The sequence below is a fragment of the Adiantum capillus-veneris genome, chromosome 20 (assembly GCF_014529385.1).
Source record: "Adiantum capillus-veneris isolate H3 chromosome 20, ASM1452938v2, whole genome shotgun sequence".
Lineage (NCBI taxonomy): Eukaryota > Viridiplantae > Streptophyta > Polypodiopsida > Polypodiales > Pteridaceae > Adiantum > Adiantum capillus-veneris.
In genome coordinates, this window is record NC_140950.1 from 98,809,904 (window position 1) to 98,881,992 (window position 72,089).

The 72,089-nt window shown below is 43.5% G+C and overlaps 1 protein-coding gene across 1 annotated transcript; it reads right to left on the reverse strand.

The window, feature by feature from the left end:
- Positions 1 to 4,287: 4,287 nt before the first annotated feature.
- Positions 4,288 to 43,417, reverse strand: LOC147432976 (acyl carrier protein 2, mitochondrial-like). The gene is made up of 2 exons (XM_086492721.1): positions 43,159 to 43,417; positions 4,288 to 4,616 (listed from the first exon to the last, which is right to left on the reverse strand). The coding sequence occupies exons 1-2, from the start codon at positions 43,345 to 43,347 to the stop codon at positions 4,440 to 4,442; spliced, it is 366 nt and encodes a 121-aa protein (XP_086348847.1). The 5' UTR covers positions 43,348 to 43,417; the 3' UTR covers positions 4,288 to 4,439.
- Between the last annotated feature and the right edge of the window lie 28,672 nt (positions 43,418 to 72,089).

The window sequence follows — 72,089 nt, forward strand, 5'->3', positions numbered from 1 at the left end:
ATTGTTGCACTTATCAACTTGATCTTCGGCTTCATATTTGATATGGTGTAATTTTTCCATGCAAATTCTCTAAACATCAGCAAAGATATCACCAATTCAATATCCCATTGTCAGTACCAACACTGATAATTCAATGGCTGCAATTGAAGATGTTGAAGATGAACACTCAAATTCAAGCAATTGACAAGTGGGAACATGGGCTTACAAGAAAAATAGTTTACTTGAAATCGTGAATTAATGAAAGAATTGTTAGAACTTAATGGCAAATTATGAGCCATTCACATTAATCATGGCCAATTTTTTCGATTTGAGAAAGGAGATCAACTTGATATGCAATGGAGATTGATTTACTAACCTCAATAATCAACAATAGCTTTGATTAATTTTGTTTACTACCACCAGCATCCAAAGCATAATATGTAAATCTATAATGATTCAAGCATTGAAGAGATGCCAAACAACGTCATCCCAAAAGAGCCCTTGATTAAGGACAAAGGTCATACAACGGGCAACATGCAAAACGTGTGCCCATGGCGTTCGTGCTCACCAGTAGGTGCTGAGATGGTAATCTCCTCTGCCTTGCTTCAAGTCGAGGCCATCTGTAGTTGAGCTATGGAGGATGACATGGCTGTGATACCAGGTTGGTGATAATAGTAGAGATGGGGAGGATGGAGATGGATATCTCAAATAGGAAGAGAAAGACTCATGAAAGGAACACATAAAAGATCTCCAATAAAAATGGACTATTTCTATGTTTTTAAAGGACTTTGGAAGTCCATGCAACAAGGCGTCTATGGGGGGGGAGAGAGAGAGAGAGAGAGGCTGTGAGTCCCGACCAGGGCTCGGGAAAAGATAGGTTCGCTTTATCCAAAGCCCGCTCAAAATGAAAATGGCTGGCTCAAATCTAGGTGAGAAGGTTCTTAAGCCGGTTCAAATGATGAAATTTTAAGATATAATATGAGATTTTTAGTGTGATTATCCCTCTCAAATTTGGATTTAGCCTCCTCATATGAGTGTGAAAAGGTTCCAAAGCCTCCTCAGGTATGCCCGACATTGTCACAGAAAAGCCCTTTGTGTCTCTCTTTTCCTCTCTATCGTGTGCGGACAATGAGCAGACAAACGTGGAAGCACACAAAACGTGGAAAGACTCGAGGGTCCTCATAATAGAAAAATTCTACTTGTGGCGCGAGATTCAAGGCCACATTTTTGTAGTTAAACATCGAAATGATGCATTAGTGACTGCCTCCACTAGTGCCAACAAACGACCATGATAGTTGAATCTCCCAACAACTTAAACTATCGTGCACATATTGCATCATTTAGGAGGCATATCACACATAAGACGTTTTATTCCTAACAATTTTAACCATAGATTGCACCATCTCCATAATAGGTCTATTTTTTCTCTCAGCACCAACATGTTATTAAGGGGTATATTGCACTTTGCATTTGTGTTTTATCCCATGACTCACCAAAAATGCATTGATCTCTTTAGATGTGTACTCCCCACCTAGACCAAAATGGAAGGTGTCCACACTACATCCAACTGCATTTTCACATAAGGAGAAATTTCTCAGTGCATACAATAAAAAACCCTATTCTGTCTATGTCAAAGATTCTACAACGTAATTAATCACAACTGTCGTCTTAACACTAACTAGCCCCAAGAAAATTTATCTTTCAGATTGTTTCTTGGTGACCATGCTTCCATTTTTACTGAGTGGGAACTTACTCCTTCTCAAGGCGAAGATGGCTATACAACTTAGCTCATCCAAAAAGCTCTCCTCCTAGCAAACCTCCTTATAGAGTCTTTTTTGTCACAACAAGAAGAGATTATGCCACAAGTCAATGAGTTATGGAAATGGTAAGACAAAGTTCATTTCCTTTCTATTCACTGCTTATGCTCAGGTTAGTTACATGTTATTAGGCCTATCTTATGGCCCCAAACTAGATGCATCTTCATGCAAATTTTGGCTTTCCTTCTCTAGGCTTGGTTCCTCGTTTAGGCCTATTTTATAGCGCTCATTAATAAGTTGATCGCAAATTACAAGTGAAATATTATTCCTGTGTATCATACTTATGTTTTCGTTTATTATGGGGCTCCATCTACTTTATAATTCTTTCAAGACAAAAAAAAATTATTGGACTTGATTTCTAACGGCGAGCTTGTTACACCACCAGGATTAGCCAAAAAGTTTACGCATTTTACTAGACAAACATCAATCCCTTTAATTTTTGGGGCTTGATGGTTTGTGAACTATTTGAGGTATGGCAAACATAAACCACTCATTTTGTCACCATTGCACAATCCTATTGAAGAATGTTTCTTACAAAAAGGCCTCTTGAATAGTGCTAATAACATAGAACTAACATCGCATTTCTGCCCCAATCCATGCATCCAAGGGAAGAGAGAAAAGTTATATGTAGACAAAAGAAAGATTTAAGAGAATTTGTAAACATCACAGAATCGATCCCAAGAGACCCCTACAAGAAGAAGAATAAAAAGAAATGTCAGAACAATCTCAAGAGACCTATCCAATCAGTCTTGAATTCAAGCCATGTCATTCAAGACAGATATGGAACAAACAATATACCACACTTGAGAGAGAGATTTGAATTGCGGACCTCATTAGAAATCTCATCATATAATCAAGTTGATTATAGAGAATGTATCGAGTAAAACAAGTCATTTGGGCCCAAGAGCATGATAGCAACCCACCACCTAATCATAGGACTATCTGTTTCAGTTCATCAACACATGTTTACACAAGTGTTGAAAGTACTAGATTTATGCTTCATCAAGTTTTCTAAGAAACTTTGCATGACCACTACCATATTCTTAGCTTTGTATCAATGTTGAAACCAACAAGCATCATAAAATACTCAATGTTGCTTCTCTAATATTAGAGAATCTAAGAAACACTAATCGATGTCATTGAATTCTTGTGACATGTCTATCTCTAGCTAAGGAGCCATACGCTTGGCAATTAGCTCAAGGCTACCTTAAACACAGTAGTTTAAAGCTTCATATTGGAAACTCGCAATTTTTTTACTGTGGCATTCATATGAGGATAAGAAAAGTGTGTGTCCACAATTGCTAAATTATTAAGGCCTAATGTAGGCCAAAAACGGTTCAACTAGGAAAAAACATACTAGGTGCTTTTAAGCTTATCGACCCGCTTGTACAAGCATGCTCTTACCAAAAGCAAACAGGCTTCCCCCTGTCGAGGACTATGATCATGTACAATGCAATATCCATAAAAAAAAATCCGAGTGCACAAACCAATTGTAGGCTTCCCCCATTAGTAATTATGAGACCAAAGTCATGCATCATGAACACAAATGAAAGCGAGGTTTAAGAACCTTCAAACTCCGCGAGGAAGAAAATGCTCACATGCAACCATGAGCAGCACCCAAACAAACACTGACGTCATCTCCAACTCGCAAATCCCACCTCTGCGTCAATGGACATCCAAGGTTACCTCCACGTCTGCTGCCTCTTGATCAGATCTTACGAAAAACTTAGGCCTGCATACGAGAGGGGGAAGATAAAAACTGCACAACACTCTTGACGGATGGCATGTGTACAACAAGCAGGGATTGTGAAATACAAATCAGGGGCAAGCCTGGCACAGCCCTCAAACCAAGAATGGCACATCACACATACATCAAGACAGAAGAATAAAAGAACATCAATGTCCAACACAGAAGCAATTCAAGATGGCAAAGAGCTGACTGACATATATGTGGAACTGAACAGCAAGGCAATTGATAAATTGACAAAGGGTAAAATACTCAGAACGATACATTTGTCAAATGATGTCCAGCTCTATTTTACTTCACGAGAAATATCTGCGAAAAATACAAAGATGAAACCAGGCCTTTAACTGCACTTGTAATTTTTTAATTATATATCAGCACTCGGTTGCATAACCAATTCTATGGAAGACGTGAAGTGTAAATATAAATGGCGTGCAAAATACGAGAAACGAATGAGATCATGTTCTCAAAACACACTCATAAAAGAAACTTTGTTGTAAGTCTTCTTTTCATAGGTCGTAGCGCTCAATAACAGTTCGCTTTCATATGCATTGCGACCTTAACCTTCAAAATGGCACTATGCCCTTACAGATGCCGCCTTCTACTACCGTAATCGACAAACGGTTTAAAAAAAATTCAAACATACCGGTTACTTACATCTGGATGCATGCAATAAGCATGCCTCAAATGTTAAGTTCTGAAGGAAGACAAGATGATTCAAAAACTCATCAGCTAGCTTAGAAAGGGTTCTCATCAGAAAAGTAATCTTATTGAAAACAGGAACGTCTATGCATATCTCTTTGTTTGTGTAAGCAAAATAACCTGACCTTTCACATGCAAAATTACAAGAGGAATCCCTCTTCAACGGGCCTAATGACTCGGATCATATTTAAAGTATACTACTTTGCTTTAGGATTGGAAGCAATGTAGTCAATGGCAGCAGCACACGAGTCGATTTTGTCTGCTTCACTGTCGGGAATTTCTAGCGAGAATTCCTCCTCAAAAGCCATCACCAGCTCCACTGTGTCCAGACTGTCAAGGCCGAGTTCTTGTTGAAAATGGGCAGAGGGTGAGATCTGTATGCAGACAAAATGAGCTTACATCAAGGAAAAAAATGTGGATTGAGCATCACCATCAAGCAGTGTCAATCACAGTTCAAAGCTTAATTAAAAGAACCTCTCCTGCTCTTGGTTTTAAATCTTTGCAACTTTTTGATTAGTCCTTGCAAGTTGGAGTAGTCCCCCCAAAAACTTAAAAGGGTATATAAGTTGGAGTAGGCCCCCAAAGACTTAAAAGAGTATATATATAAATATACATATACCTACCTAGATGAGTCCAAAGATAAGCCCAGATCTATCAAATGAAAGTGCAAGATATAGACTCATACAGTAGTCATCCATGTATGTGTGTACGTATGTATGTATATACCTAGCTGGATCCAGGATAAGCTCAGATTCACCCTTAGAGAAAGTGCAAGGTATAAACCCATGATAGTCACCCACAAGACAATATAGCCATCAACACCATTAAGCATAGAATTGACTAAATATGACGACATCCCCACTAATATCGTCAGTGCCCAATAGTGGGTGTAGAACTAGTACAAACATATGCTCCCAAACACCACACACCACATGCACACACATATGAGCATACATAAACACAAAGTTCAGCATACTAAGTTTCTGTCATGACTTCGGAAATCAAGAGCAGTCTTAGCCATAATGAAGCTTAGCATTAAAAGAAGCATTAAGTCGGAAAAATTAGCACAAAAATGTGGTAGTTGATAGTGCATACACACCACAAAAGTTAGAAAGAATTAGCACAATATCAACTGGTCGTAACTGGGACGAAAACTTCACGATGTGAAGCCTGCAAGTCCGTTTTACGACTAAAAAAAATACCTAGATCAACCAGGATAAGCCCAAATTCACCCTTAACGAAAAGTGCAAGGTATAGACCCATGATAGTCACCCACAAGACAATAAAACCATCAACTCATCATGCTTAGTATTGACAAAATACCACGGCATCCCCACTAATGTCGTCAATGCCTAATAGTGGATGTAGAACTAGGTATTAACATATCTATTATGCTCCCAAACACAACACACACCACAGCACACACACTGAGCATACATCAACACAAAGTTCAATGTACTGAGTTTTTGTCATGACTCCAAAGATCAAGGGCAGACTTAGCCATAATGAAACCTAGAACTAAAGAAGCATTAAATCAGAAAAATTAGCAAAAAAATGAGGTGTATATATATATATATATATACAAAATACTACAACGTCCACACACATGCAAAATACTACAACATCCACACTGACATCATTGGTTGCCAATACTTAAGAGCTTTTAAAGAGCAGCTTTTAATAGTTAGAGCTAGTACTTGACAAGTTGCAACCTCACCCTCTTCCCTCTTATGCAATGTGAGCCCAAACAAGCATTACCTCCATCTACTAGTGGAAGCACAGGATACACACTCTGTCATATTTATGTGTATCCTTTGTCATATTTAAGGATCTACTGTCACAAACTGCTGATGTGTTAAGCCACTGAAGACTTGAGCCGACTTGTAGATACCCGCGGAGGGGCCTAAACCCTAGAAGAATTAGAAGCAACAGAAGTACTCACCAACTTATAGATCCTCAATGAGTAGGACAAAATCATCAAAGTTTTCCCATTTTATGGGACCCCGTCTGATGGGGGCCCAAGTCACTAGAAGCAAAGCCAACACACACACCAGAGTTACCCAGAACGCGGGACGGGAACGACGAGGGGACCCCCCGCGCGGAACGGGGGAATGATGAGGGGTCCGAAATGTGAGAGTGAGCAACGGAACGGGAGAATGATGAGGGGTCCGAAATGTGAGCCACGTGCGCCGAAAACGCTGGAGAGAGAGAGAGAGAGAGAGAGAGAGAGAGAGAGAGATTACAAGTGCTCTACAAATGATGCTCTCAATACACAATCTGTATCTGAATGACTACAAGACCCTAAGCATTCTAATTATAGAATGCTTAGGTTGAGGTAGGGCAAAAATGTGTGACTGGTGCAAAAAACATAAAAGCCCAAAAATGGCTAAAAATGTGTGCACCCAGCCAGGCTCAAAAAATGACCGACCGGCAACGTGCTAAAAGTGTCCGCCCATGCAATCTACATGATGTGCCATGGGTAGCCAACCGAAGACAATCACTAGCCGTACAAAATGGCGAAGCAACGGTGGTGTAACTCTAACACCCCCTCTCAGCACCGGATGCTGAGACAACACAAAGGAGTGGAAGGTGAGAAGCCAAAGTCCGTTGAGGTACAGCCTTCGTGAAAATGTCTGCTGCATTGTCAGCTATAGGAACATACTCCAAATGAAGATCTCTAGCCAAAACCCACTCCCGAACATAGTGGTACTGCACTTCAATGTGCTTAGTCCGAGCGTGAAAATTGGTTCTTGGCAATAGCAATGCAACTCTGATTGTCGCACAAAAGACGAGTGGTAGCACTCTGGAAAACACAAATTTCCTAGTAATCTCCGTAGCCATATGGCCTGACAAGCAACATAGCAAACTGCTCTGTACTCCGCCTCTGTAGAAGATAGCGCAACGGTCGGTTGTCGCTTAGTGCTCCATGAAATGGGTCCCGAGCCGAGTGTGAAAACTACTCCTATAGTAGAGCACAGAGTATCTGGATTTCTTGCCCAATCTGAATCGCACCAACCAAGTAAAGTGCAACCCTTGGAGCGACCATAGAACACACCATAGTCCAAGGTGCCGCTGATGTACCGCAAAATATGTTGGACACACTTCCAATGTCGCTGACGAGGTCGGGTGTTGAAGAAACCGAGGACAGAAACTGTGTGACAGATGTCTGGTCGGGAATAAGTTAGCCATACGAGGCAGCCAACAACATTCCTATACTGCTCCAAGTCAATTTGTGGGGAAGGATCGTGAAGCGATACGTTCTCTCCGGGCTCAAGAGGAGTGCCAATCGGTCTCCAGCCTGTCATCTGGAATCTCTCTAGGATAGCATTTGCATACTTCCACTGAGAAAAGAAGATGCCGTCTGGTGTCTGAAAAATCTGGAATCCAAGAAAATAGTGAAGAAGCCCAAGATCTGTAAGGTGCAACAGAAGTGAATGTTGAACTTTGCTCAAGATGAGTGCTCCGAACTGTGCTCAAGGTTCCTTTTACTTACAGAAGGGAGAGCCTTCCGTTTCTTTGGTGAGAGAGTGCAATGGACACAAACAAAGTGGTGAACACTGTGAATGAAGGTGTTGAGACTGAGAGATAGAGAGAAGAATACGACACCAGACAAGTTGTCAAACCCTCCTCCAAGGGCCCCTCTCTCGATGGCAAGAGAGGTCTATGCTATTGATTGCACAAATATGGTACAAGATGCTGATGCAAGTTCGTGAAGCTATGATGCACTGTGGATCTAGGTTGGAGACGACGACGACGACGAGAGCGGTGAAGACGATGGCTGGCTGAAATTGCTATCTTCGAGCTATCCTTTATCCACTGAAAATCGCTTGATCTACTGCTGATTTTGCTGCTGAAAAAGCTGACGTCTGCTGCTGCAAAAACGCTGATTTGCTGGCTTTGGATCGCTGGTTTTCTTGCTGAAAAACGCTGATAGTCCAGGGCTAAAAACGCTAGCTTGCTAAGGATGAAAACGCTGATGTATGTGGCTGTGGAGGTTCTTGCTTGAGAAGGCCTCGGGAGGGCCTGCTGCAACTTGGTGCCTGTGCTCTCCTTCCTCTTCTACCAGATTCCACTAGCGCTAGTGTCACGTGACACATCCAACCCTATTTGTCCATGGACAACCTATAGCATGACCAGGGTTCAGTTCAGCAAGTCAGTCTAGAATAGGAAGTGATCTGATACTTTTGTGAGTCTGTTCACAGACCGTGCATGACCAGTCACTTAGATTAGATGCATATCCTCCGGTTGCACACAACATGATCATATGCATTCCCATCAGAATCCATCAGGGGAATTTTCTAGTGCATTAAACCTATTTTCCCTATTTTTGACATTTTCACTTATTTATTAAGTGACTTTTGTTGGGAACTAGGTAGGGCTAATATATAAGCAAACCAGAGTTAGCACTTTCTGGCAGAAGAGGTAGCAAGAGCATCGCTCAACATGCACCTTCTCAGCAGGACCCCCAACAGCATGGCCTAGTGTTTTTTGCAACTCAGCATCAAGCTAGCGTTTTTGCAAGGACAGATCAGCCTTGGCGATTTTGTATTGCAGAGGAGCTTCGGCATTGGCATACACAGCAGAACCACTTCACAACAGCCAATCAGCCCTAGCGTTAGTGGATTTTCCCCAAGCAGCAAAATTCAGCCCTAGTGTTTTTGGAGCAACAGGCGACCTAGCGTTTTGCAGTTCCTTTGCGACGGAATCCACAGTAGCACCAGCGTTTTCAGTTTTCGGCATTCAGTACCCGCAGTAGAACCCCAAACCTCGTAGATCTCACCTTCCCGCAACAGATCCTCGTCGCACAATCAGATCCCGCGCACTTTTCAGATTCAGCCCGGAAAACGCAGATTTCAGCATCTGCGTTTTCAGCGCGTCGTCGTCGCATCGTCGCCATCGATATCGTCATCGACATAGAGTCAGAATTCAGTAGATAAAGATTTACAGATTCCAGCCCTTAGCATTTTCAGATTTCAGCCCGTCTCGTCGTCGACATCGTCGGCAAGTCCAAGCATTGTAGAGATTTGTGCAATCATAAGCAGACCGCTCTCGCCATAGAGAGTGGGGCCTTCGGAGGAGGGTTTGACAACATTCTAGTGTCGTATTCTCTTCTATCTCTATCTCTCAGTCTCATGCACCTTCATTCACAGTGTTAATCCACTTTGTTTGTGTCCACTGCACACTCTCACTAAAGGAACGGAAGGCTCTCCCTTCCGTAAGTAAAAGGAACCTTGAGCACAGTTCGGAGCACTCATCTTGAGCAAAGTTCAAAATTCATTCCGCTGCACCTAACATTGGTATCAGAGCTTTGGCAGTGTTCTGTATCACTCAAGGAAAGAACCACATATTTTTTTTGCTTGTTGCGGTCGCATGTAACCCAAGACCTCTTGGGCATGTCGATTCCTAATCGTGTTTTTGAAGAGTGACATGAAACCCAAGAAAGAAGGGCTTGTCCAGCCTCCCCTTGTGCCTCTTTTCACTCATTGAGAGCGGACCGTGCACTTAGCGGCTGGCCAATGGATGTCAGGTGGGAAAAAGCAACCTTGGTGTGAGCGCAAGGCCGCCTAGGGGTGCGCTCGCAGAATAGAGCAGAACTCGGGTTAAGAGAAGATCCTTCTCTAACAAAGATTGCAAGCAAACGAAGAACCTCAAGACCCTCAAGAACCGAAGTTCCTCGTGAACTTAAGAACCCAAGACCACAAGAACCCACAACTTTAGTGGATAATCATCATTCAAAGTAGAATGGATACTTCGCTTGGAGGTGATGAGCATGAGAGAGGCGAAGAAGAATTTTCCCACCAAGAGGTTTTTCCGACCCTCCCCCTTCCCCATCTACGCCAAGGATTGCATTAACTCCTATAGAGGAGTTGGAGCAGATGTTTATGGACAACAAGTTAGAAAGCGAAGCAAGAAAAGGCAAAATTGATCGTAAGTACGAAGAAAGAATGGCAACCATAGCACGTGAACGCGATGAAAGAGAATCAAAATTTGACCGCGAGAACAAAGCAAGACAAGCAATGAACGACCGACACATGAAAAAAATGTTGCGACTCTTTTCTCAAGTTCAGGCACAGATGCAAGAGATTCGGGAAAAGGAGACTCTCTCAATCTCTTCTTCTCCCACGCATGACACACATGATTTGAATGATAATGATAAGCATGATGAATTGCATGATAATGATGAGCATGATGATTTGGATGACAATGATAAGCATGATCATTTGCATGATGATGTGATTTCTCACAAGCATGATGATTTGCATGAAGATGATGTGATTGTTCACAAGGATGATGTGTTAGTTGATGCTTTCTCTAGTGAAGCTAGCCTCATTGCAGATTCGATCAATCCCGAAGAACCAATCTTGGCTCTCGAGTCGAGGTCCACAGAACCCCCACAAGAAGATTCGATCAAACACGAAGAACCGATCTTCGCTCTCGAGCCTACACTTTTGTGAAGGCTCTAGAAGTTTCAATTTCATTCATATACGAAATTCGAGTCAGATCAACTTGACACGTAAGTGAAGGTTATAACCAAAACTTTTTAGAATTGGATGAAGCCTCTTGACGCGTCTTAAAATACCTTGTAGTAACTATATGAGTTGCAAAAAGTTGAAAAACTTGCAAATCTAGACACCAAGATAATGAGTGCGCTTATTATCTTTTGACCTGGAAGTGCAAACTTTTCATCATCTAGCAATACCACAAGCTAGAACATAGTGTGTCGGGCACCACTCAAGTTTGAAGTCAATTGGAGTCCATAATTGTCAATTAGGGAATGGCAAGCAAAACACGCAACGAGAGCAGTCGAAAAGCGCAAATTTGTAAGGTGACTTTTTTTATTAAAAAAAGGGTTGTTTGAGGCAGCTCTTTTGAACCCTTTTTGGGGGGGGGGGGGGGCTTTCTCTCAAGCTCTCAACCTCGCCCTCTCTCTCAAGGCCCTCTCTCCCTCTCCCTGAAGGCTTCAAGCCTCAAGTGTAATGTGCAGCGGAAGTGAATGATGGTGTATGGCTTAGGATGAGTGATCAGTGGGTGCTCAAGGTTCCTTTTACTAACAGGAAGGGAGAGCCTTCCTTCACTTATTGAGAGAATGTGCAATGACCAAAACATGAGAGAGGAATGCAAAATGTGAATGAGAGTGCAAGAGAGTGCTAGAACGAGAGAGAGAAGCCACGACACCCCCTCCAAGGGCCCTCCTCTATACAGCTAGAGAGGTATTTGCTTTAGATTGCACAAAATCTGGTACAATGCTTCTAGATGCTCTGGTACTTGACGACGATGACGAGATGACGTCGACATCAAGGCTGAAATCTGAAAATGCTGAGATCTACTACTGTGGATCTGCTACTGCTGTGAGGCAAGGGCTGATCTACTACCGCCGAGGCCTGCAAGGGCTGAGAATGCAAAAAAGCTGACTGTCAATGGCTGAAAACAGAAACCGATGACTGCTTTGGGCTGAATCTGCAAAATGCTGGCTGGTTTGTGCTGAAAACTGAAAATGCTAGGTTGATATGGGTGTTAGGGTTGTGACGGCGAGGATCTGCAACAAATGCTGCGAGTTCTCGCGAGGCTGAGGGCTGATCTTGAAAACGCTGGTCATCTCTTGAGGTGCTGCTGATGGCCGAGCCTTCTTGTGTCCTGCTTCTTTTGTCTTCAACTCGCACCCTGGGCTGCTTATATAGCTTCCAACAAATGGGTCGAGCAGTGTAAGAGAATCCCCCCACAATTTGGTTAAAATGAATAAAGTCAATTATTAATATAAGAAGATGACCTTATAAGAGGTGTTTCACATGCAATCGCGAAACTGCTGCTTATATAGCTTCCAACAAATGGGTCGAGCAGTGTAAGAGAATCCCCCCACGATTTGGTTAAAATGAATAAAGTCAATTATTAATATAAGAAGATGACCTTATAAGAGGTGTTTCACATGCAATCGCGAAACTGGGTTCCTATGGTGAAAAATGCTCATGCTATGGGTTGTGCAATCAGAGGGAATGCAGCTACTCTTAAGTGCCTGGACATGCACGACCTGTGTACACTCACAAGGGTGCGAGAACACTTCCTAGGCTACCTAAACCCTAGAAGTAGGAACAGCTTGTCAATTGCACACAAGATTAAACGTGCACGTGACATCCCCCCCTTTTCAAGGTGAGGTACTGATACCGAGTTGTATGGCGTCCGAAGAGTCCGCCAACAATTCCTGGGATCCTGCGAAGTACTCTTCGCCAGCCTACTCTGCTACGTGGGTCGTGCGATACTTGAACTTCATGAAAGTCTGCAATGTTTGCTTCTTTGGGCCGCGCCAAAAGCGACAAAAGGATCTGTTATGGCTCCAATGCTCCAACCGCCTCTATGCTCTCGGGTAATCTTCTTCAAGAATCTCCGCCGAGGAACATCCTTGAAACCACTTCAAACACAAAACCATAAACATTTCCGTTCCATGTAGAGTGACTGGAAAAAGACTATTCTTCTTAAGATGAACAAAGTGACGAAGTGTCAAACCGTTCACCAAACCCCATGCCAAAAGTGTGATCAAAACTTGACTTGCCGTCCTAAAGCTATCAACTACAGCAAACCAGAACGGACATGCCAATGCTTGACGGACACTCGTGCTCATGCTTTTTCTATGACTGTGTCATGCCAAGGAATGAACGTGCAGAATCGACTGACAAAACGGACAATCGTGAGACATTGTGAATTCCTTCAATGCAAAATCTTTATCTTTTCTAGAGTGATCTGCATGCATCCGTGCTCATCCGTGAGTGAATCATGTGCATCGTGCAAAGGGAACACATCAAGACGGTGACGAAAATATAAGAGACCGTCACGAATGAGAAACTCGGACAATGCGTACTGACTAATCATGCTAACACAAAATACTTCCTGAATGGGTTCTTTGGACCTCGACTCGAGAGTCAAGATCGTACCTGCGTGACTGATCGTATCTGCCATGAGGTTAGCTTCACTAGAAACATCATCATCCAAACCACCAAATTGCTCACACGACTGGAACCATCTGATGAGCGCGAAGCGGTGTGTGCAAGTGATAGAGCACGAGGAGATGTGCAGGAGTTGTGGCTTGCAGAGGAGGCACTTGCCTGCCGAAGTGGGGCGCTAGCAGATCGAAGTTGCAGAGAGAGAGAGAGCGCTACACGATAGTTGAGGGGAATTATTGAGTGAGCCAAAATTGGGCTCACATTCCCTTTATTAAAAAGTATAGGACCAATTTAAAGTTAGTGGCCAAGTTCAATGTGAACTTGGCCAAAGGTTAATAACCTTTAAAACTATACACAAAGGGGGCCATTTGGGCCTTTAACCCAACAACCTCCCACTTAAAGGCATAAATGGTGCCTTTAAGCTACGTGACTCTCACCATCTATATGCACAGCTGATGTTGTGCTTTGAATAAGCACTTAGTGCGAGCATCTGCTGGATTTTGTGATGTATGGACTTTAACCAATGTAATAAGGCCATCCTCAAGCACTTCTCGAATGAAGTGATACCGCACATCAATATGCTTTGTGCGTGCATGAAACATGGCATTCTTTGCCAGACATATGACACTCTGGCTATCACAACCAAGCATAGGTGCCTTGGCAAGCAAACCAAACTCACTACATAGACGTGACGACCAAATGGCTTCTTTTTAAGCCTTAGTGGCTGAAATATATTCAGCCTTTATAGTAGACAATGCAACGATCTTTTGCAATCTAGAACACCATGAAACAGCACCTCCTGCAAGAGTAAACACATAGCCACTTGTGGATTTCCGTGTATCCACATCACCAGCCATGTCAGAGTCACAAAATCCCTTCAACTCCAATGGTCCTTTACCATAGCAGAGGCATTTGTTTTTAGTCCCTTCAAGTACCTCATAATGGACTTCACTGTATCCCAATGCAACCTGCTTGGATTAGCCATAAACCGGCTCACAACTCCCACTGCATGGGCTATGTCGGGCCTAATAGCAACCATAGCATACATAAGTGAACCACAAGCTGAAGCGTAAGGCACACTTTGCATGTCATTGGCTTCTTCCTTTGACTTGGGGCAATCATCCTTTGAGATTTTGACATATGGTTGTAATGGCACACCAAGAGGCTTTGATCCAACCATGTTAAATCTGTCCAGCACCTTTTCAATGTACTTTTCTTGCGACAAATACAATATGCGCTGGTCCCTTTGCTTTGTAACACGCACTCCAAGTATATGTTTAGCTGCCCCAAGGTCTTTCATTGAAAATGCAAATTTCAGCTGCCCTTTAAGAGCATCAACAGTGCTTCTTTTCTTTGCAGCTATCAAGATTTATCATCCACATAGAGCACAAGAATGATAGGGCTGTCATCCTCATCACGTTTGATATACAAACAATGGTTTGCATGGCTTCTTTTGTAACCATGTTTAAGCATGAAGCGATCAAACTTCTTGCACCATTGTCTACATGATTGTTTCAGCCCATACAAGCTTCTATTGAGCATACATAACCAATGTTCCTTGCCAGAAATAACAAAACCCTCGGGTTGCTTCATGTAAAGCTCTTCCTCCAAAGCGGTATGTACATCCCTTTGATCCATTTCCAAATCAAGAGCAGCCACTATGGCAAACAATACACGCAAAGTGGTAATCTTCACAACAGGAGAGAACACTTCCTGAAATTCTATGCCCTTGGTTTGACACATCCCTTTGCAACTAACCTTGCCTTATACTTGGGTTTTGCATCAGCTGTCTTGATTTTATACACCCATTTGTTATGAATAGCCTTCCTTCTTTTGGCCAATTCCACCAAATCCCAAGTATGATTAGCATGCAAAGCTTTAATCTCTTCCTACATAGAAAGCTCCCACTTGTCGCTGTGCTCACATGTCTTTGCCTCTTTATACGTAAGAGGCTCTCCCTCAACTGTCAACATAATGTAATGCAAAGAGGGATCATATCTACTCACGGGCCGTCTTGGACGAGTAGACCGCCTCACCCAATGATCCACATTATCCGGCAATGGGTTTACATCAGGTGACATGATAAAATCATCAGCAATGGGCTGCTGTACATCATTTTCAGCACCATTTTCAGCATTGTTTCGTAACTGCAAATGTCCTTCAGGAGCCTCAATTTGCTGCCCAACATCTTCTGGCTCAAACAACACTAGATCATCTACATTTTCAACCATATGTGGTGCATCCTGAGGGTCAAGAATAGCTTGCAACCAAAAATGCATAAGTGATCATATGAAGCAAGCTTGCTAGACCAAACCTCTTCAGGGATGTCACCTTTCAAAGACATGTGAGGGGATTGATTGCATATATGCACTGCAGTATTCAAAGCTTCTTCGCAAAATCCATGAGAGAGATTAGTTGTGGACAACATGCATCTCACCCTCTCACAAAGTGTCCTATTGAATCTTTCAACCACACCATTAGAAGAGGGGCTATATGACACAATAAGCTCCTTCTTAATGTTCAAATTTTCACAAAATTTGTTAAATTCAGCACTTGTGAACTTCCCCCCATTGTCCGTACGCAAGTATTTTAGCTTTCTACCTGTTTGGGTGGTCACAAATGCATGAAATTTCTTAAAAGCAGCAAAGGCTTTATCCTTAGATTTAAGCAAATAAACCCAAATTTTCCTAGAATGATCATCAACAAAGGAGACAAAATAGCATACACCTCCCATAGACTTAGTAGGCATGCTACATACATCAGAATGTACAAGATCAAGCACATAAGATTTACAAGAGACACCGGAGTAATAAGAACGCTTTACTGGCTTGCCATATTGACATTCATTACAAAAGTCAAGCTTTGTGCCTTTAGCATCAAGCTTGTTCAAAGTACAAAGTTTAGAAAGGTCCTTTTGGCTCATATGGCCAAGCCTCTTGTGCCACAACTCCATGTGAGGGTTAATTTCAGCCAATGCAATAAACTTGCCCAACACGGCCTTTCCATGCATGCAGTAAAGTGTCCCTTTCTTTGTGCCCTTTACAATCAGCCTTGAGCCTTTTGTCATTCCATGATCCTCTCTCAAACAAGATGCTGTAACCATGCATATCCATCTGACCAACAGAAAGCAGACTCTTCTTGATTCCCGGCACATATCTAACATTATGCAAGACAAGCTCATTTGTGCCATCTATGAAGAGATGCACAGTGCCAATACCTTCAATGGAACATGCATGATTGTTTCCAAGGTATACATGGCCATGCTTGCCTGCATCAAAAGTAGAGAAACACTCCTTGATAGGAGTCACATGAAATGAAGCACCGGAATCAACTATCCAAGTCTGGGATAATGCATCATTGACAATCAACAAAGCATCAATAAGATCACTCTTGGTGATCTGCATGTCCTGTGTATGAACATTAAGAGAGGCATCAAAGTCATAAGCATCATCATCTGACAAAGTGGCACACAAGATGTCCTCTACATCTGACAGCTCCTCAATCACAACACTAGAAGCCACATTGGCCTTCTCTTTGTCCTTTGAGCTATCCTGTGCATTTGTCTCGACTTCCTTCTTCTCTTTCTTATTGTCTCCGCCATTCTTTTTCCGTTCTAACTCGGCTTTGTAGTACATGCAATCGGGTTTCTTGTGACCTTTCCTGCCACACTGATAGCAAGTCACATCACCCTTTCCTTTGCTGGCATTTCCCCTTTCCTTACTCTTACTCTTACTCCTTTGTGCATAGACATTCTTCTTCTCTTTCCTACCTCCAACCATGTGTAAGGTGCAACGGAATGATTGTTTGCGCTTTGCTCAAGATGAGTACTCCGAACTGTGTTCAAGGTTCCTTTTCATTCTTATGGAAAGTAGAGCTTTCCGTTCTTAATGAGAGAATGCTATGATCACAAACAAAGTGAATGGACACAGTGCGTGCAAGTGTATGAGACTGAGAGATAGAGAGAGAAGAGAATACGACACCAGAAATGTTGTCAAACCCTCCTCCAAGGGCCCCACTCTCTATGGCGAGAGCGGTCTACTTATGATTGCACAAATCTCTACAATGCTTGTACTTGCGATGATGTCGACAATGATGAGGACGACGACGAGACGGGCTGAAATCCGAAAATGCTAAGGCTGAAATCTGCAAATCTTTATCTGCTGAATTCTGACTCTATGTCGGTGACGATGTCGATGGCGACGATGCGACGACGACGCGCTGAAAACGTAGATGCTGAAATCTGAGTTTTCCGGGCTGAAACTGTAAACCTTGTGGAAAATGACCGTGCGGCGAGGAACTGCTGCGGGAAGGTGAGATCTGCGACGTTCGGGACTTGATTTGTGGTGTCTAAGGGCTGAAAACTGAAAACGCTGAGGTTTCTTGATGTTCTGTCGCGGTAAATCTGCAAAACACTGGGGCTGATCTGTAAATCAAAAACGCTAGGGCTGAAAATGGCTCTGCTGTCGCCGGATGGCCTGCAACTGCAAAATCCTAGGTCTCTTGTTGAGTCTTCTGTCGCCAAGGATCTGCAAGAGTAAAAATGCTGGCTGATCTGGTCCAAAAACGCTAGGTGGTTGCTGTGGAGCAAAACCGCTAGGCCTCTTGGGGGTTCTGCTGAGAAGTTGCCTGTTGAGCGTATGCTCCTGCTGCCTCTTCTGCCAATTAGTGCTAGCTCTAGTTTGCTTATATACAAACTTAGAAAAATTGCCCTACCTACTTTCCAACAAAAGTCACTTAAAAATAATAAGTGAAAAATGTCAAAAATAGGTAAAATAGGCTAAATGCACTGGAAAATTCCCCTAAAGGATTCTAATGGATTCTGATGGGAATGCTTATGATCATGTTGTGTGCAACCAGACGATATGCATCTACACTAAGTGACTGGGCATGCACGGTCTACGAATAGACTCACAAAAGTGCCAGATCGCTTCTAATCTAGACTAACTGGACTGACTGAACCCTGATCATGCTGTAGCTTGTCCACAGACACATAGGGTTGGATGTGTCACGTGACACCATGTTGGCAGAGCTGCTTCCCTCTCCACTTGCTTTCCTCCTGATTTCCTCATTCAAGATAGAACCCCTAACACCAACAAAGGTCAAATTGGGATTATTCGACAATGAAACAACCAATGTTTCCCATGCATCAGGTAAGGTCATAAGCAAGAAGATAGCTTTCAGCTTATCATCGAAAGGAGGCAAACCTGAATTCTGTAACTGCGACAAAGTACCTGCAAACAACGACAAGTGCTCTGCAGCGCTCTTGGACTCATCTAGTTGCATGCCAACAAGTTTTCACATCAAATGCACTTGATTGACAGGCGTTGTATTCTCATACATCCCCTTTAACTTCTCCCACACATCAAAAGCACTTGTGAGACCTTTCAAATCAATGACTGTCTCATCGATCATGGCCATTTTAATGTATGTAACTGCCTTCCTGTTCAGGCTAACCCATGCTTCATCCGTCATATTCGGTGGCTTTACCTGTTCAAGTGCCCCTTCACAATCCTTAAGAAATAGCATTCCCTGGATCCTGTCTTTCCAAAGGTCGATACCTGTTCCATCGAACCTCCTTATCTTCACGTCCGAAGAAGATGAGGCCATAGTTGCACGAATAAGAGAACTAATACGCTGAATTTTTGGGCAAAATGCACAAAAACCGGAGTATAGCCTCACAGAGGTGTGCACTACAGCTCCAAATGGTCTCAGGAGTAATTTGGGGCAAAATAGGTCGATTTAGGCAAAAAAAACAATTTTTGAAATTTATGCGCAGGAAATTTCAGCGAGCGAATTTTTGCTCAAAAACAACAATTTTAGTTGTTTGTAGCCTCACAGAACATACATAAGGCTAATGCACAGCCTTTAGAAGCATGTATGAGCAAAAGCCCCAATTTGTAGCATCAAATTGCACAAAAATGAGCCACAAATGGTCATACATAGCCAAAACTTGTCAAATGTGCGTAGATTGCATCAATTTGCACTTTCCCCAATGTAGATGTATCAAGAATACACTTACAAAAACCTGCGTAAATCTGAAATTTGCTGAAAACACATGTTTTCGGACCTGTTTTTCGGCAATTTCTTTGTTTTCGGATAGCAGGGACCTAGCAAAGATGTTCCCACACCTTAATACATGATTTGCAAAACCTGTATTTTGCTGTCATAACCTGTAATTTGCTGATTTTGACCTAATTTCAGCATGTTTTAGGTCAATTTGACTTGCCGGGAGCTCTCTAGTGTCCGAGGACGAGTCCTTTGGCGATGAAATTGCAAGTCGATCTCCTTGGCTGAAAATCAACGTTTGCAGATTTGGGAGCAAACCCTAACTTGGCTCTGATACCAGTTGATGAGCGCGAAGCGGTCTGTGCAAGTGATAGAGCACGAGGAGATATGCAGGAGCTATGGCTTGCAGAGGAGGCACTTGCCTACAGAAGTGGGGCGCTAGCAGATCGAAGTTGCAGAGAGAGAGAGAGAGCGCTACGCGATAGTTGAGGGGAATTATTGAGTGAGCTAAAATTGGGCTCACAATCCCTTTATTAAGAAGTATAGGACCGGCCATTTGGGCCTTTAACCCAACACCATCTAGCTTGACGGTTACCTCAAGGTGTACTTGCTATAGATTGGAGAAACGTAAAGGCTTGATGATCCTGACGAACAATCACATCCCTATCATGCAAAAAATGTATGTCGTGCTTCGGATGTAAGGTGCAGCGGAAGTGAAAGTTAATATTGCTAAAGATGAGTGCTCCGAACTGTGCTCAAGGGTTCCTTTTACTTACGGAAGGGAGAGCCTTCCATTCCTTTAGAGAGAGAGTGCAACGATCACAAACAAAGTGAAAGCTAATGTGAATGGAAGTGCTGAGACTGAGAGAAAGAGAGAGAGAAGCACACGACACCAGACGGTTCTCAAACCCTCCTCCAAGGGCCCCTCTCTCAATGGCGAGAGAGGTCTATGCTATAGATTGCACAAATCTCGTACAATGGTGTTGATGCAATGAACTTGATGCTATGATGCTGGGAAAAAGGCTAAGTCGATGATGACGGCGAGGAGGAAGGGGACGACGGCGGTGACGACTAATGGCTAAAATCTAAGAATACTGCTGTAGCACTAAGCTTGACCAAAAGCGCTACTTGCTCTGCAACAGAGGGCTTGAATCTAGCTGAGTTTTGAGGCTGAAAACGCTAGTGATCCTGGGCTGAAATCGCTGATGATCCTTGGCTGAAAACACCGATGATATCTGGCTAAAAACGCTGATGATGACTGGATGAAAACGCTGGGATGACTGGCTGAGAACGCTGCTGAGGCCTTGCTGAAAATGCTGGGAAAGTCTTGTTGAGGGAGTCTTGTTGAGGAAGGAACGCTAGAGGGCCTGCTGCAAGAATGCTTGTGCTCTCTTTTATTCTCCTGCTTCTACTAAGTGACCACCGGGTTGTTTAGTATTTTCTTAGCAATTTGCCCTACTTACTTTTCCAACAAAAAGTCACTTATTAATAAATAAGTGAAAAATGTGTATTTTGGGAAAAAGGGGTCTATGCTCTGTAAAATGCTCATGTTGGGTATTGAATGCCAAGCTAATGATTATGTTGTGTGCAATCAGAGGATATGCAACTAATCTAAGTGCCTCGACATGCACCGATCTGCACACAGGCTCACAAAGGTGCCAGAACACTTCCTAGGCTAACCTGAACCCTAGACCTGAGATAGCTTGTCCACATGCACATAGGGTTAGATGTGCACATGACATCAGAGAAGACATGACAACAAGAGAGTTCTTTTCAGACAATGACTCATGCTTTTCTAGACTGTGGAACCGTGTACTGAGAGAAATAATCATACTACGTGTTTTATCATCTTGCAAAACATGAGAGTCACAGACTACTCGCAAAGACGGAATGTTCTTGTCATAGCAAAGAACCATGGGAGGTGCTCTTTCAATTGTAAGAGAAAGAGTCGTCTTTCCAATCAATGTGTGGATTATAACCTTTAAACCACTTTATGCCAAAATCAAATCACATCCTTTTAGAGAAGAAATGTCACGAGGACGTGGCAACTGCTCACCTTAGTTGTTGGTTTCTTTCCGATTATTTTCGTTTGATTTTTGAGACCCTCTTTTTAAAGTTGCAAATGGCCGGACATTGTATGGCCAGTGTAAAACAGTAGTTTCACCCGCAGACAAGAAGTTGGTCGGCACTCGAACTCGAGTAGTAAAAGGGTGTCAAGGCTCACTTCAAAGTCATTTAGGTCCACTTGCCGCACTTGATAAGTTTGTGGATACTAGGAAATTAACTCCATAGAGGCACAGTGACAAGATGGGTCACCCAAAGAAAATCACCCGAGAACTGAGCTACATTACATTTTTGGACGTGGTCCCAGAGGTGAAAGATGGTCAGATGACCAGTGAGAGTCCAATGGAACCATCTCCTAAAATTTAGGGAACTGCTATTTTGGGCCATGAAATTTGTTCACGTCATAAGCTCCGGAATCACGAGGAACATTTCATTACTATGCCGCTAAGTCAACTGAGCAACCGATTGAGATATTTTTAGACAAGAAGGTCCAAAACGGAGAATTAATGCATGAGTGCCACTCGCCACATTTTTTAGCATTTTCCAACTTGAGAGAGAGAGAGAGAGAAGCATTAAAATAAAACGTGGGCTGCATTTTTCAACCGTATGGTGGATTGTTGCAAGTACCAAAGCTATTGTGTGCAAGCTTTCCCTCTCATGTACAGTGTAGTGTAAGAAATGATGTCTTGCACACACTACACTGCTCTCTCTCTCCCCTCCGTGCAGTTATGTGATGCTCCACAAGAGGGCTCTTCATTAGACCTATGTACAGTTGTGGATTCATGCGTGATTGCCGAGGCAAGAGTCTCTTGCACAGGTACTGGATTAGCTAGTTGCTAATCCCCCGCAGGTACAGGTGAATTCCAAGAGATTTCACGCGAGAAATCTCGTCCAATTCAAAGGGCAAGTAGCCCTACATGTGCTGTCACAAGACGGGCACCACGTGCCAATGGAAAAGAATAGACTGAACAGACTTTTAGCACTTCAATAACAACTGAACTGAAAGAGAGAAAAGAAACGCGACACGGAGTGGCAAAAATTCACCCCAGAGAGTATTCGCCCCAAACCTTGGCGCCCCTTTCGGTATTTCTTTATATTGCATCAACACAGTACAAGCCGGTACTCTGGACTCTGCACCTTCTGAGGGGAAGTATGCCAGAGAATGAGCCCTTAGCACATATTTAAAGGCCCTTTGCCTATGAATAGCAGTTTACATGAAAAGCCTTCAAACTCAAAAGCTCTTGGTCCAAAAGCAATGCCAAAACGCTGCCAAGTCATCAGCTAGCGCAAAACGCGGGAATCCGTACAGCCTGCCATGTCATCATGCCGGCGCAATTTTTTAAAATCTGCCACGTCATCAACAGCTACGCAATTTTCGGAAATCTGTTGCTGCTTCTGCTTCTGCTTCTTCTAGGGTTTAGGCCCCTCAGCCGGTAGCTCCGTTCTTCAGTAGGTCGATACGTCAGCATTTTGTTAGACCTTTAAGAACGGTCTACATGAAAAGCCTTCAAACTCAAAAGCTAAGCCTTCAAACTCAAAAGCTCCTGGTCCAAAAGCAATGCCAAAAAGCTGCCAACGTAATTTACGAAAATCCGTATAGCTGCCACGTCATCAGCCAACGCAAAACGCGAAAATCCGTACAGCCTATCACGTCATCATTCCAATGCAATTTTCGGAAACACTTCATCAACAGCTACGCAATTTTCGAAAATCTGTTGTTGTTTCTGCTTCTTCTAGGGTTTAGGCCCCTCGGTCGATAGCTCCGTTCTTCATTAGGTCGACACGTCAGCAGTTTGTTACAGGTGCGGGAGCTCGAGGACTTGCTACGAATGCGACCAACTCACGAAACAGAGCCCAAAGCAAGGAAATACAGCTTGCGGTGTATTTTTGCAGTTTAAGGGTTTCGGCCCTAAACGGTCCCTAATACCCCAAGGAGGTTCGGGAACGTGAGGGGACCGCTGTGCAAATCATCTGGTGCATTTTCAAAGCAGAAAACAGAGAATTCAGCGTGCTGCAGATTCTCGCCAGGTTTTGCAAAGTGTCCGTATGCATCAAGAAAGTCCCTTTTTGCATGGGAATACTGTCTGTGAAGCGTCCTAGTACGGTTATGCTGCTGAAATCGGGCCAGAACAGGTCATTTTCAGCCCGGATTATGCAGGGCAGCTTGTAGGAAATCACGGGCTTTTATTCCCTCTGTGAATACAATAAAGAAATACCGTAAGGGGTGCCGGTCTTTGGGGCCAACAGGTGTCGGTGTCTACTTGGTAGCGCTCTAGCTTCCAAGCCATATGTGTTTGAAGTATCAATTCCCATTACAGGTTTTTATTTGCAAAGTTTCTCTGTGTCCTGAAGTCTAAAGTAAAGTTTCGGGTGAAAACCTACATCTACCACCCTACGGGCGGGTTTCAAGAAACCACAAATCTACGACGAAAACGGACATTTTGAACTATCATTGTCACATTAGGACATTCATGCGTGAAAGAAGTGCATGCCAAGAGCAAAACCAGAGATCACGATGGGATCTATGGGAAGAGCTTCTAAACGTGTGCTCTTCACGAGAGTCACTAATCACATCATGCATACTACCTGAATCAAACAACATCACAATGTGTGTACTATTCACATGAACATAACATTGCATGAGAGACTCATCTACATGATCATGAGAAACTTCGGACACGTTAGAGTTCACTAAGTGCATTCACAGATGATGTGGATCTGTGGGTTCTTTAGGTGCTTCCTTAGGACAATCTCATTTAATGTGACCTTTAGTGTGACACATAAAACATCTTTTATCTCGTGCATATTCGGCTCGTTCTTCAAGAGTTAACCTACCTCCTAAAATTCCTCGAGCAGATTTTTCATTAGGTGTCAACTTAGGGGTGTCCTGAGTTTTAACCTTTCCTTAATCATCATTGTGAGAATTCTGTACTCTACGTGTAGAAGAAGATTGAGAAGAAGAACTATCGTCATGCTTACCAATGGTCTTACCGTGCTTACCATTCGGTTGGTCTTGAGAAGTACACTTGTTCTCCTTTGGCTTGCCTTTGTTGTGCTCCTCTTGTGCTAAGGCGATTCTGATGGCGTCATTATAGTCCTTAGGACTGAAAACTTGCACATCGAACTTTATGTACTCGTCTAACCCAAAGAGAAAAGCCTCCTTGCGATCCTCATCTGATTTACGCAATTGAACGCCAATCTGCAAAATACCGTTAGAAAAAGATATAACAAGGATCCATTTTGCTTAAGACCTCGCCAATCTTCTTTTAACCGATCAAGGTACTGCGATGGCATGAAGCGAGCCTTGAGCTTGTCTTGAAAGTTGACCAAGCTGAAAAAGAGGGATACGCCTTCCTTGCCACGTTCAAGATGCTCAGCCAATTGTGACTCCTACCAAGCTTGATACCAATTAATGGCATCACTTGCTAGATACATGGCAGCAATCAACACTTTATTGTTGCTTGTTTTCTTGTTAGTCGCAAAGTAAGCATTAAATTGATGCAACCAAGAATGAATCACAGATGCATCCATCTTACCATCGTACGTACTAAACGTCAACTTCTCAGTGACTAGATTGTTGGAAACTTCGCCTCTACCTGTGCTACCTGTTGACTCGCCGAACCTCCTTGAGTGGCTCAGTCTTCAAGGAGAGTACTTGTAGGACCAACTCCTGCATGCGTTGGTCTCTCTGCACCTCTCACTCTACTCCATAGCTGGTTGCTTCTCTTTGGCCACTATCCGTTGAACCTCTCGCGTGTTTGCTCACACTCGAGGTCCATAGCTGCCCTTTGTTCTTTGATCGCTTGGCGTGTGTTCTCACGCTCAGGCTCCATGGCTGCTCTTCATTCTTCCAAGGCGGCGAGTTGCACCTCTTGTTGTAGCATCATCTCCATCATCGACGTGATCAAAGCCTCCATAGGATTTGTTGCTAAATTGGCTTTATCTGACAGAAAAATAATTCTAAATGAATTATTGGATTTATAAGTGAGAGGGTTTTCTCGCTTGGAGCACCAAGAAACTAATTCTAAATGAATTATTGGAATTTTAAGTGAGAGGGTTTTTCTCACTGGAGACATCCGAGTACAGAGTATTCCTAGTGCGTCATTCAAAGTAATGACGGGAGCACTGTGAACGGAAATATCTGTAAGGCCACCAAGAACGGGTAATTCTGATGCATCACATCAGATGGGTGACAGGAAGCATCGGGAAGAAGTATCCGACCATCCGGGAACGGACATCTCTGATGCGTCATAGGATGGGTGACATAGAGCATCGTGAAGGGGATTGTACCGTAAGTTCGATAGGAAAGGACTAGGTGATGGGTATTCCTGATGCGTCACAAGGTGGGTGACGGGTGCATCGGAAAGGGGATACCCATAGTCGAGAGGAAATCCGAACTGGAAAAGAGGAATACGCGTAAAGACGCAAGCACAAGAATAAAGATGGGTTCTGAGAAGCTTTTCTTAAAAAGCGGAATATTTTAACGAGTTTTCCGGGAAGAGCAGATGCTTTACCGTGAGGAATCTATGTTTGCATTGCATTCGTGCATGTGGTTGCATCCAGGGACGCCTGGGAAGTGTTGTGAAAAGCATTGTTTTAAACTTATAAGGTTTTGTTGAGTTTTTGGGCAGGTTCATATCAATTTTAAAATATGCAGGCCGTCCACTTAATAAGTGGACAGCCACTTAGAAAATAAAGCAACAAAACCAGCCTGCGAATTCTCTCCCCCTATTTCAGGTAGAACAAAAAAAGAAAAGAAAAAAAAAAACGGCCGCAATCTCTACACGAGCAGCCATTCATGCCGTGGCCAAGGAGCTATAAAAGCACCACATGCCCTCACTGAAAGGAAGTTACCAACGACAGCAAGAGAAGACTCTGCCGCCAGAAGACGCGAGAGATCGCGAGACTACGAAGCACGGAAGTCGCTTTTCTCACGCAAGAGCGACAGGTACCTATTGTGGATTCGCCATACGAATTGTTGTCGTGTGTTTGCGTGTGTGTTTGCAGGTACTTCATCGCGAAGGAGAAGTGAGAAGGCTTCGATCTACGCTTTGGAATTCCGGAAACGGAATTCGAAAATTGTCTGCGGAGTCTCAACTCTGAGTACAGACGGAAAAAGGATTGAGAGCTTGTCTCTCGGATTTCCCTTACGGGAAGGAACGACCATCGAGTCAGAGATTTAGAACGGAGGGGTTTTCTCCGGTTCTTGTGCTTGTAAAAAGATTCTCCCTAATAAAGAATACTCTTTAAGGGGGGGGACCAGCCCAGCTTCTGGTCCCCAGTACTATGTCGATTCTCTCTCTCTCTCTCTCTCTCTCTCTCTCTCTCTCTCTCTCTCTCTCTCTCTCTCTCTCTCTCTCTATTTATTTCTCTCTATATCCTTTGGCTTCAGTATTAAGTGATAAATTCTATTTATCCGAGTATATTTTATATTGTTATGCGCTCCCGTTTGTGACAGGATTTGGTGCAATCCATGGCATAGATAGAGATGGGGGAGGATCGGGGAACAATCCTCCTGGTGTAGAAACTTCGTCTTCTCCAACTCCACTCTCAACACCTTCACGCAAAGTATCCATTTCGCTTCCGATAATGACCATACGCTGAGTTCTTGGGGTTCTTGAGTACTCGGGGTTCTTGGCTTGCAAACTGTGTTTAAGAAGGCTTTTCTCTTACCCAAGCTCAACTCCTTCCTGCAGTGCACCCCTTGGCGGCCTTGCGCTTACACCAAGGTTTCTTTTTCCCACCTCACGTCGCTTGGCTTACCACTAAGTACAAGGTCCGCTCTCAATGAGTGGAAAAGAGGAATGAGGGGAGGCTGGACAAGCCCTTCTTTCTTGGGTTACCTGCCACTCTTCAAAAACACAGATTAGGAATCGACGCGCCCCCACTGGTCTTGGGTTACGTGCGACCACAAGAAGCAAAAAATATAATTCTTGTGGTTCTTGTGCTTCTTTCCTTGAGTGATGATACCGAACACTGCCAAAGTCTAGGCTATGTTGGCGATGACGACGGTGATGACGAGACAGACCTAAGGACTGAAATCTGCAATCTTTTATCTGCTGTCCAAAAACGCTATGGGCTGAAATCTGCGGCTAGTCCAAAAACGCTGATTTTGGGGGTTGTTTCTGTAGGTCTTTGTCGCTGAAATCCTGCAGGTTTAGGGCTGAAAACTGAGGTTCTTAAAGGCTGAAGACTGATGGTCCTTTTGGGCTGAATCTGCTACTCTTTAGGGGCTGATTTTGATGGTCTTTCTACTGCTGAATATCGCCAGGGCTGAAGACTGCAAAAGCTGAGATCTGCAAACACTGGGATCCAAAAACGCTAGGGTTGGAGCTCTACAAAAACGCTACCTGATGGGGTTTCTGTGGCGATGATGCTGAAGCAAAAACGCAAGGCTGATGCTTGCTTGCGGTGAGGATCTGCTGATGTAAAAACGCTAGCTGAGGAAAAACGCCAGTGGGGGAAAGGTTCTTCTTGCTTGGAGGGGGAAACCGCCAAGGTCTTGTTGGAGAAGTTGTCTGCTGAGCTTGGCTCCTGTTGCCTCTTCTGCCAATTAGTGCTAGTCTAGGTTTGCTTATATACAAACTTACTCAATTTGCCCTATCTACTTTCCCACAAAAGTCACTTAAAAATAATAAGTGAAAAATGTCAAAGTTAGGTAAAATAGGCTAAATACACTGGAAAATTCCCCTGAAGGATTCTGATGGGAATGCTTATGATCATGCTGTGTGCAACCAGAGGATATGCATCTACACTGAGTGACTGGGCATACATGGTCTGTGAACAGACTCGCAAAAGTACCAAATCACTTCTAAATCTAGACTGACTGGACTGATTGAACCCTGATCATGCTGTAGCTTGTCCACGGACACATAGGGTTGGATGTGTCACGTGACATACCCTCCTTTTCAAAGTGAGGTACTGGTACCGAATTGTATGGCGTCAAGGGAGATCGCCAATAGCATCCGGGATCCTGGAAGGGACTCTTCGTCGGCCCACTCTGATATGTGGGTTGTGCGGTACTTGAACTTCATAAAGGTCTGCAACGCTTGCTTCTTTGGGACGCGCCGAAAGCGACAGTCTTCTGTGGCTCCTTCGATGCTTCAACTTCGTCTCGAGTCATGCTTCTTCCTTCTTCAAGAATCTCCATGGCTGAAAATTCCTAAAACCACTTCCAACACAAAACCATGAACATACCTATTCCATGTAAAGTGAGTGGAAAACATCTTGTCTTCCTCAAAGACTGTGCATGCAATGTAGATGAACAAAGACGGAGTACCAAACCATTCACCACATACACGCAAACAATGAGATCGAATCTTTCTCTTATGATCTAGAGCAATCAACTGTGTCAATTCACAACGGAAATGCCCATGCTTGGTGCTCATACTTTCATGTGCTCTTTCTACAAATGTGTCATGCCAAGGAAGAGACATGGAATGTGACTTCCTTGAATGCATACTTTTCAGATTTTCATGAAAAATCCGAATACATTTGTGCTCATTCATGAGTGAAATGTGCTCAACGTACAATATGTTATGCCTAGGAAAAGGGATCACATAAAGACGCTGACTAAAATACAGGAAACGATCACGAATGAAACACTCGAACAATACGTGCGTATCAATCATGCGAACACATAATACTTCATGTGAGGGGTCTTTGGACCTAGGCTCGAGAGCCAAGATCGATCCTTCGTGATTGATCGAATCTGCAACGAGGTTAGCTTTGCTAGAAAAAGCATCAACTAACTCATCATCCTTGTGGACAATCAGGTCATCTTCATGCAAATCATCATGTTTGTGAGAAATCACATCTTGATCATGCAAATCATCATGCTTGTCATTATCATCCAAATCATCATGCTTATCATTGTCATGCAAATCATCATGCTTATCATCATGCAAATCATCGGCATTCAAATCCTGGGTATCATGCTTGGGAGAAGAAGAGACTGAGAGAGACTCCGTTCCCCAAATCTCTTGCATCTGTGCCTGAACTTGAGAAAAGAGTCGCCAGAACTCTTTGTTGTGTCGGTCGCTCTGTTCTTGTATTGCTTTGGCTGCCTTTCTTTCTGCTTTTCTTTCTGCGTGTCTGCATTCCATTTTTGCCATTCTTTCTGCATATCTTGCTTCGCGTTCTAACTTCCTTTTCATAAACATCTGATCCAACTCCTCCATAGGAGTTAGTGCAATCCTTGACGTAGATGGGGAAGGAGGAGGGTCGGAAAAACCTCCTGGTGGGGAAAATTTTTCTTCGCCTCTCTCATGCTCATCACCCCCAAGCGAAGTATCCATTCCGCTTCGAGTGATGACCATTCTGAACTCGCGGGTTCTTGTGGTCTTAGGTTCTTAAGTTCACGAGGAACTTGAGGTTCTTGAGGTTCTTGAGGTGTTCTTTCGCTTGCAAACCGTGTTTGAGAAGGATCTTCTCTGAGTTCTACTCGCAGGCGCACCCCTTGACGGCCTTGTGCTCACACCAAGGTTGCTATTTCCCACCTCACGTCGATTGGCCGGCCGCTAAGTGCACGGTCCGCTCTCAATGAGTGAAAAGAGACACAAGGGGAGGCTGGACAAGCCCTTCTTTCTTGGGATTCCTGTCACTCTTCAAAAACACGATTAGGAATCGACACCCCCAAGCGAACTTAGGTTCGTGCGACCGCAACAAGCAAAAAAAATTCTTGTGGTTCTTTCCTTGAGTGATACAGAACACTGCCAAAGCTCTGATACCAATGTAAGGTGCAGCGGAATGAATGTTTGCGCTTTGCTCAAGATGAGTGCTCCGAACTGTGCTCAAGGTTCCTTTTCGTCCTTATGGAAGGTAGAGCCTTCCATTCTTAATGAGAGAATGCTATGATCACAAACAAAGTGAATGGACACTATGCGTGCAAGTGTATGAGACTGAGAGATAGAGAGAGAAGAGAGATACGACACCAGAGACGTTGTAAAACCCTCCTCCGAAGGCCCCACTCGTCGGCGAGAGTGGTCTACTTATGATTGCACAAACTGGTACAAACGGTATGAATGAGACTAATGCAAGTCTAGGCTATGTCGGCGATGACGACGGTGATGACGAGATTGACCTAAGGGCTAAAATCTGCAATCTTTTATCTGCTGTCCAAAAACGCTATGGGCTGAAATCTGCGGCTAGTCCAAAAACGCTGATTTTGGGGGCTGTTTCTGTAGGTCTTTGTCGCTGAAATTCTGCAGGTTTAGGGCTGAAAACTGAGGTTCTTAAAGGCTGAAAACTGATGGTCCTTTCGGGCTGAATCTGCTACTCTTTAGGGGCTGAACTTGATGGTCTTTCTACTGCTGAATATCGCCAGGACTGAAGACTGCAAAAGCTGAGATCTGCAAACACTGGGATCCAAAAACGCTAGGATTGGAGCTCTGCAAAAACGCTAGCTGATGGGGTTTCTGTGGCGATGATGCTGAAGCAAAAACGCCAAGCTGATGCTTGCTTGCGGTGAGGATCTGCTGATGTAAAAACGCTAGCTGAGGAAAAACGCCAGTGGGGGAAAGGTTCTTCTTGCTTGGAGGGGGAAACCGCCAAGGTCTTGTTGGAGAAGTTGCCTCTGAGCTTGGCTCCTGTTGCTTCTTCTGCCAATTAGTGCTAGTCTAGGTTTGTTTATATACAAACTTACTTAATTTGCCCTACCTACTTTCCAACAAAAGTCACTTAAAAATAATAAGTGAAAAAATATCAAAAATAGGTAAAATAGGCTAAATACACTGAAAAATTCCCCTGAAGGATTCTGATGGGAATGCTTATGATCATGATGTGTGCAACCAGAGGATATGCATCTACACTAAGTGACTGGGCATACACGGTCTGCGAACAGACTCACAAAAGTGCCAGATCACTTCTAAATCTAGACTGACTAGACTGACTGAACCCTGATCATGCTGTAGCTTGTCCACGGACACATACGGTTGGATGTGTCACGTGACATGCATGGCCCGCGTACAAACTCACAAGGGTGCTAGAACACTTCCTAGGCTACCTAAACCCTAGAAGTAGGAATAGCTTGTCCACATGCACATAGATGTGCACGTGACATCAAGGCTCAAAGCGTCAAGCTCCATCACTCTCAAGCTCTCAACCTCACCCTCTCCCTCTCCCTCAAACTCTCTCCCCCTCTCCTTAGGGCCTCAAGGCACCGGGCCTTTAATGAAGTTCAAGCCTCAAGGCTCAAGCTCCATCCTTCCTGTCACGTGCACATCTAACCCTATGTGTACGTGGACAAGCTACTTCATGACAGGGTTCAGTTAGCCTAGCTTAGGAAGTGATCTGGCACTTTTGTGAGTCTATTCGCAAACCGTTTTTGCATTGAAGATCAGCCAACGACAGCAAGACCACAGCAGAAGCCTAGCGTTTTTGCAACAGACTCCAATTCAGTCCAACGTTTTTGGATCAGCACAACCTCCCATCGTTTTGCAGATCCATCGCAACAAGACCTCAATTAGCACCAACGTTTTCAGTTTTCAGCAGTCAAATACTGCAGTAGAAGTCCCGAACCTCGCAGATCTCACCTTCCTGCAGCAGACGAGCCGCACGGTCAGATCCATCGAAGTTTGCCGTCGTCGTCGCATCGTCGTCATCGACATTTCAGATTTCAGCCCGTCTCGTCGTCGTTGACATCGTCGGCAAGTCCTAAGCATTGTAGAGATTTGTGCAATCAATAGTAAACCGCTCTCGCCATAGAGAGTGGGGCCTTTGGAGGAGGGTTTGACAACATTTTGGTGTCGTATTCTTCTCTCTATCTCTCAGTCTCATGCACCTTCATTCACAGTGTTCACCACTTTGTTTGTGTCCATTGCACTCTCACTAAAGGAACAGAAGACTCTCCCTTCCATAAGTAAAAGGAACCTTGAGCACAGTTCGGATCATTTATCTTGAGCAAAGTTCAACATTCACTTCCGCTGCATTAGTATCAGAGCTTTGGCAGTGTTCTGTATCACTCAAGGAAAGAACCACTTTTTTTTTTTGCTTGTTGCGGTCGCACGTAACCCAAGTTCTCTTGGGCGTATCGATTCCTAATCGTGTCTTTGAAGAGTAACAGGAAACCCAAGAAAGAGGGGCTTGTCCAACCTCCCCTTGTGCCTCTTTTCACTCATTGAGAGCGGACCGTGCACTTAGCGGCCAGCCAATTGACGTGAGGTGGGAAAAAGCAATCTCGGTGTGAGCGCAAGGCTGCCAAGGCGTGCAGGTGCGCCCGCGGAAAAGAGAAGAACTCGGGTGAAGAGAAGATCCTTCTCTAACACATATTGCAAGCTAAAGAAGACCCTCAAGAACCTACCTCAAGAACTCAAGAACTCAAGAACTCAAGAACCAAGACCCACAAGAACCCAAGTTCCTCGTGAACTTAAGAACCCACGACTTCAGTGTATGGTCATCACCCGAAGCGGAATGGATACTTCACATGGAGGTGGTGAGCATGGGAGTGGCGAAGAAGAGTTTTCCCCACCAGGAGGTTTTTTGTAACAGACTTGGACACTCCAAGTCAAGAATCAACAGCGACAGCACCAAATAACCACTTCAAAACAAGTCACAGATCACAATAGATGTACACTGGCCCGGCGGAGCTCCGTGCCTAGAGATATTGGCCCCAAAGACTGGCGTCCCTTTCGGTATTTCTTTTTATATTAATCAAATCAAAGTACAAGAGAGTGGCTAGGGTTTCACTCTCAGACTCTGCGTCCAGATGCTCTGAGAAGTGAAGCCCTCTCCACATATTTTAAGGTACAAGGGATGCCCAAAAGCAGAGTCCCAAAAGCTTGAGCTCAAAAGCTCTTCTCTCTCAAGTTCTCCTTTTTTTTTTGTTAAAAAAAAGCATTCTCTTCAAAAGCGAAATTTGCGTCGCTCATCATTTTTATTTTTATTTTATTTTTTTAAATTTCCAGCCTCCGCGATTCTCGAAAATTAGGGTTTCTGGCAGAAATTAGGATTTGCAGGAATTTTAGGGTTTCTGGCAAAAATTAGGGTTTCTGCTATCCGCAACGTCATCACTTTGTGACATACCCCCTCTTGAAAGCATTGTAATCGACCGCGATTACGCCTGCAAAACCGACAAAAGCCATAAACTGTCTTAGCAGACACTGACTGTTAGTACCTACGTACTAGGAACACACATCTAGCACATGTACAAAATCGACAGTCACATCACACGACATCACAAGACATCACCAGACATCACATGACATACAACATTCATTCGAATCTTAGACCATGATTTATCGACAATGTAGCTAGCAATCACATCTAGGTCCAATCGGGACCTCATCGATATCCGATTGACTAACCCCTATTGCAACCATGTCTATTCGAGATGAAGTAGACCAAAATGCTGCAGTCATTTTGTCTGTCAGTTCCTGCACTCACAAGAAGTCAAGAACAAATCAGTATCATAATCAGGAATTCCATTTCATAAAGTCATCCAGCAGAATACTGTCAGCTCTCAGTATCCCTGAAGCTCAAAGAGACATCAATGACTTTAGTATCAAAATCAAGGCATCTGTTGACAAAGGAGTGGAGTGACTCCCCTCTTGTGCATCCCACTGCACTAGATCTCCGACCAAGCTGAATTTCTGGGTTCCGTTTGGAGTAGACTACGCTAAACCAAAACATCGAGGTAAAGTTTCACAATCCGAGGAGTATCTGCTAGGTCCTACTCCTCGATCCACTTCGCATCAAATGCAGGAAAGTTCTTGAACTAAACCAAGAACCGCCTTCGGACTTTACCTTTCTTCGTATCGTTATGTGCCAAAATCTGTTCAGGATCAAGGATCTCCTCGTTTTCTTCCACTTTGGGTTGCTCATCAGGCTCCCCATCATCAGGCACATCACCCTTAACAGGGTTCAAGAGACTCACATGCAATGCATTATGAATCCTCCAAGTATCTGGCAGTTTCAATCGGAAGGAGACATCATTTATCTTGTCAGTGATCTGGAAAGGTCCGTAGTATCACATACTAAGCTTTGGAAAAAGCCTCTTCTTTCCCTTTTTCTTTCGTAGGCGTGCCTTCTCAAAAGTAAGAGCACCCAATCATCCTCCTTCAATTTTAAGTCGCGACGATGGCGATCTGCTGCCTTTTTCTGTCGTTCTTGAGACTCCTGCAAAGTCTCGCGAACCTTGGCAAAAGCCGTATCCAAATCTCGCGAATATTCATCCGCTTCAAATATCTAATCTTTCGTGCTCAGGAAGGATGGAGCCTTCACAACACTTTCAACAATCTCACATGGGGTCTTCCCCGTCGAAGAGTGTATCGTGTTATTGTAGGCAAATTCCACCAAAGGTAAGTTATTTTCCCATTGAGTCTTCTGATCCGAGATATAAGACTTCAATAAATCTAAAATCACTGAATTGGCAATCTCAAATTGCCCGTCAGTCTGCAAGTGGAACGATGACGAGAACTGCAACTGCGTGGCAATGTTCTCCCAAATTGCCTTCCAAAACAAACTCATAAATCTGGGGTCTCTGTCGGAGACAATCGTCTCAGACGTGCCATGTAATCGGAAAATGATCGTGATCATTCTGTGTTCTTGGGAGATCAAAAAAGAAATCCATTGCAATACTTTCCCAGGGGTGGGTGGGTATGGGTAAAGGCTGTAACAATCCCTGTGCCTTATGCCTGTCAAACTTGACCTTCTGGCATACCAAGCAACTGCGCACAAACTCTTCCACATCCTTTTTGAGTCTCGGCCCAAAGAAGTATCTCTCTACCCCCTTCATGGTGGTAGCAATGCCGCGGTGACCCGTAAAAGGTGGACAGTGGCATTCAGTTATCCCTCAACGGCTGTGTAACGCACAACATAGTCTTTTTCATCAAGTAGCCTTCCCGAAGGGAGTATCCAGCTACTGTCTCCCCATCACGTATCCGTGTGAAAATATCTGCAGAATCTGTATCTGTGGCATACTAATCGACCATATCCTCGAAGCTCCTATGATGTATCGCGGAAACAACCAGAACCAACGGTTTCCGAGACAAAGCATCTTCCACCACATTCTTCTGCCCTTGCACATGGACAATCTGGAAGTGGAACTGTGACAAGATGTTCGCCCACCGCATCTACTTTTCCGAAAGCTGCTTCTGTGACAAGAAGTAGCGCAAACTCTGATGGTCTGTAAAGACAGTAAAATCCGTTGAGTAATGCCGCCACTGAGTAAGAGCATGGATAACCGCCAAAAGCTCTTTCTCATAGATCTGTGCTGTCATCTCCGGCCTAGAGAACAAACGGCTCTCGTAAGCTATGACATGGCCTTCTTGCTTCAAGACCGCACCCAGACTACGACCACAAGCATCACAATATACTTCAAATGACTTCTGCAAGTCCGACAAAGTCAAAATAGGTCCCGTAGTCAATTTCTCTTTCAATGTCCGAAAGGCAGTCACCTCTGTGGGTCCCCACGAAAAAGGTACTCCTTTCTGTGTGAAGGTATGCAAAGGGGAAGCAACCTCTGCAAACTTTCGTATGAACCGCCTGTAGTACGAACACAGTCCCAAGAAACTTCTAACTTCATGGACATTCCTCAAATCAGGCCAATCACGGATAGTCTCGATCTTGGCCGGGTCCATTTGCACTCCTGCTCTTGACACAATGTGTCCCAAAAAGTGTATCTCTGGTAGGAAAAATTCGCTTTTCTTTGCATTAATCACTAACGTGTGATCTCGTAATGCCTGAAAGACTTGAAGCAGATGATCTCTGTGTTCTGTCTCATTCTTGGAGAAAACAATGATGTCGTCAAAGAAAGTGCCAACAAATAGTCTGTACTCTCGAAAAATCATGTCCATCATCCGGTTAAATGTCGCAGGAGCATTGGTTAAGCCAAAAGGCATCACCAAAAACTCAAATAACCCAAAAGTCGTCCGAAAAGTTGTCTTGTAGACATCTCCTGGCGGTATCTGATCTGATGATATCCACTCTTTAAGTCAATCCTGCTAAAGCACGAGGATCCCTGTAACTTGTCAAGTATATCATCGATCCTAGAAATCGGAAATCTATTCTTGATGGTGATTTTGTTGAGAGCGCTATAATCGATGCACATTCTCCAAGATCCGTCTTTCTTCAAAACCAACAACATTGGAGAGCAATACGGTGAAGTACTAGGCTGGACAAGACCCTTTTCCAAGAGGTCTTTCATTGGGTTCATAATCTTTTCATTTTGTACTCGGCTCACACGATAAGGTGGCCGATTCGGTGGCGTGCTTCCAGGTATCAAATCAATGGTTTGATCTTCAGGCCCTCTGAAAAGCAATTGGCATGAGTGTGGAAAAAAATCTTGGCGTTCTTTTGATCAGGTCAAAACATATTCAACCTTTATCCAGCGTTCAGTTCTCTCCCAAAAGAATGAGTAAGAAACTGAAGTTCATCAAGTACAATCTCTAAGCCCTTCATTTATCAAAGTCGCTTTCTCAGCCCGGTAGTCAACCACGGCGTAGTTCTTGTGGTACCAAGGGATCCTAAGTAGAACGTCACTCGCGTGCCCTAAACACCCCTGTCATTGCAAACAAAGTTTGCCAATGCTCGGTGTAATGGCAACATCCCATCCGGGTGCCAGTCGAACTACCTCTGCCTGTGGCGTCAATCTGTCGGGCGTAATTCCAAATCGAGCTGCCAATTCCAAGTGAAAAGAAGTTGGCCTTGGCTCCTTCAAAAGAGCTTCCTGATCCTTCACTTTGCCCCAAAAGCGGCAAAGTTTGTACTTTCATTCATTAGATTTTGTGCAGGTCCCACGCCATGTGGTACCAGTTCTGCTTTTCTATCTGCCACATTCCTCAGTTGCTCTCGAACTCTCAGACCTGTCGTCGTCTTTATCATTCTGTTCTTTCCGTGCCTTATTAGGGCACTTCGCGGAGATATGTCCTCGTTCCCCGCATCCAAAGCACTTCCCCTCTCTAATGAAGCGAGCTCTCTCCTCAGGAGTAAGCTTGGGTCGTGCATCATTTTTCTCTGGGTTGCTCTTTTTCTTTCTACTTTCATTCCCAGAAGTCTGTTCAGCTTGTTGTGTCATGGCCTCATCTGTGGGGTAGGTCAGACTACCAGAGTGAATGGCAAAGCCCCGCTTCGCATGACTCATCAACTCCTGAATAGAAGCTAACTTCTGTTCCAAGCAGTGATCTCGGATCTTTGTAGGTAGACCCAAGGTAAACCGCTCAATCTGTTCTCTGAACGAGATCTTCTTGAATGAAGAGGCGGGTAGAAAAGAGCTCCAGAATCTTTCACAATAAGCATTGATTGTATCTTTCTTGGTCATCCGAAGATGGTTCCAAGCAGCTCGTACATCTCGTTCATATTCTTGCGTCAACCAAGAAGAAATAAAAAGCTTCTTAAATTTCAGCCATTTAAATGGTGCACTCTAGTTAAAAGAAGCGTGGACCACCAAGTACGAGCATTCCCCTTAAGGTAAGAGGTAGCTCTCCGAATCTTGGAGTGCTCTGAATAGCGTCCTCCCGCGAAAGCGATGTCAAACTGTTGTATAAAAGACAGCCTTCGAAGCATCTGAGTATCCTGAAAAGTATCAAACCTGATCGAGTGGCCACCTTCCTTAAACTCTCGGACTTTCTTGCTTTTATCTTCGAGAAAGTCATACTGGTTGGCTTTGTAAAAATTCTTCTTGTTCCCATAAAACTTTCCGTCATCGGAATCTGAGCTGTCTATAGACGAGTCCTCAGTAGAACTGTCAGTCTCTGGGCGAGATGTAGCCTTTTTCTTGCCCTTTCTGAAGCTTTGTTTCTTGCTTCGCTTTTTACCTTTTCTGTCTTCTTCGCTCGAATCCGAGGAGCTAGAAGAGCTATCAGAAGAAGAAGAAGAAGAAGAACTGGGTACTCCTTCAAATCGAACACGCTTCTTCTGTTTCTTTGACTTGTCAAAAGTCGACTGACGACCCAAATAACCTGGAAAGTCAGTGCTTTTCTTCTGCTTTTTGCTGTGCTTTTTGGCTTTCTTTTGCGCGTCAAAAAGCTGAGCAATCCGTGCATCAACCACGTTCTCCAATTCCTTCTCCGTATATTTTCTTGGAGGTAGAAGGGGTTTCGGGAGTGGTGTTGTGGTTCTCTGCCACTCCATCTGTACCTCTTCCAAAGAGGTCTAGTTCATATATTTTGCCTTTGGGTCCTTGGCAAAATTGAGCATCATCTTTGTTGCAACGCCGATCAACTGGCGATGCTCCATCTCTCGCCGCTCCGCCTAAGTAGGCCAAGGAGGGCCATACTCTGCCGGAATCTTCGTTGTGATCCCTACCCGCATCTCCAGATGCAGAGAGAGTCGACTGATCATTGTCTGAAGCCATAGGTGGCGCCGAAAAAAAATTCGGGGATCGGATTTCCCGTAGAAGAGAAATCGGTCGTGCTCTGATACCACTGTAACAGACTTGGACACTCCAAGTCAAGAATCAACCGCGACAGCACCAAATAACCAATTCAAAACAAGTCACAGATCACAATAGATGTACACTGGCCCGGCGGAGTTCCGTGCCTAGAGATATTGGCCCCAAAGATTGGCGCCCCTTTCGATATTTCTTTTTATATTAATCAAATCAAAGTACAAGAGAGTGGCTAGGGTTTCACTCTCACACTCTGCGTCCAGATGCTCTGAGAAGTGAAGCCCTCTCCACATATTTAAAGGTACAAGGGATGCCCAAAAGCAGAGCCCCAAAAGCTTTTAAAATAAAAAGCATAAGAGCTCAAAAGCTCTTCTCTCTCAAGTTCTCCTTTTTTTTTGTTAAAAAAAAGCATTCTCTTCAAAAGCGAAATTCGCGTCGCTCATCATTTTTTTAATTTTATTTTTTCCAGCCTCTGCGATTTCTGGAAATTAGGGTTTCTGGAAAAATTAGGGTTTGCAGGAATTTTAGGGTTTTTGGCAGAAATTAGGGTTTCTACTATCCGCCACGTGGTCACTTCGTGACATTTTTCCAAACCTCCCCCTTCCCCATCTACGCCAAGAATTGCAATAACTCGTATGGAGGCTTTCGACAAGATGATGATGGACAGGAAGTTAGAAAGCGAAGAAAGAATAGCAACCATAGAGCGCAAATATGAAGAAAGAATGGTAGCCATAGCCTGTGAGCACGAGCAAGCACACTTGGAAGCCAAAGTAAGACAAGCCGAATTGGATCGTGAGCGCGAAGAAAGACCAACAGAAATTGCTCATGAGAACAAAGCAAGAAAAGAGAAGAGCGACCGACACATGACAGAGTTGTTGCGACTCTTTTCTAGTGTGCAGGCACAGATTGCAAAGGATCAGGAGAAGGAGACTCTCTCAGTCTCTTCTTCTCCAAAGCATGACATAGATGATTTGCATGATTATGATAAGCATGATAATTTGCATGATAATGAAGAAAAGCATGATGATTTGCATGATCAAGATGTGATTATTCACGAGCATCATGATTTGCAGGAAGAAATGGTGATTGTTCACAAGGATGATGGCTTAGTTGATACTTTGTCTAGTGAAGCTAACCTCATTGCAGATTCGATCAATCACGAAGAACCGATCACAGGAAGTATTATGTGTTCGAATGATTAGTCAGCACGCTTTGTTTAAGTGTTTCATTCGTGATGCTTTCTTGTATTTTAGTCACCGTCCTTATGTGATCCCTTTACACAGGCATGCAATATTGTACGATGAGCACGATTACTCATGAATGAGCACGGATGTATGCGGATAACTCATGAAAAGATGACACGTTTGCATTCAAGGAATTCACATTCCATGTCTCTTTCTTGGCATGACACATTATCCGAAAGAGCACAAGAAGGATTGAGCATCAAGCATAGGCATTTCCGTTGTGATTTGATTGATTTAGATCAGAAAGTCAAGATTCGACCCCATTGTTTGCGTGTGTTTGATGAACGGTGCCAACTGCATTGCATGCACGGTTTTTTTGAAGGAATATAATTTTTCCAGTCACTTTACATGGAATGGGTATGTTCATGTATTTGTGTTGGAAGTGGTTTCAGGAATTTTCATCCTCGGAGATTCTTGAAGAAGGTAGACGCATGACTATAGATGAAGTTGAAGCATTGAAGGAGCCACAGATGACTGTCGCTTTCGGCGCGGCCCAAAGAAGCAAGCGTTGCAAACCTTTCTGAGGTTCAAGTATCGCATGACCCACGCATCAGAGTGGGCCGGCGAAGAGTCCTTTCCAAGATTCCAGACCCTGTTGGCGATCTCCCTCGACGCCATACAGTTCGGTACCAGTACCTCACTTTGAAAAGGAGGGGATGTCACGTGCACATCTAACCCTATGTATATGTGGATAAGCTACTTCATGACAGGGTTCAATTAGCCTAGCTTAGGAAGTGCTTGGGCACTTTTGTGAGTGTTCGCAGACCGTGCATGTCCAGGCACTTAGAGTAGATGCATATCCTCTGGTTGTACACAGCATGATCATCAGATTACCATCAGAACCCATCAGGAGCATCTTTACAGTGCATAGACCTATTTTCCCTATTTTAGCCGATTTTCACTTATTATTTTTAAGTGACTTGTTTGGAACTGGGTAGGGCAATTTGGCCAATGATGTATATAAGAAAACCCTGCGCTAGCACAATCTGGCAGAAGAGACAACAGGAACCGCGTGTTTGACAGTGCACCTTCTCAGCAAGACCCCCCCGCCCCCCCGAACTGGAGACATAGCATTTTCAGCCAGCAGACCCCAGCAAGGCCTAGCGCTTTTTAGTAAGATCAGCCCCTTGGCGTTTTAGCATTGAAGATCGACCGGCAACAGCAAGACCACAGCAAAAGCCTAGCGTTTTTACAACAAGGCTCCAATTCAGCCCAGCGTTTTTGGATCAACACAACCTCCCAATGTTTTGCAGATTCATCGCAACAAGACCTCAGATAGCACCAACGTTTTCAGTTTTCAGCATAGACTCACAACAGAGCAAGTCTCGAACCTCGCAGATCTCACCTTCCCGCAGCAGATCCTCGCCGCACGGTCAGATCCATCAAAGTTTGCAGTTTCAGCTCGAAAGACGCATATTTCAGCATCTGCGTTTTCAGCGCGTCATCGTCGCATCGTCGTCATCGACATCGTCACGGACATAGAGTCAAAATTCAACAGATAAAGATTTGCAGATTTCAGCCCGTCTCGTCGTCGTTCTCATCGTCGGCAAGTCCTAAGCATTGTAGAGATTTGTGCAATCAATAGTAGACCGCTCTCGCCATAGAGAGTGGGGCCTTCGGAGGAGGGTTTGACAACATTCTAGTGTCATATTCTTCTCTCTCTATCTCTCAGTCTCATGCACCTTCATTCATAGTGTTCACCACTTTGTTTGTGTCCATTGCACTCTCTCACTAAAGGAACGGAAGGCTCTCCCTTCCGTAAGTAAAAGGACCTTGAGCACAGTTCGGAGCACTCATCTTGAGCAAAGTTCAACATTCACTTCCGCTGCACCTTACACTTCCTCAAGGCTCACTCTTATCTCCCTCGTGTAAGCCTTCAGCATTATTGAAAAGCATGTCTAAATAGGATTCTACTTTGACAAACGGGTGTGTGTGCCTCTCTACTAACATATAGGTTGAATCCAGCCTAATTTAAGTATATTTTAGGTTTACCGTTCTGACCCCATACAAATAAACTATGTTTGTCATTGCTCTCAAGCTAAGAAGCATCATGAATCTAATTCAACATGGAGAATTGTCTCAATCTCACTAGCAATTGGCTATGGAGACAAAAAGCTACCTCTATTGAAGACTACTATACTTCAAAGCACAAATAAACTATGTTTGTCATTGCTCTCGAGCTAAGAAGCATCATGAACCTAATTCGACATGGACGGAATTGTCTCAATCTCACTAGCAATTGGCTATGGAGACAAAAAGCTACCTCTATTGAAGACTACTATACTTCAGAGCTTGTACCACATCTATGATGTTCTATCTCAAAAGAAGGCACCTAGAGCTTGGTATCACAAAACGGACACCAACCTTGTTGATCTACATTGTGAGTATTCGCATACTGGGGCAAACCTCTGAGCATACTAAAAACATCGTCTATTGTATGTAGATGGTCTGATGCTTACATGTTACAATAGGGCCCTTGTTAGTTTGTTCAGCTCCCAACATAAGTCCATGACTTTACTATTGTCTTAAGAAAGTACATACTTGTCCAAAAAAGTGGAAAATTTTTTAAAAGTGTGGCATGGAGCATTGTACTCCAAAATTAAAACTTAATCCTATAAACACAAAAGGGAGAAGAGAAGGCTGAAACAGCTAAACACAAAAGGGAGAAGAGAAGGCTGAAACAGCTAGTCGATCAAAAAAAAAAAAAAAGTTACCAAAAGCAAACATTTGTGTGAAATGAGAAAAATAGGGTTAATAGAACACCTTCCAACCTGACACAAATTGAAGGCTTATTGAAAGGCAAAACGGTGAATGAGTTCAAAGAAGCATATAAAATGGTAAAAGAGCATTCAGCCTGTAACATATTCTCCATGATCCTATGAAGCATACACTTGCTTATCAAGACTCCAGCTTCACATATAGCTTTGAAGGCTGAGGTTTGTACTCACGCAGTGTACTATTATGCCGATCATGCCCCGGCTGATAATTTCTAGTTTTTCAAAAACAGAAAAAGTGTAGCGGCCAACGTGATGATTGAATGGGGCTGCAAGGATCAAGTGCTCCAGTTGGAGCCCAGAAAATAGACACACAATGTAAGACCTACCCATAGAATCACAATCGAGAGCATCACATTGCATGCAGGCATAAGCTTCAACCGGTTTTGTTGTCAAAAGCCAAACTTTGATTATGTGAGTGATAGCAACAACTTCAAGAGTACAACACAGGCCTTCACTAATTAGGACATGTCAACGTGCACCCACAGATGATACTTCAGGGGTCAGCATTACAAACCTTCACTGGAGCTTCATAGCGATGAACAGTGCTTTATGGGTTCTTGTAGACATACCTTGGAGGGCTCGACCTTCTGAAACTTCTTGAGAACGTTGATGACACGATCTGTGACCTCCTTCTTGTCGAGGAAAGACGCCTTGGACTCCGCAGAGAAGGAGCGGAAGAGGGAAATTCCCGTGCTTTGCCTTAGCTGCCGCGCGGGCACCCTTACATGCTGCAGAAGCCGCGCTCGCAGAGCCTGCATTGTTTCTCAAGGCCACAACCTAAGAAAAGAGAAAGACTGTCCACAGGAACGACCGGGTGGAGTTCGATCCTCGCTAGTTTTAGTACTGTGTTGCTTGCATTTTCCAAATGAAGCATTGAAAAATTACTAAAGACCCCTAAAATTTGTGAAAATTCCCAAACTGCCCCTCCAACATGAGCTTTAATTTTTCCAAAATTCCCAGGATACCCCTTGTTCATCATGCAAGAATCTCCGAAAACATCGAAGATTGGTTCCCCCTCAATTATTGAAGATTTTAGAACTCGAGCTCTCAAGGTGAAATGCTCGATTAGTTGTAGACAAAAATCCCTCTATTTGTGAGCTCATTGGTGATTTTTTTTGTCTATAAAACAATTCAAGATAGATCTCGATTTTGAAAGAGAATATAATATGCAAAAAAGGGACCAATCAATCCATAATTGGTACAAGGGTATTTTGGGAATTTTTGAAATTTAAGGTGTATATTAGGAATTTCCACAAATAATAGGGGTATTTTGTAGCATTCCTTTGTTTTATTGAGCCCTCGAGCCTACACAAGGGATGGTTTCAGAAGCTCCTATGCTCTACTATTTGGGGTTGCATGCATTCCACATCCACGTGTAGTTCAAGAGGCTTGTAGCATGGCGGCAATAAAAAATTGTCTTCATGATATGCAAAATTTTAGCTAGGCACGTTATGCTATTATAATGGTTGCTAGGGAGGGTGCCTATGATAGAGGTGGGAGCCAGCTTGCGGGTACATCTTCCAAAGCCGGCGATGACTTTGGTGTCTTGCAATCTTGAGGTTATGTGCAAGGTGGCAAATTAGCTAACTCACAGTCATGAGAGACTACAAGGCAAGATGTTGAAATGTGATTTGTTCTAAACCTTGTGGGCTTTAAGTGAGGAGAGCAACATCTACCTGCACTTACTCACACTGAGAAGTCTAGGGGTGTTACCGTATATGTGGTAGTGACACACACTTAGGACCGCCATGGCACTTTTTCCCTCACTAGAAGGTTTTTTCCCTTGTGCATTGTATATACACCCATCACTCTAGGCCTAACTTATCTCTCTATTGGTGCGCAAAACAATACACTCTCTATTGTGTTCCTTGAGCTTCTTTGTTTTCTCCAAGTTGTGTGTGCATTCCTACAATCCTAATTCCAACAATTGGTATCAAAGTAGGTTGGATCCTCCCAGTTACAATCACCAGCATTGCCAACACCTCTTGCTCGCTTCTCCAAATTGGGTGAGCTTTGGTGAGCATCACTAGGCCAACTAATACTTTAGGCAATCTCGTAGAGCTCAGTGTGCTTAGATTTTTCATTTGAGCTTATTTCAACCTCCGTTTCCACTACAAGCAATTTTGTCCTTTTGTGTAAAATTTGTGTCAATGCAATTTTGTGCATAACAAGTCTCTTATAGTCCTCTTTGGATTGTGCTATATGGAACGTGTTAGTCCTATTCCGTTTTTCTTCATTTGCGTAGTTTTCACATCAGGTGTAGTCACTTGCCATGGCTCACAGCAACACATATGTTTTCAAGATGTCTGCTTTTGAAAACAAATTGGAAGGGGATAACTACCCAATGTGGACTTACATAATGACACATGTTCGTGTTTCAAAGGACGTTTGGAATGTTGTGCAAGGCATTGACGGCTAAGCAATCTTGTTGGGATGTAAGAGATGCGCAAGCTCATGCATTGATTGCATTATTTGTGAAGCGCACTATTACTCACATTCACTCAACAAAACCAGCAAAACACGCTTGGGATACTCTAATATGTCTTTATGCAAAAAGATTATGCAAGAGGAAGATGACATGGACACTTTTCTTGATGGTATTAAGGATATCAATGAGAAACTATTTCTACACGAAGTTATTTTTGACAGTTTACTTGTACAAACTATTCTTGATGCATTGCCAGACTCTTGCTAGAGTTTTACGAGTACTTGGAGACTTATGAACCAAGAAAATGCTCAAAGCTACCAAGTTTTATGCATTGTGCACGTTTCTATTACAAGATTCACTTCAAGAAAGAGTAGGGCTAAACATCATGCAGTTGAATAGGCTTTTGTTGTCGCTCAAAGAGAAAGTGGTAACAATAATGCAGCCACTTCTTGAGGTTCTTCTATGAGTAGCAGGTCACCTGTCTCTAATGCTTTTGCTGGCAGAAACTCGTATGGAAATTTTGGTGAAAGAGGCAAGAAGAAGATGCATTGCCATTATTGCAAGGCTAATGATCACTTGATCAAGCAATTTTCTAAGTTAAAGGCAAAAGAAGCCAAGAAGAAAGAGGTTGGATCTACTACTCATCTACTATTAATGCAGCTATTGCAGAATCTTTTGTAAATGGAGATTGTGATGTTGACGTAGATGTAGAATGGGCATTTAGTGCAGACTATATTTATGATCCTTTTGTCCATGATGCATGTATGCTAGTTGCTGCAGAGTCATATATTTTGTATTTTGACAGTGGTGCTACGAAGCACAATGCTTTGCATCATGACTTGTTTACCTCTCTTGAGGTTATCCCTCACGAGAATACAGTCACTTGTGCCCAAAATGCCCCTTATCCGGTCAAGGGAGTTGGAAAGATTGTGATAACTACTACGAATGGAGTTCTTTGATGCACTTTATGTACGAGGGATCATGTTGGAGCTCTACAGTGCCACTACGGGCACTCTATCTAGAGGGCAAGGTCATCATCTCTCCACCCACCCGTGAGACAAATTAGGCCTTTGCCTCATCCTTAGACTCTGTATATAAGTGTGGCCTACTGTCCACATTGATCCAGCCACCCGGGCACTACTATCGGGCAGTTTGTAACATTTAATGCACTAATAACTTGTGTGTAGCGGAAATTGATATTATAGTGAGCATTTCATTAAGAACAAGTTCTTAATGAGCATAGATAGAGTACTTAATTGGGAAAGCAACATAGCAATACACACCTAGCTAATTTGGCATTGTCAATACTCGAAAAGAGAGAGAAATAGAACAATTGACAATAGTTGAGGACCGGATTTATATGGAGCTGGTCCCCCCTCCATAAAGGCTTTTATTATAGCTTCTCCCATCAAAGGAGACTTTTGTACAATAAAATTCTTGTGTTCCTTGACAAAACTCGTTGGTGCAATGAAGATGGAAGCTTCATGCACCAAATTATGCTTGAAAATCACACCTACTAGTGTCCCTAGCCTCAGTCCCAAGACGTCACACACCTTCAAAAATGGTGAGAGCTAGCAAGGAATGAGCATAGATTGAGAGGAAGAAAGACGTATCTTACGAGAAAGAAGTATTCTCCTCACATAATCACTCTAATAGCATATCTTATCTTAGTAATTAGCATGGTAGAGGAGATGAGCATGCCATTGAAGCTTGGCTCTTGGTTGGATTTGCATTCCATAGCCAAGAGTTTTTGGTATAGGCCTCTACTTCTCCATGCTTGGAGAAGGAGATGGATTTCTTCTTGCACACATGAGTTTTGTGTGTGTAGAGCATTGTGTTAGAGTAAAATGGAACCCCTTCTCTCATCTTGGTCGACCTCTCTTGCTAAATGCTCATGCTGGCCTCCCATTGGCTCATGTAAAGCTTAGCCAATCACAAATTAGAAGCATAGTTGATAGCCTTTTGACAAGTGTCCCCCTTTACCCTTTTGTGAGAGCTTTAGGTATCTAAATAATTCATCTAAACTCTCATTGGACCTTTTTGTCTTCTGGCCAATAGAAATCGGGCAAGCCATTGGGCTGCTGGATGCTCATTGGACCCCTTGGTAGACTGTCCAATAGTCTTCTAGGGAGCTTAATTTCTATTGGTTCTTTTATCAAGCATTTTTAAATTGATTAGACTAAATTTAGTCTAGCCTAATTCTCATTGGTCCACCTCTATGGCCATCCAATAGGATTTGAGGGGAGGTTGGGGGCAACTGGTTTAGGAGCTTGACATGTGTCCAGTATTCCCTTTGTGTAAAGGGTGTCATAAAATCTAATATCTAACTAACCCAAATGATTTTCTCATATTAAATTGATCACTTAATGTGGGAGAATAAACGGGAACAAGTGTTAAGATATAGATATGTGCTTATAGATCTATCTCAACACGGGGCCAATGGTAAAGGGGCCCAAAAGGGAGATGGTCTATCAAAGAGCAAGGCTAACCAATGGAGCATAAGACCTTAGGGTTAGCTTCATTGAAGACCTCCAATAAATGTGTGTAAAAGTCCTTTGACCTTAGGTAAGCTAGGGGAGCTTGAGGTGGGAACCCGGCCCAAGCTCGAGGTGCTTGTCCTGCTTGAGGTGCTTGTCGTGCTTGAGGTGTTTGTCATGCTTGAGGTGCTTGATTAAGATGCTTGAGGTGCTTGACTGGCTCCATGCTTGAGGTGCTTGACTTGCTGCATGATTAAGGTACTTGAGGTGCCTTGAGAAGCTTGCCTGAGATGCTTGTGGGAACACCCCCTAGTTCAAGTGCTTTGTCATGCTTGGTGAGTAAGGTGCTTGATCACCTAAAGTCAAAAGCATTCCTACAAGAGGGGGGGCGAGCCCTTTTCCTAGGGGCTAGAGAGAGAACACCCACTCACACACACAAGGGAAGCCCCAACTTGAAGAGGCAGCAAGGACACATGTCAGGCCCCTACCCATGTTACCTTCATGTGTTGCTTGAAGCCTATTGGCTAAGCTTCAAAGGGGTCCAATGATAAATTACATGAATTATCTAATTGTTTTAGCATTTATCTAGCCCTCTCTCTCAAAAAGGAAAGGGGGACACTTGTCTCAAGGCTACCCCTACTACTTGTAATGCCTCCTGCTCATGATTGGCTAGGCCTGGGAGGGTCCAATGAGCTTCAAGCATGAGCTACAAGGGGGGGTCGACTCAAGCTAGCTAGGGGCTTGCTTGAGGGGTATACTCACCCACACACACTCACAATCACTCTCTTGGTGTGCTATGCAAAGTGCAAGAGCTCCCTCTCCAAGCAAGTAGAGGTTGGGAGCCTACACCAACACTCTTGGCTATGGAGTGCAAATCCAACCAAGAGCCATGCTTCAATGCTTGAGCTTGTCATCTCCTTCTTCTTCATTACTATGCTATTATGTATGCTAGCAACAAGAGTATGATAAGTGAGGAACTAGTTCTTTCTCCTATGAAATGTTTCTTCTTCCTCGTCCCTACCCTCATTCCCTGCTAGCTCTCTCCACCTTCGAAGGTGTTTGAGGTCTTGGGACTGAGGCTTGGGACAATTAAAGCTTTCTTCAAGTTCATGTTATGCTATGATTGTGATGCATGAAGCTTTCCATCTTCATTGCATCACCTAGGTCACAAGGAACACAAAGAATGTATTGTAACAAGTCTCTCTTAATCGGAGAAATCATAATACAAATGCCTATTAGAGGGGGGACCGGCTCCACATAAATCCGGTCCTCAACTGTTGTCATGTTCTCTAAATTCTCTCTCTTGCAAAAGTATTGTTCATGCCAAGTTAACTAATTGCTATGATTACCTCACAAAGTTATTTCTCGAAAGTATTCTCATTAATTTCCGCTATTCTCAAGTTGAATAGGCTAATTCCATTACAAAGGGGGAGCCTCGGAGTGTGTGTGTGTGTGTGTGTTTCTCTCTCATTCCCTACAATATGGGCTCGCCCCCTTCTTCCTAGGGATGTGAGAAGACTTTTTAGTCTTCCCATGACCATCCAATTTCCCCTTGTTGTGGCCATCGGATAAAAGATTTAATTTTTGGAACCTTAGCCTTTGGAAGTCTTAATGGAGCTGAACCTTAGGTCTTTAAGAACCCATTGAAGCACATTGCTCTTTTGCAGGTTGTCCCCCTTTGGATCCCTATTTTCCCTCCTTTGGATCCCTGACAGAGACTGGTCTGGCAGCCTTACCAATATTATAGCTTTTACTCCCCTGGTTTTTCCCCATATTAAAGGATCAGTTTAACATGAGAAAATCATTTGGGAGTATTAGATATTAGTTTTATGACATTACCTCTCTCTCTTAAATCGTAGTCGTCCTCAACTATGAGGTAGAGAACATAAAGCCTAGTCATTAGTCCGTTTGCTAGCGCGTAGAGGACCCCTATTTTACCCTATGACATTGTCCCAAATGGATGACTAGTCCATTTGGTGCTTGAGAGCGTTAGCTGCCACAAGTATGTCTGCACATTAGTCCGTATCAATCTTCCATAGGAGAGTGACAAGCTCTACTTGGTGTTCGGGAGACGTCATCTCCACAAACATGATTCTAAGCATGCATACTTATTAAAGTTTGTGCACAATAAAGAAAAAGAGACTCTTATAAGACAAAAACTTTTTTGATTTATACATATTTACATTTTCTTACTCTAGGGAATCATTGTAAGCATTGACAAGGTTTAGCTTATCTGTCAATTGTATGCCTTGCATCCATCTAGCATCTTCCAAAGGATAATTTTTAAACTTGATAAGGTATCTTCGGATAGTCTTACCGCCTCGTAATACCTTGTCTTCGTGTTGGAGAATGGATTCGGGCTGCAACACCTCTTCTTGGTCCTTGATCTCCGGTGGGTCTTCAATAATTGCTTCTTGTGGTGGCTCTCCTTTGTAAGGCTTTAATAGGCTCACCTGGAAAGCATTGTGTATGAGCCAATGGCTGGGCAACTTGAGTTGATAGGCCATCTCATTGATTGGTCTAAGAATCTGGAAGGGACCATAGTACCTTTTTGCTAACTTAGCATAGTACTTTTGGTGTTCCGTAGGATTCTTGCCCATTGCGTTCCTTAATCAAGCCTTGAAAAACTTTAGTAAGACCCAATCATTTTGTTTAAAGGCTAGGGCTCTTATGTGCTTATCATTAGTAGCAGCCTTTTGCCTTTGCTGAGAGATGGATATAGCATCCTTAATCCTTTGGAAAAAATTTTGTAGGTCTCAGCTATATTCATCTGCAACGAAGATCTTCCCATGTACCTTGAGTATCTATGTACATATCTTTTTCCCTGAGCCTAAAGTAGATTTTCCTTTCACGGAATTTAATATTGGCAGCCATGGGATCAAACCATGGTGCCCCTAGGATTACATCCTCGTGCTTCAGAGGAGAGATAAAGAAATCCTCCTTGTCCACTAGCTATGGGCATGGAGCCTCAATTTCCCAATTAAGGGAATGACTGAGGCTTCTTGCCCCTTGAAAGCACCATCGTCAGTAGGTAGGACATCTCCCATCTCATAGGCTTGGATGCCTAGCTTGGTGGCCAACTCTGTGGATATGAAATAGTGAGTAGAACCATGGTCAAAGAGAATAAAAGCATCACGTTCTCTTACCTTTCCCCAAGCATGGCATAGAGGAGATCCTTTGTGATGAGCATCCTCTTCTTGAATTTCGACCAAGGTAGCTCTAGGAGGTATTCTTGTGGGGGCAAGCACGATAGGCATGCCCTTGCTCCGTGCACTTGAAACAACGGTTATCTTTTCGATAACGCTCTAGCTCTTCAGTAGAGAGTTTATTTTGCCTTTATAAACTCCCTTCTCCTTAGCTTTGTTGTTGTTGACGTTGCCTTTGGGAGACTTTTGGACATTGTCCTTCGCCTTAGGCTTGTTACGGTCCTTGTTTTCTGTGGCCTTAAGATTTCTCTTGTTGAAAATTGATTTGTGAAGCCACCATGGTATGGTGTATGACTGCGCAGATATGGTGCGTGGCCTTTGGGATTCAACATACTTCGCCATATCCTCAGTTAAACCTGCACAAAATTGTTGTTTTTGATCTCCAAAATCCATCTTTTTGAAGACAATGGCTTTGAGATGTAAATCCCAAAACTTGTCTACATATTTGTGAATAGATTTGTAGGGAGAGAGCTTCAAGCTTCATCGTTCGGTGAGTACTTTGTCTTTGGCATCCGTAGCCAAAAACTGCTTCATGATGGAAGCTCTTAAAGCTTTTCACGTTCATGGAGCTTCACCGCTTGCTCGTAGGCTAGACCACCATTGCCTGGCGGACTTATGAAAATGTATAGCTACATGACGTAGCTTAGAGGACTCCTGAAGCCCTCATCTCCAAATGCTGCATTGAATTGTTGGATAAAGGCCAAGACTTTTTCCGTAGCACCAAAAGTGCCATCGTAGGTAAGGAAAGAGATGTTCTTTCCTCCCTCTTTGAACTTTTTGAGCTTGGACGACCTTTTCCAAGCGGCATAGGATTTTCTATGGCCTCTTCTTTTAGGTGATTCAAGAGCTGCACCATCACTTTCTTCAGAAGAGCAAGAGTATGAGGAGGATGGAGAAGAGGGTGACCTCTTTCTCGCCTTTTTCTTCCCTTATTCCTCCTTGTCTGCACCATCACTTTCTTCAGAAGAGGAGGAGGATGAAGAAGATGGAGAAGAGGGTGACCTCTTTCTTGCCTTTTTCTTCTCTTGTTTTCTCTCGTCGCTCTTTGAAATATGGTGTAGAGAAGTATGCTATGGTCTTCTCCGTTTAGGGGGTGTTGGAGAACGTTTTGCCCGTTGTCTTCATGGAGCCATCTCCGCCGAGGTGGCAGGAGACTCACTTCTTTCTCGTTATTTCGGTGGGGGCTCTACCGTTGAAACTTGGGTTCTCCTTTGGGAAGGAGATGCGTCATCAAGTAGTAGATTTTTGAGCCCTTCGTATGGATCCTCTTATTCTTCCCTTATCAGAGAGAGTCCTCTTTTAGAAGTCTCACTAGGAGGCTTCCTAGGTACTCTCTCTTCTTGGTGGGGAGTTTGGAGAATACCATGGGTGCACAATTGCTGTAGCACTTCACCTTGGAGGGATGGGTTGGCCAGGGCTTGTTGTAGCCTACAAACAAGATAGTTTACAAGCATAGGGGCATCATTAGTTGCTCTTTCATCGGCAAAATCAAAGCTATCAACATTCATTTCAATCTCTTTTCCTTTGTGAGCCATACTAGCAAATTTTCAGTGTAAACATTTACTTGTACTTTGGCACTTCAAGCCCTAGTTGCTACTCCTCTTTACCTTCAAAGATAAGCACTCAAGCATCTATACCGTGGCTCAAATATTAATAATTGCAAGGCATAGAATAGAGGTTTCAACAGAGCCAAGAGAGCACTGGTTGTTGTCAAGTTTCTAATAGCTCAATAATGGCAAGCCCCGTAGGACTCCATTATTAAGACCAAAGCTCTCGATGGTGTCCCCGTTAACTGCATAAAGCAAGCGCGCTTCAAGGATGAAAAATCCCTATTCTACTTACTCTTTTGCAATTAATAACATCAACCATTTGTAGCAAGCTTGAGGAACTCTCTTCTTGAGCAAGAAAAAAGAAACCAATAACTCTGATACCAATGTAACATTTTAATGCACTAATAACTTGTGTGTAGTGGAAATTGATAACATAGTGAGCATTTCATTAAGAACAAGTTCCTAATGAGCATAGAGAGAGTACTTAATTGAGAAAGCAACATAGCAATTTATACCTAGCTAATTTGGCATTCACAATACTTGAAAAGAGAGAGAAATAGAACAATTGACAATAGTTGAGGACTGTATTTACATGGAGCCGGTCCCCCCTCCATAAAGGCTTTGTATTATAGCTTCTCCCATCAAAGGAGACTTTTGTACAATACAATTCTCATGTTCCTTGACAAAACTCGTTGGTGCAATGAAGATGGAAGCTTCATGCACCAAATTATGCTTAAAAATCACATCTAGTGTCCCTAGCCTCAGTCCCAAGACCTCACACACCTTCAAAAATGGTGAGAGCTAGCAGGGAATGAGGATAGATTGAGAGGAAGCAGAGGTATCTTATGAAAAAGAAGTATTCTCCTTACATAATCACTCTAATAGCATAGCTTAGCTTAGTAATTATCATGGTAGAGGAGATGAGCATGCCATTGAAGCTTGGCTCTTGGTTGGATTTACATTCCATAGCCAAGAGTTGTTGGTGGAGGCCTCTACTTCTCCATGCTTGGATAAGGAGATGGATTTCTTCTTGCACACATGAGTTGTGTGTGTGTAGAGCATTGTGTTAGAGTAAAATGCAACCCCTTCTCTCATCTTGGTCGACCCCTCTTGCTAAATGCTCATGCTGGCCTCCCATTGTCTCGTGTAAAGCTTAGCTAATCACAAATTAGAAGCATAGTTGATAGCCTTTCGACAAGTGTCCCTCTTTCCCCTTTTGTGAGAACTATAGGTATCTAAATAATTCATGTAAACTCTCATTGGACCTTTTTGTCTTCTGACCATCAGGCAAGCCATTGGGCTGCTGGATGCTCATTGGACCCCTTGGTAAACTGTCCAGTAGTCTTCTAGGGAGCTTAATTTCTATTGGTTCTTTTATCAAGCACTTTTAAATTGATTAGACTAAATTAGTCTAGCCTAATTCTCATTGGTCCACCTCTATGGCCATCCAATAGGATTTGAGGGGAGGTTGGGGGCAATTGGTTTAGGAGCTTGACATGTGTCCAGTATTCCCTTTGTGTAAAGGGCCTTGGAGTGTGTGTGTGTGTGTGTGTGTGTGTTTCTCTCTCATCCCCTACAATATGGGCTCGCCCCCTCCTTCCTAGGGATGTGGAAAGGCTTTTTAGTCTTCCCATGACCATCCAATTTCCCCTTGCTTTGGCCATCGGATAAATGATTTAATTTTTGGAACCTTAGCCTATGGAAGTCTTAATGGAGTTGAACCTAGGTCTTTTAAGCCCCATTGAAGCACATTGCTCTTTTGCAGGTTGTGCCCCTTTGGATCCCTATTTTCCCTCCTTTGGATCCCTAACAGAGACCGGTCTGGCAGCCTTACCAATATTCTAGATTTTACTCCCCTGGTACTTCCCCACATTAAATGATCAGTTTAACATGATAATTTTTTTTGGGAGTATTAGATGTTAGTTTTTATGACACGGTGTCTCCCTGAACCCTGTCTTCCCTGGCTTTATGAATGAGAGGAAATCAACCTAGTCACCTTCTATTACATGCTATGTGGCATCACCTCCGCTTAAAGAGTTTTAGTCCTAAAAAACAACAAGGGAAAATCTCTTGGTAATCGCACTATGACGTTTAAAGTTTCCACTTCTTTGTCTAAGTTGGTCCAATTAATTAGTATCTCTTGGTACACTTTATGACGTGATTGTCTACCTTGATGCCCTAAAATCCTTTTGGTTCATATGATATCTTTGGTGGCTCTATTAAGTTGACCGAAATCTCTGGAGAAACTACATTTTCCAAAGCGTGAATTGATTTCTTCAGTTTACTAACGTGGATGACAAGATGAGCTTGAGAACTCTCTAATAACTCAAGTTTATGTGCTACATCCCCAATATTTTTAAAAACATTAAAGGGACCCCAATATCTAGGAGAAATTTTGTCACACTTTCCTGTTTTCATGGTTTTTGACTTCATAGGAACCTTCAGGAATACAAAGTCACATTCTACAAAGGTAGCTTTTCCTCGTCCTTTATCAACATATGTCTTAGCACGATCTTATGCACTGCAAATGCTTTCCTTTGTTTCCTTTAACATATCATTCATATCTTTAAGGAAATCCTTGACATATTGAATCTTCTCTCTCTAGACCTACAAACATAGGAGATATCATCTGGAAGCCATCCATCAACATGAATGGTGTAAATCTAGTAGTTGAATGTTTGGAACTGTTGTAAGCAAATTCCAAAATAGGTAAGTACTCTTCCCAGTTATATTGCTTCTTACTTATATTAGAACACAATATATCTTCCAAGATTTTGCTAGCCATTTTGAATTAACGATAATATTGTGGATGATCTACTATACTTACGCTCAGAGTAATAGGTATTTTTTTGAAGAATTCCCTCCAAAAAAGACTATTGAACTTCCTATCTCTATCTAACAATATATTTGCGGGCATGCTATATAGCTTGTAGATATGTTCAATAAAGAGTTTTGCCAACTCTGGTGTTTTAACCGCTTTCTTCGTGGCAATAAACTTTGCCATTTTGGTCAACTTGTCCACTATCACCCACATTGAGTCATTCCCTCGACTAGTCTTGAGTAACCTCGAAATGAATTTTATGGAAATGATTTCCCATTTACCTTGAGGAATCTCCAAAGGATGGAGTAGTCTCCCAACCTTGAGACATTCATGTTTATTGAATTGACATTTATTGCATTTTAGCACATAATTCTAGACGTCCTTAAACAAACTAGGCAAATAAATTTGTCTTTTAACTAGTGCATAGGTCTTCTGAATCTCGGGATGACCAACACTTGGACTATCATGAATTTCTTTAAGAATGTGCACTTGAAAGTTGCTAATAGTAGGTACGCACACTCTACCCTTGTAGAGTAAGTACCCATCGTCAATGGAGTAATTAGCATACTTCTCTCCCCGACGAAGTTTATCGCCCCTCTTTAAAGCCGTAGCTGTGAAAAGTGATTAAGGGTCTATGTTAGAACTCTATGGACCCAAACTATACCCAAAAGTCTCAGTTAGAACTCTCATGTCCATGCTCGTCTCGCAGCTACGATCAATTTCTCTAGACTAGCACTACATGTTGATGAGGGAGGTGGTCGTGTCTACTGTGAGGTGGTGAGATTGCATACAACGTGTCGGACCTCTGTAAAAGATGATCATGCTCACATAAGCCACGTGGTGACTTTAATAACTCATTTTTTAGGACTATGAAGCTTAATTCATAAATTTGTAGTATGTGACTAATTGGATCCACTACTACGTTATATCTCTCTTTGATAATGTATTTGAAGGTCAAACTCTTGTAGGATCTCCACCTAGCGAGCTCTTCTTCCCTTCAATTCATCCTGACTTGAAACCCATTTCAAACTTTCATGGACCGCCAGAACCTCAAAATTGGCACCATAAAAATGGTGTCTATACATTTCAAGTGCATGTACTATAGCTAGTAAAATCTTGCTCACAGACCGAGTAGTTACATTGCACATGATCTAGCTTTTTACTTTCAAATGCAATTGAGTGTCCCTTTTGCATAAACACAACTCCAATGGCCTCATTACTTGCATCTCCCTCCAAGACAAATGGCTTATGCGGATCCACTATTCTCAATATAGGCGTAGCTGCTATAGCCACCTTAAGCTTTTCTGTTGGGCTTCCCCCAACTTATACTCTTACTTATTGATCTCAATTCGTATGTCAATAGGACTGCGATATTTGTGTATTCCTTCACATATTGGCGATAAAACCCCGACATACCAAGAAAAATAAGCAATTCCTTGAGATTTTTTGATGCTAGTGACAAGCGCAAGCGCAAAACGGACCCCATATATATATATATATATATATATATATATATATATATATATATATATATATATATATATATATATATATATATATATATATAGAGAGAGAGAGAGAGAGAGAGAGAGAGAGAGAGAGAGAGAGAGAGAGAGAGAGAGAGAGAGAGAGAGAGAGAGAGAACCTATAGTGCGTTCTCTAGGGAAAATTCACATGTGCGAAGTTCCCACTCTTGTGCGTAGCAACCCTTGGAGTCAGTGTGTGTGCATAGCTTCCTTCTCAAGTGCTGACCTCTAATAGTGACCTCTCAATGTTCTTTTATAGGTGCAGGCTACATTAGGCTTGTATGCGCTCCTTGCCGCACTGTCGAAGCAAGGGACTTGCCGATACACCGTGTGCGAGCCACAAATGGCTCCAAGCACACAACAAGACTAATCTAGCAAGCTCAAAAGAGGGCAATGGTGTGTCACTCACCGCTCTATGCTCCTGCCGTGGAGGATTCCTCGCCGCGATGAAGAAGAAGCTGCAGTCGTGCCGCGCTCAACCGCTTCGCCGCCGTCGTGCCTTCGTAATGCTCGATCGCACACACACTCTCCCTCTCTCTCTCTCTCACATACACACACACACGAGGAGGTGAAGAAGAAGAAGATGGAGATGGAGATGGAGGAAGAGCACTCTTCTATTGCACAAATGAGAGAATGAGTGAATTTTAGGTTTAGTTGGCTTTTATATGGGCTCACCCCATTCACACTTGGGCGCCCATGCTTAGCCAACTAATCCCTTGAATGTCCCAGTTAGAGTGCGCCTCTCATCGGCGATCACTCTTACCCTTTTCCTATTGGTCCGACAAGCCCGGTACCTGATTCTACCAAATACATAATACACGTCCGTCGTAGGTGATGGGGTGTCCGTGAGCTGTGAGGGTTAACATGCCCCCCTTCCTGATGTAGATTCCGTCCTCGGAAGCTATTGAGTTGAAGCTCGTTCGTCGAGGTGGAAGAGCATTTGAGATGAATGTCCTTAGCCTTCTTCAGTCACTGCAAAATCAAACAACATTGGCACAGTAATTGCATTCTCATAAGTGATTAAAAAGCATATGCAGTTTTAGGTAGACAAATTGATTGGTAAAAGAATTTCAAACAATTTGTCAGCAATGAACATTAAATTGCAATGTAATCAAATGCATAAACAGATGTAAAGGTAAAAAATTAAACAAGTATGGGGTCGCTAATTTGACGGTCGAAAGGCACTAGAGATCGAATATTAATACCATGGGTAAGCTTCTTAATTTTGTGTGGTCAATTAAGTTGTTTAATCGCGAGAGCCAAGTATTCATGTTCGAGGGCTGACTAGAGGCTATATCTAGAAGACCTTGTAGTTAAGCTACCATAAAAGGAATTTCTCATGAAATCATCGCCTGACTGATTACTTTTTCTTTGACCCCCCAAAGTCTTTTCACAGTGATTCAATTTTGATGTGTGTGCTTATTTTGTATGCCTTGGGTTTTTTGCTTTTCAAGTAAAAGCGCCCATACTGGGAACCTCTAGGGCTCTAGTACCATAGGCAATACATGTGAGTGAAGTACCAAATCAAGCTGAGATTTCTCTTCCAGCTTATGATTTTACAGTGTGGCACTTTGATTTTTTGTTTGTTCATATTCAACATTTTAATTTTGTAACTTTGGGGGGTCATATAACACTGATACACCTCCCCAGGCTCATCACACTAGTAAACTCCCTTTATAATACTTAAGCTAAAGGTCAATAGGGTCAAGCCCACTAGAAAGCCCTAGTACATTCACACAATGCTGCCTAAATCGGATTAAGAACCTAAGTAACCATTGATTATTAGGAAGGCATTCCCCATGGTATTAAGAGAAGATTTCTAACACCTAACTTGGTCAAACTAGCTTATCGGATTGCTTGATTTTTAAACCTAGACAAGTGATTATGACAAAAAATTACATTGAATTAACTGTTTGATACTAAGAAAATGCGGTGAATATTAGGCTACCAATCACAATTAAAGCTGACAATCATAGATGCAAAAAAGATAAGGGGCAATGCTAATGGACAAGAAACACCTGTTTGTGTCGATGGTCGCGCTTGATTTGAAGAGTGAGTCGAGATAAAGATTCCATGAAGGTCCAAATCCTACCAATAGCAACACGCTCTTGTACACACTAGGAAACAAAAGGAGTACCTCCAGGAGGCACATTAGTGGAAAAAGGCACCAACACTTATTGAACACAACAAAAAACATACGGAACCCTAACCTAATTATTTGCACTCTGCCTAGAGAGTCAAGGGAATAGGATATTGTAGAGGTTGGGGGGAAACCCTAAGGCTAAACCCCTATCTTCGTCGTCGAGATAAACAAAGTCATCATCCATGAGACCATATGTGCCATCCGTGTAGTCGTGTAAATTTTCTTCTTCATCATAGGTGCCCATGTTTACTAAGAAGGTCACTAGAAGCCTATAGTCATCTTGGTCAAAAGGGTAGGCTTGTGCAATGGGAGAAACGCTCTCTACTAAGTATGGATCAGACGTGGTCAAGAGACGTATGAGCCATTCTAACTCCTCAAAATTCCTCTCACATGCTAGCGTACCTATCAAATCCCATTCACATGCAAGCACTGGAAAGACCATGTGAAATATTTGTGAAAAGTAATGAGGGTATCTCTCACCCAAGGCAGGAGTGGATGACTCTAGCGTAGTAGCCATATCTATACACGCAAATAGATGATGGTTAGAGTGCAAATATTACAAGGGTCGTGTTCTTGTGCATAATTTGTTTTTATGATTTGTGTTATGGCTCTTGCTCTTTTACTTTTTTATCTTGTTTTTGTGAGTATAAGGCTGTATATATACATTCCCTAAGATCGGAGATTAAGAGGTCAGGGAGAAAGGTTGAGAGGGAAGTAAGTGAATAATGGATGTCCACAAACACTCCCCCCTTCCTTGGGTAGATCATACCGTTTGAAATGATGTCGTCACCCTTTGAAACCAATTGTTCCAGTTGGTAATAGGTGAGGATTTTTGCCATTAGTTTTCTATTACCCTAGGTGCCTCGTCAAGTTGCAAGGGTGGTAAGGTACTCTCCCAGGATCGAACTTGAAGTGGTTCATCAGGTGATTCTTGAACACTGGGAGGTGTGGATTCTTTTGTAGCTTCATGGAGGTCCATTACTATAGATGGAAGATGTGTAGAAGCTTTTACCTCTATGGATGTATTACATGAGGAGCTAGAAGCTTCATGGAACTCCCCCTTCCTGAGCTAGGTGGAATAAATTGGTTTTGCCTTGGAGCCCAAACTAGCTCTGGACTAGGTGTGTAGCATTCTGTGATCTTTCCCTTCCCACGGTCTGCCATTGGCTTTAGCGTTACACTGTTTGACTCATATGGGTTCGTTGTCGATAGGGAAGGACACATTTTACGTTTAGGTACCCAAATTTACTCATTTCCATCATAGTAGCGTTGGGCTTCTAATAGTTGTTTTGGAATCCATCGTGATTTGGTCTTGACTCTCCTAGGGCGCGCTCTTGGTTTTCCCGGGAAATTTTTTCTTGGAATGGATGGGAGGGTTGAGGTAGTTGGAAGTAAGGCCTTGGGGACCCATTGATATGTACTCTTAGGTCGTGCAGGTTGAGTACTTGCAATATTACTGCTTGATGCAACTACAAGTGTTGAAGTGCTAGATTCATGGGTAGTCGGCAAAGACGCGTTAACCACCTTGGCTTGTGAATGTTGGCTATCCTTCAACTTTGCTAGAGTTTTCAACGTAGGTGACTTTGCTTGAATGATAGGGGTAAGAGTCGGTGGTCGCGTCGTGACACTACCAGTATCCCAATCAATAGTGCATTTGGTTGCCAACATCCACGTGCGTCCCAGGTTTACGTTGCCTTCCATAGCTCCCGCGGGCATGACTAGAAACCTCTGCACTATGCTTCCATTGTCATAGACAACAGGGGTCTGAAGGACTCCAAGAATAGCAGTTTTCTTTTTATTAATGCCCTTGACTTGCATCGTACTCGGGGATAGGGTCGGTTTCCCTAATTGACACCAAACTCCATAGGATAACAAATTGTGTTTAGCTCCCGTATCTAATAAGGCATTGTATAGTACTTTCCCATACGGGCTATTTAGCTCAATTGGGTATCGTAGGGGTGGCTCAGATTCTAATGAGTCGTCATCTGTGTCCTCGAAAAATGCTTGCGTGATTCCCAGATTAGCCTCTCGTTGGCGTCTAAGACGTTGTTGTCATTCTCGAGCCTCAACTCTTGCTTGGATTTTTTTAAGCTCTGCTTGTTCCTTGGCAGCCTTCTTTTGATGGATGGCTTGCAACTCTTCCTGGCTTAGAGGATCATAATATCTTTTGAATTTACTCCCATTAAGGAATCCAATGGTTTCAACTCCATCTAGAGTCTCCACACGAATGGTACCTTGCAGAGTAATTTCACACACTCGATATGGTCCCTTACCAGCGTATTTCAATTTCTTCTTTTCATTACGTACCCCGTACATAAGAAATTTATCACCAACCTTGATGTCTTTATCCTTTAAATGGCTATCAAACCACTTCTTTCTCCTATCCTTCTCCATTAGAGCATTTCGCACAGCTAATTGCCTTTCTTCATCTAGCCTTTCCAGGATATATAATCGCTCCACTAAGGGGTTACGATCCCAACCTTCTTGAGAAGCTACTCGAAGACTAGGAATGACAAACTCCCATGGCATAACTGCTTCTTGGCCATACACCATATTAAACGGTGTGCAATTAATAGCAACTTTATACACAGTACGATAAGCCCATAAAGCTGATGTAAGCTTTAGGTCCCAATCAGTGCGATGAGCCTCGACTGTCTTTGTCAAAATGGAGATGAGAGTTTTGTTGGTACTCTCAGCTTGGCCATTTGCTTGGGGATAATAGGGTGTAGACTTGTGGTGAGATATCATGAAGTTTGATGTGAGTTTTTTTATTACTTCATTTATAAAATGAGTTCCATTGTCACTCACAAGTTCAAAGGGGCATCCAAAACGTGTGATAATGTTCTCAAAGAGGAACTTAGCTGTTGTTTTTGCATCCGCCTTTCGTGTTGCTTTTGCTTCAGCCCATTTGGTTACATAGTCGGTAGCGACAATGATATATCGTGATTGCGTGTTACGTGCAGCCGGGCTAATCGGTCCTACAAAGTCTAAGCCCCACTTTTCAAATGGTTGGGTTACCTTGATGGGATGTAGAGGCATCCTATCCCTTCTTTGTGGCTTGTTGAAGCGTTGGCATTCATCACATCCCTTTGCAAAAAGTGATGCATCGTTAAACAGAGTGGGCCACCAATAGCCTGACTGTAAGATCTTTCGGGCAGTCAACTTTCCTGAAAAGTGACGACCAGCTACGCCCATGTGTGCCTCTTGTAGAATATATAAATACTCATCCTCGCGGGCACAGCGTCTAAGAACATCATCTTTTCCTCTCTTATAGAGAGTTCCAGCCGGTAAGCAATAGGGTTCGCATTCCTTGATTAATTTTCGAGCTATATCTTTTCACAGTTCTTTGGGTGGAAAACCATTAACTAAGAAGTTAACAATCTTTTCACTCCATTCAGGCATTGTCTCAACAATGAACAAAGGAGTATCAGGCAATTCGTCATCAACCCCCGTAGGAGCTTCGCCATTAGGGATACGAGATAAATGATCCGCCATGACATGTTTCCTCCCAGGCCTCACAACAACGGTGAAGTCAAACTCAAGAAGAATTAACAACCATCGTGTAATTCGACCTGTGGAACACGGCTTGTTTACCAAATATAGCAATGCTTGATGATCAACATAAAACACAAACTTGGTAGCAAGAAGGTAATAGCGAAATTTCTTTACTGCGTAAATCATAGCTAGACCTTCGCGCTCTGTAGTAGTGTAGTTCATCTCGGCATCATTTAATTGGCGACTTGCAAAGCTAATAGGGTAGTCCAATTTATGTTCTCCTGGTTGAGTTAGAACACACCCAATAGCAAAATTTGATGCATCAATATGCACATGAAAAGGTACATTCCAATCAGGTGTTCGCAGGATTGGAGCACTTGTTAGGGCCTTCTTTAATAACTCATAAGATTGATGACATTCTTCCGTCCAGTGAAACTCGATAAGAAGCTTGTACAATGGACGTGCTATCTCGGCAAAGTTTAAAATAAAGCTTTGATAATAACCAACATGGCCCATAAATCTTTGAACTCCTTTATAGTTCGTAGGTGGTGGCAAATCGGCAATGGCTTTAATCTTACTCTCATCTGTGGATATCCCGTTCCTGGACACTATATGCCCTAGAATGACTCCATGCTTAACCCAAAATTGGCATTTGAAAGGGTTCAATGAGATGCGATAAAATCTGCACCTTTCAAATATTTTTCGTAGATATAACAAATGCTTCTCCCAAGAAGAATAAACACAAAGGTCGTCTAGGAAAGCTTCACAAAACTCCCTTAGAAATTCTTTAGACGCAGTGTTTATTAATCGTTGGAATGTAGCAGGGGCATTCGTTAAGCCAAAAGCCATAACACGAAATGCAAACACTCCAAACTCTGTGATAAAAGCAGTTTTAGCTTGGTCCTCTAATGCAATTCTGATTTGATTGTAACCAGAGTATCCATCTAAAAAGCTATAAGCCTCCTTGCCCGCAACTCTTTCAAGCACATGTTTTGAATATGGCAAGGGATAATGATCTCTCCTAGTGGCTGCATTAACTTTCTTGAGGTCCGCGCACACTCTTAGTTTCCCATTCTTTTTTGGCACAATGACTATTAGAGAAACCCATTCTGAGTGCTCAATAGGGTATATGAATCCACATTGGATAAGTTTTTCAATCTCCTCTTGTACAATTTTGGCGTACTTAGGATTCATTGGATAGGGTCGTTGCTGGACGGGTTTAGCAGTGTTGATCATGGGAATTGTATGTTGCACCACAGAAGGTGGAACGCCCTTCATGTCAAGATATGTCCAAGCAAAGATATCCTTGTATTCCTTGAGGAGCTCCTTAAGTACAGCCTCTTCAGTTTCGGTAAGGTCTTGAGCAATAAAGACTGGTTTAGACTCCTCACCTGGTTCTGCTAATTCTATCTCTTTAACTACCGTTGGACCATCATAGACTCCACTACTTCCATTGGTAGGTATTCGTTGGGCTTTGGCATACACAACCTTTCGCTCCCCCGTGGTATAAGATTTAAAATGTTCAAGAGCCGTATGTAAGTCAGCAGGCTCTTGTCCTGACGGAGACCTTTCTTTTAGTTCTGCCTCCTTTTGTTGTTGTGCTAACTCTCGGTTTTGACGTCTTCTTATAGTTCGACTCAATTTCGGCTCTGTAACCTCCAATTGAGCGAGGTCAATGGGTCGCGGGCTGCACCACATGACACTCTGGAGATGTTCACCCCAATTGTCTACTAGCTTTCGATGAGCATCACATGCCCCTAGATAGCTAAGCCATTCTGCAGTAGATCTTTCCTTGTTTATCCTAGCTCTCACATTTGCTCGATATCATCGTCTTTAATATGACCTTTGTTTCTTGTTAAGGTTTTGATTTTGGTAAATGTTTGAACTCGACTCGCTTGATAGGTCTTCGCTTGTATCTTCTTCACTCTCATATAAATTACCAAAAATGGTTGTACTAGACCTTGAGTGTTCAGTTTCTATACTTGGCTCACTCGATGTTTCCTCAGGTTCTGAATCCATTTCTCCCTGAGATTCCGTTTCTGATGTGTATTGGCCTGAAGCCTTTGAGGAATCATCGGTTTCACTCTCAGGTAGGTGTGCCTCTTTCTTATCATCGGATGTTACATGCGCTACACCTAATATGTTTACTGGTGCAATGTGTGGTATCTCTTCCCCATATGGTGTTACCCAGGTTGTTCCTCTAGCTCCCCATGTATCTATAGTTGCCGCTAGGTGTACCCAATCGACATTGTCTGACTTAGCCATTCCGGGTAGGATATCCATATAAGGAGAGTTCTCCCCAATATCTGTGTCTTCGTTACACGTGTAACAATACTGTAATGGAGCTGAGTGAATTGTTGTGTCTGATCGATTATCAATGATGAATTTATTTCCTAGAGGATGCGTTTGACCACTTAAAAGATCAACTCGAATGACAGAGTCTTGGAACTGTAAGTAGACGTGGTTTTTGGACCAGTCATGCACCATTTTTGCTTCCCTCATGAATGGACGCCCTAAGATCATCTCAAATGACATAGGATGCTTGGAAAAATCCATAACAATGAAAGTCTGCCTTACCTTGTGTCCCAAGACCTTGATCCTGAGATCCTTAAGCATTCCAATAGGCGTAACAATAGATCCATTAGCCATTTTTACCACTACGCTTGTGGCTTCAAGGTGAGGTCGCCCCATAGACTCCAAACAACTCTTTGTCACCATGCTGACTCCCGCACCACCGTCAAGGACTCCCTTTATAGTTAATCCTTTAGTAGTGATTGGCAGAGTAGCATTAGATTCATCACCTTCAAAGTATTGCCCCAACTTGTTAACGGGTACTTCAATTACAGATTCATGTCCCGCTAGGTCAGATGGTGGTGCTAAATGTTCCTCATCATTCATTACCGAGTCAGGTTTGTTCATATGTGCAAACTGTGGTAATCCGGCCTGTAATTCTCCATTGAGGAAGGCTCGAAGAGCTGAGACTAGCTCGGGGTCTTTATATAGTTTGGATATGATGGTGGTTCTAACTTCTTTAGACATGAAATCCATCAATTTTGCAACATTTAATGGCATCTTGTGGAACATAGGACCCTGACAAGAGAATGGTGAAGATGGAATCTCCACTTCCTCAAGGGGGTTGGACATTCCCTCACCAAACTTCTCTCTAGTAGGAAAGGTGTGTGTCCACTTTCAGATGTCCTACCCTCACTCTCTTCCCGAATGATACTGGGTATAGCTAACGGCCTGTAGTTCTTGTGAGGTTGAACTTGTGTGGGAAACACTGTGTCGGACATCTGGATATGTTTGGGTTCAAGTTCTAATGTTCGTTGAGTTTCTTCCACCAAACCCCTCAGTTGTTAGACTCGTTCAATTTCCACTGTTGGGTTTGGATAGGTTCCAATCTTTCTCTTGCAATCCTCATTTTTCGTCTCTCGTGGCTTATCTTGGGGGTTCTCAACTGGGTGGTTTAACTTTGAATACTCTTTTGGTGTTCGTCGTAATTCTCTCTCGTGATCCTCCTCACTGGCTTTTTCCTTTGTAGTAATAGTTTTGGTCTCTGTGGTCTCTATCGAATCTGAGTCATCCTCAGGGTCATTCATATACACGGGATCCTCTCCAGTCCCTATGTTAGTCTTTGAACTAGGTTTTGAGCTAGAAGCATTAAGGGATTTCTTTCTTCGTGTTTTCTTCTTTCTCGCTCGGCCAATGGATGCAGCATCTCTCTCTTCGAGGATGTAATTTTGCTTTTGGAGCATCGACCGTGTGAGTGCATTCACTGGTGCTATGTTTATAGTTGGTGGTGTTCCATCAACAATCTCTATTATGTTCAATGGTGTGATTTTCGGTGCGTTTGGATTGTTAGGACACTGTGCGATCAAATGATCTATGCCACAACGATTACAAGTGAGTATTGGCATTGCCAATGCACTCCCTTGACTTGTTTGCATTAGTGCGGCATTCTTTTGCATTCTAATGGGGCACTCAGCTACTCGATGTGGTCCACCACATTCGTAGCACTGAAGAGGTGGTCTCTTGGTAAAACTATTAATGTTTTGGCCTCTTGCTGCTAGCGCAGTAGCTTGATATACCGGTTTGATTTGTCCCCAATGGTCTTCCATATAGTACATGGGACACTCCTCAAGCATGTCGACTCCATAGGTGATACTAGAGTCTATGTCCTCTTCGCAATCTACATAAGTACTAGATAACTCGCAACCTATTTGGTTCATAGGTGTAACTCTTGGATGAGGGGGTTGCGGTCCTAGCACTGGAGGTGGCAACGGTGTGGTTTGGACCACATTTTGGGTTCTAGGGACCATGTGCTGTAATGGCAACTGTTGCTCCATGGGTGGGGTAGGCATCAATGCAGGAACTCGAGGTGAGTCTGCCCAAGCTATAGGCGGTCTATTTTCCATGATGCGTTTAAGCATTAGGCAATCCTTCGCTTGATGGCCATACCTACCACACGCGTTACAAGTCCCGTTAAACTTTACTATGAAAGTAGGGCATTCACTCGTAGTATGTGGGCCCAAGCAAATTGAGCACCATTGTTGCTCCCTTCTTGGATACATATGAGTGTTTTGTGGAGCACGATTACCCCTAAGGATTTCTTGGATGGCCTTGGTGAGATCTGCCAAAGTCATCTCAGATATCGTTTGCTCTTTCACGATTGGCTTTATCTTCATTGGCTCATGCCCTGATGCTTGCGAGCTACTTGACTTCCGCTCGGCAGACACTCTTTCTCCTGCAATCATTAAATTATCCTCCAATTGGATTGCATTCATGGTGACTGCTTCCCAAGTAGTGATACCTCTAATGACTAGGCCATTATAGATACTTTCATGTCGTAGTCCCCTAATGAATCTATCGAGCAATTGGTTGTTGTTGAATCGCTCGTTTGGATTGCATCGAGAATTCAAATTCTTTAGGCGACTAATGAAGTCTCTCATGGATTCACCTTCTTCTCGTTGGGCTTTCTGGAGCTGAGAGGCTACACCCCAAAGTACTCCCTCTCGTATGTATTCTTTTAAGAACAGTCTCCTAAGAGTAGAGTAGATCGTTTTCTCTTCTACTCTTAAGGTTCTATACCAATCTCCAGCCTTTCCGCTTAGGGTCAAACTCAAAGCCTTACACTTATGTAGCTCATTGTTCTCTTCCAAGGAATCGCACACATGTTCAAAGAATTCCATATAATTTCTAGCATCTCCGTCTCCATTGAATTTCTGTGTGAGCTTAGCTACTTGAACTGCCTTGCTCCTAGGCTCTCTATTAGGTGCACTACGCATGTTTTCCGCAATAGAGCGACCGATAGTTTGAGCAAATGCTGCCAAATCTCCTATTTGAGCAGGTATAATGGGTGTATGTGCTCCTGGAACCACATGTGAGATGGGAGTTGGCCTTGGCCTTGGCATACGCGCGGCTCTTCGGTCCCAAATTTCGTATGGTGGTGTACCCGACGGTGGTCCAAAGTTTACATGCATGGCCCTAGGCATAGGGGGTGCCTGATATGGCATGTTATTATTAAATGGCATGGCTCCACTTGTATAAGAGCTTGGATAATTCCATTGTGGATTGTAAGCTCTTGGAATAATCGGAGGTGTAGGAGCTACATGAGGCTGAGGTACGACAGGTGCACATGATTGATACATACATGTACGTATAGTTGGGGACACTGTGCTACTAGGCATCGGCGCCGTGTTAACAAATGAACTCCATGGTGTATTTCTTGTCATGCTCACCACTGGGATATGCATGGTAGCCGTAGTGTCATTAAGAGAAAGATGAGCTAGATCTGGGAAGGTAAAGCTGCCACTTGTGGGCTCAGATTGTACTGAGGCTCCCGGCGAAACAACATATGGAGGATCAATGGGGCTCACTGGGGGAGTCTCCATTTGTGATAGGGTTGGTTGGTTGGCCTTTCCCGTATCCAAGAATCTCATTAGGCCTGTTGAAGGCATGTTGATCCCTATGTTCTGTCTTTCTAACTCGACAATCCTATGGAGGACATCACAGACTTTCTGTTGTTGCTCATCTATGCTAGCAGCACCCAATGTGGATTGTAGAACATCTAACCAACCCACATGATAGGTGTGTCCTGTGTACCGATCAGTTAAAGCTTCTGCTTGTAGGTCATACTCCCAATTTTCGTTTAGGAATATCCCATCTAGGCCTTGCGTGCTGGAGGTTTCCCTTGAAGTGGAAGCATTATTGCTCCCCATAGCTTGCCCCTACGTGACTGCTACCTTGGGAGCACTCGGTTGCTCGGCTGGCATGATTGTTGTCATAGGAGCCTTTGCTTTCAGGGCTCGACTTTGTTCTAGCCTTCGTAGGTTCTCAATTTCCCTCTCCCTTGTTGCTTGCATATAGCGTTCGATCTCTTGTACTTCGGCAAGACTCCTACCATCGGGTAGTAGAACCTCATAGGGAGATAGTCCTAAAGGATCAGGAGGTGCAGTGGATGGAACATTCACATGCACACTCTCAAGAAGCATAGGGTCCATTTTAGGCAGGAATGACGAATTTACTTCCCCACTCCCTTCATTTATTTCATTAACCGCATGTTCGGAGCGAGTAGCTCTACTAAGGGTCTCTTTTAAGCGGCTAAACACGCTGGACCCGGGCCGTGGGCCCATGGCATGCATGTCTTGACTTGAACTATCAGGGTTTGGTGTAGGATACCCCTCCATGACTTCGTAGTCAGAGGAAGAATCACTAGACGCGATATGAGGATCTTGGGTCGCGCTACCTTGAGTCCCGGCCGAAGGTCCAGAACCTAGGGTGGAGGAATAATGGGTGCCCGCGTAAATGGAGGCACTACCAATATGCTCGTGCTCTAACACTCGTCCAGAGCGTAGGTTCATATGACGATAGCTCAAAATGAGCGTCTCGGTCAGAGGGACGTGCCGTGCTTTACAACCCTCCGTTTGGTCACTTTATGCCCTCGAAATCCCTAAAACCGTCAATTTCTAGTAGGGAACTAGGCCCGAATTAGAAAGTCTAAGGGTGCAAGTGGGAAGAGAAGGGAGGAGAGTGGAGGACTTGCCCCACATGCTCTCATTCCCTCTTGAGGGGGTAGGGTATATATATAAGAGTGAGTCTAGGATATATCAGAGGACTGAGGCTTGGGCCTGGGCCTGGGCTTGGGCTTGCAGTCACTCACGCTTAAATATTTTCGCTTTTTTAAAAAAAAAAAATTTAATAAAAAAAAGGCGATAACCGCGCGCGGTTTCGGTGACCCTTTCTTGGCCACACACGCTGTCACCTACCTAACCTCCCAGTCAACAGCTCACAGCTCACAGACAGCTCACTACCTTATCTACTTACTAACAGTGCTGCTAACCACTAACTAATCTACTAACTAATCTATCTGTTAACTGCCTACTGACAGTGAGCTAACTGTCCACCTACTTCCTCTCTCACTACCTTATTGTGCAAAGACTGTGTGCAGGCAAACCTTGACAGAAAACTGTGTATAGACTGTGTTCAAACAGAAATTGCTAACTGCCTTCCTACTTATTCATTCACTGCAAACAAGCTAACGACTACTAATTGTGCAAAGACTGTGTGCAAACAGAAAACACAACATTATGCAGAAATCACAGAACTTGCAGACAACACAGAAATTAACAACTTGCAGAAAAACAACTCATTCCTCTTCCTCTTCCTCTTCTTCCCTACTACAAACAACTCATAGGAGAAGCACAAAGTGCCTCTTGGGCTTGGTGCAGGGCAATTCCCCGGCAACGGCGCTAAAAATGTGCGGTCCTTGCCGCACTGTTGAAGCAAGGGACTTGCCGATACACCGTGTGCAAGCCACAAATGGCTCCAAGCACACAACAAGACTAATCTAGCAAGCTCAAAAGAGGGCAATGGTGTGTCACTCACCGCTCTATACTCTTGCCGTGGAGGATACCTCGCCGTGATGAAGAAGAAGCTACAGTCGTGCCGCGCTCAAACGCTTCGCCGCCGTCGTGCCTTCGTAATGCTCGATCGCACACACACTCTCCCTCTCTCTCTTTCTCACATACACACACACACGAGGAGGTGAAGAAGAAGAAGATGGAGATGGAGATGGAGCAAGAGCACTCTTCTATTGCACAAATGAGAGAATGAGTGAATTTTAGGTTTAGTTGGCTTTTATATGAGCTCACCCCATTCACACTTGGGCGCCCATGCTTAGCCAACTAATCCCTTGAATGTCCCAGTTAGAGTGCGCCTCTCATCGGCGATCACTCTTACCCTTTTCCTATTGGTCCGACAAGCCCGGTACCTGACTCTACCAAATACATAATACACGTCCGTCATAGGTGATGGGGTGTCTGTGAGCCGTGAGGGTTAACAGCTTGGGCCCTAATTAGGAGAGACAAAAAAGCAAGGAATTAGGTTCCAAATGGTCGACCCTTGCTTTGTTTTAGGAGAATTTTAAAATGATATCTCCTAGGTGGGCCTTTGTGACCATCACCTAGAGAAAGGTAGCAATATACAATTTTTTTACAAGGTTTTGGCTTGAAAACGGAAAAATAGATTACCCTACGGATGTTTACTGCAAAGATGCATCATGGACGAGATGCCGGTGAATCGCAAGCTTTGCTGGTGCGTCGGTGTAGCGCGTTCGTCACTTTCGGGGCGGGTCGAGGCATGCCTTCGGCGTCATTTCTTGATTCGTCGTCGCCATCGTGTGATTTTGTCGTTCTTCTTTGTTGTTTGGGCATCGATGTCGAGCTCCTTTGGTATTTTGTTCTTGTGCGTGCGTGTGTTTGTTCGATTGTGTGCGTGAGTGTGTATGTGCTCGTGAGTGTGTGTGTGTGTGTGTATGGTAAAAGAGAGAGTAGGGATGTCTGGGAGTGTGTGTGTGTATATGTGAGTATATGTGTGTAGGTGTGTGTGTGTGTGCATACGTGAGAGTGTGTGTGGAGGAACGAGAGAGAGATTTTTACTACACAGAGAATGAGAGAGAGAGAGAGAGGTATGGCGAGAGTGAGAGATGGGGAGAGAGAGGTTGAGGGAGTGTGTGTGTGTGTGTGAGAGAGAGAGAGAGAGAGAGTGAGAGAGAGAACGAGGGTGTGTGTGTGAGAGAGAGAGAGACATGGAGAGAGAGCGAGTGATGGGGAGAGAGAGAGGCTGAGGGTGTGTGTGTGTGGAACGAGAGAGAGAGAGAGAGAGAGAGAGAGAGAGAGAGAGAGAGAGAGAGAGAGAGAGAGAGAGAGAGAGAGAGAATCTTATCCCGTTGGACCGGTTGTCGACACAGGAAGGGAGAGAGAAAGAGAGCGTGAGTGAACGAGAGGGAGAGAGAGAGAGAGCGGGTGAGGGGGTGTGTGTGAGGGAGTGTGTGAGAGTGTGTGTGGAACGAGAGAGAGACATAATCTTATCCTGCTAGACCGATTGCCGACACAGGAAGGAGAGAGAGAGAGAGAGAGAGAGAGAGAGAGAGAGAGAGAGAGAGAGAGAGAGAGAGAGAGAGAGAGAGAGAGAGAGAGAGAGAGAGAGAGAGAGAGTGAACGAGAGGGAGAGAGAGAGATGGTGAGAGAGTAGGCGAGGGGGTGTGTGTGAGGGAGTGTGTGAGAGTGTGTGTGTGTGGCGTGAGAGAGAGAGAGAGAGAGAGAGAGAGAGAGAGAGAGAGAGAGAGAGAGAGAGAGAGAGAGAGAGAGAGAGAGAGAGAGAGAGAGAGAGACTTTTGGCCGCTTAGATAATGGAGGAGAGATGGAGAGAAGGTGGCACCAGGCTGGGGAAAGAGAGAGAGAGAGAGAGAGAGAGAGAGAGAGAGAGAGAGAGAGAGAGAGAGAGAGAGAGAGAGAGAGAGAGAGAGAGAGAGAGAGAGAGATAGATAGATTTTATTATCGTCCTCGGAGGTCAAA

Coding starts and splice junctions, on each gene's coding strand:
- LOC147432976 (XM_086492721.1), bottom strand. CDS start 43,347: ATGCAGGCTCTGCGAGCGCGGCTTCTGCAGCATGTAAGGGTGCCCGCG. Junction 4,617..43,158: donor AGAAGGTCGAGCCCTCCAAG/GTATGTCTACAA, acceptor GTCTGCATACAG/ATCTCACCCTCTGCCCATTT.